Below are 72089 nucleotides of genomic sequence, written 5' to 3'. Positions count from 1 at the left end.
GATTGGTAAAAAACAAATACTTTTATCACATACATTCCACACTACGTTGTACCACTTGTACCTACCTGAACTAATATGAGTAATTGTTTTTGTCAGTCGCAGTAATTTTGTTTTATGTTTTTTTACGATAGTTTAATTATCTACCTACCTGTTACACAACATTACAAAGTATTCAATATAAACATAAACAATTATTTAAATGATGCAAAAGTAAAAAAAAAAAATATCTGAAGATTATTGAAATGTTACAAACAATACAAACTTATAAACCTATTATGGACATGGCCTGAGAAAGGTTTTGCAGAACTACTATGATTATAGCCTATAGGTGATAGGTAGCTATAATCCTATTCCATAGAATTACAATTTCAAAATGACCAATGTTGTGTAAAAATTATCTTGACTTCATATATGTGTAATTTATAAATAAATATAATTCTCTATGGCAACATCATTATTCCTCTCATGTGTAATACTGCTGCAGTGTACTATAGATAATATGATATATGTTTATCTAATATCCAAATATTTGTTTTCACTTTTACAGAAGACATATAACATAATCACATTAATAAAAATAAACAACAAATATAAATAATTTTCACTTGGAATGGACCACCGTTATGCGTACTATGCGTTACATTTCAAAGTGATATAGCAATCATTAGATTTTAAAAGCAATTTACGCGCGAAACTTATGTTTGCGGTTTTATTTGATTTTTTTTCGTGAAATAATGGAAATAATGTAATTTTACAATACACGATTTAAACACGCGTCTGCGATTTCACATTTAAAATGTACTGTTCGAGTGGTCATTTAACCACACACGTAAAAGGATGCGTATTGGTGAAAAGCCAATCCCGATAAGTGCGGTGTCTGTAAGAGATATAATAGCCAACGATGGATAATTGAACGTTTCCGGGAGGCATGGTGATAAAAAGCCAGATTTCTTTGGATGTCTATATACATACAGAGATAAAGATACTTTCACTCGATATATAGTACAATGCATCGATTCAAGCAGACGAATGAAGACGAAAAAGGCCATTTTTAATAGTGATATTTGTTAAAAAAAATACACGTGTCCTGCAAAATAATACATATAACAATACATACACGATTTTATATAATATATTTTACCTATATATATATTACATATACATAATATAGGTATAATGTTGACAAAACGTGTCGTATTGACACGTTCGCATTATATGACTGTCATATCTTATGCACCTGTTGATTTCTTACGCAACAACCCGGGTTTACTTGTAGGTTATAATATTGATGACCGTTGTACGTTGTACATAGGTATGCATCGTTATTTAATTGAGACATTTTTAAATTAAAATTTGAAATCTGTGTTGTTCAATAAATGATAATATAACAGTTTACTAATAGATTTTAACATAATATTATATCACAGTTTTTAGATTTAGACATTTTGTATTTTCACTAAAAAAAAATTCAAAATCGTTGTATAAAAAAAATGTTTTAAAACTTAAAATTAGAAATTATAATATAATATATGATATCAATTAAGCATAATTTAAATAAGTGTTTGTAATTTTTTTTAACGGTTTTTATTTATAGAGAATTTTCAATATTGATATTATTTCTATAAACGCCACTCCTTGCCAGACTACCTTTCTATATCGACATCTATTTCCCGATTAATAAAAAGGTCATATAAAATTCTTATCTGAATCCTCCGAAAACCGAAAAAAATGTACGGTGGAATAACCGCATTGTTGGAAAAAAATAACTTCCTTGTCTTTTAAGCGCTCGATATAAAACCACAAGTGTCCTTCAAGTATACGCGACTAATATGACATCTGAAACCTTTTAACTGCAGAATACTTTTTAATTATATTTTCAGAACTATCATAATATATAATACGATCATCGTGGTTGTTGGTACAGTGTTAAAAAATGTCAATTCTATTTTTATATTATTTTATAATTTTATGGATTGTATATTTTTATAAGTGTTGGGGGTCGTTTTATTCGGATGGTCAAAAATTTAATTTACAATTACATTTAATAAAAAAATGTTGGTAAACAAAAAAATATAATATTATATTATATATAAATTTAATAATTATATAATAATATGAAGATTATATTGAGTATTAAGGTTAATCGTTCTATATAATATTACCAGACAATATTTTAATATTGATTATTGGTTATTGCTTGTATAAATAATAATGTTTGCTGCTTCAAGACTTCCTAAAAATCTTTTGAAATTATTCTAAATAGTTAAATTAAATTAATTGCCTTAATTTAAACTTGTTTCTTTAAATACCAAGTATGTTACCAATGATAACATTTTTAATAATGTTTATAATTAATATAAACACAACAAATAAGAATGTTTAAAAAAATGTATCCTAAAATCTTCTAATTATTAGGTCATAACTTGAAGACTGTATTTATAACTTTAAAAGTCACAAATGAATAGGTTTGGTGATAGAAATTATTATAATTATACACAAAATAAATAGCATTTATACAGATATCAAATACATTTTAAGCATTAGTACATTATAATAACATTAATAACTTATCATTATTTTGAATACAAACATTTTTTTTTAGAAAATTATCAAAATAAAATAAACACAATACGCATAATTCTTTAAACAAATATACTTAATTAAAGATTATTTCGTGTTATAATGCAAATTAAGGTTAAATATGATATAAAATGCCTTATTTTTTTTAATGTAAATGATTTTTTATTATTTTTAAATTATTAAGTTAATGACTCGTGAATAATCAGTTACAATGCAAATTCCGTCAAATTATTTGATTACATGCGCATTAAACGTAACATATTTTTGTGTAAAATTAAACCTAACACTTTAAAACATTATAAGACTATAACTACCGTCTTACTCCGTGTATTTGAATAATTCACATTTTTTTTAAACTTTAACCTTGAATTGCTATATTATACTTATAACGCATTGAACTTAGAGGAACCTGTAAGCGTGCTCGAACAATATCATAACATCTCGTGTGAATTGTACATTAAAAATTATAATCCAAAAAAAAAAAGAATGTTTGGTTCAAGGTAGCTTTTAACGTGTTCTTTAAATTAAACGGATGTTAATGTATAATTTTAGTATTTTACTTTTAAATTTGCAAGGATTGTCTAATTGAAATGAAAAAAAAAACGACGTTTTCAATTGAAAACCCAAAGACAAATTACTGATGCTAGTGATGCTACTAATGGTTTTTTTTCATTATTGCTCTATTGCAGGTACCGATCAAATGCATAAAGCATAACTGCGTAAGTGCGTGTTTAATAATTATATATTATCCAAAAATTTTGTAGATACAATAATACAATATATATGGCCATCGTGTGTAAGCAGATACATCGAGCTATCTAAACAGCCATAGGCGTCATCAAATAATGTTAAGCAAATCGCATGATTATCATAAATATTACATAATATACATCTACAAATTGATATTATTTTAACCTTTAACCAAATACTGACACCTCTTAATGCCTGTCATCATTATTTGACGTTAAGTATATACAGGAATTTAGAGTTCGGATTTTATAAACATCTGCAGTTTTTGCAGTTCAGTTCTATCGATCTAATAGTCTAATATAATGAATACGCCAAATTAAAATCGATTTATACCATGTATCTATAAAATAAAATATTCGACATTTTATTTAGCCATGTTTATATATCTATATATACTTATATATATTTTCTTTTGGCTGCAATCCGAATTTCATGCCATGTAAATTTTACTTATCATCACAATTTAATTATTTTTATTTTAGACTTCTAATTTTTCATGAAACGAAAAAAAATCTGTTGAAATTGTTTAAAATACATTGCACAGAGTTTATTTTGTAATAAATTCAATTATCTACTTTTTAATTGTTAGTTACAATTATTAGTATATATAGTTACTATAGTTACTAAATAAAAATTAAGTTTAAATTACATTTTTATAAAGTGTACAAAAGTGTGAGGCATGAAGGTGCTGTAGACTCAACGATTATGATATACATCTCCCAATACTGTACTACTGACTTATTTTTATATGACATCCCCGTTTCTCTTCTCCTAGATGGCTAGACATGAGGTTCAAAATTTGGCTACGGCCTCGCTACATGTCGAGTTTCTTTAAAAAGTTGTTGTAGGCACTTAACGAATACAATCAACGGATATAATAAATTAATACAGTCAACGGATGTGGTGTTCTATTATAAACTTAAATTATTCTTATTTACTGCGGGTTTACCACATATCATGTTGGATAGGTCGAATACGATGATCTCGATTATTATTCGTTCATTAAAATATTTGGCAATACCTCGTGAAATAAGCTGAAATTCACCTATCTGTTAAATATATCGTACGTTTGTAGTTTTTTACAAGCTCCGCAAAAATCGTAAGCCTGTTACAGTTTTAAATAAATTTTTTTTTACAAAATGTCTTCTGTATAAATGTGTATTAAAATATTCGAAAGTCAGTATACGGGTATATTTGTGTATCGTTTAATATAACAAGGTAAGCAATTTCAAATTTTCTACGTCGAAATTTTATAATCTAGAATTTTTAAATAAATTTAACCTGTAGTGTTAATCATCAATAATAGTTTTGTATGTATTAATTTAAAAGATAAAAACACTATTAGTAAGTCTAAAATAGTTTCTTTATTGGTTTTTTGTGATCATTAATTTTTTTATTTATTCTTTTATTTTTATGTAGCTACAAAATTCTTACTTTAAAGATATCATACACGATCGACATAGTACAACAGTTGTGGTATAATGTATATAAGTATTTATACATATATGCAATATTAAATACCTGATGCACATAATATGTATATTATACAGTTCCGATGAAATGTCATCAGTGCGGATGCAGTTTGAACGCGGTCGTTGAACGCATACACAAGTCGGCATAATTATTGGGGTCGTTGATCAATCTGACCAGCCGAAGAATGTTCGAAATTTCGTTATTCACTTCTGCAATTTAAAAACCGGCCTATGCAGCTGATGGCGTGTATACACATGACAACGGACAAACTGGTTCGGGGATGTGGTGTGCTGCTGTGCAGGTTCACATAATTTATTTAGTGTACCTACACGACGGGCGATTGCCGAATACCATCGTACGCTCAACGTATTGCGACATGCAACAGTGTAAAACGTCTGTATAAAAAAAAAAAAATAATAATTGGGGAAGTAAAACAAAATATCGAAACGATAAAATAATAAAATAAAAAGTACGAACAATACAGATACCTACTAAAAACCGGGATTGGTAAATTGGGTCCCGGAAAAAAAATAGGCCGTAGCCCGTAGGTAAATTGAGCCCTAGGAAGATATATTTTTCAATATCTAATAATCTTTATTAGAAGTCAAATAGGTATATTTTATAACTATGGTGCGAATCGTATAAATTATTAATTAAAAAAACCAATTATTATTATTATTACAGTTAAATCAATATATAAGTGTTTTCTAGTATATAAGTTTGTTATAAATTATGTTTTCGAAAGGAATTCAAACGATACAGATTTAACAAACTCAATTCGGGTTATTGTATTATTCGTAATGTACTTTGTCATTTGTTCCTTGATGTTCTGTTCTTTGTAGAGCGTACTTTTCTTTTTTTTGTTTTGTGCTTCGTAATTTTACACGTGTTTCTGGCTGTATTCTCTAGTCCCAAACTATTCGTCAACAGAGTTAAAAATATTAGAATGTGGGCTGTAAAGACGTCGGTTTAATCGCGAATGAAATTATTCGCAATATAACAGGTATAAGTGGGTAGCCGGGACCTATCTTATCTATATTGTTTTTTTTTCACGAGACTCAATTTACCATTTTCAAAATGTACACAAATAACCGTGGACCCAATATACTTAGTCCCCTAAAAACGGCACACTCATTTCCCTTCGTTCAGCTCGGTGCTAATAGATAATAATAATAATAATAATAATAATAATATAATGGTGTTGAATTATTGATTAATATTATTGATAAATCATGAAATTTCACGAATCGTTTATCAAAATTTTTTAGAAATAATCATAACGAGAGAAGAAATAATTTAATATCCGTTTGGGCGCAGATTTCCATTCTCTTCCAGTGAAAATCGCGTCAGTGCATTTAGTCTACAGGCTTAAAGATTTTACTTTCGTCACTGGTTGTGATATGGTCGCACGTGTTTACGTGTAGGCGCGTAACTATACATTAATTAATATCGACGGAACAGGTGCCGTTTTGTCGACTATCATATTATTATTATTATTATTATTATGCACTGCAGGCTATATACGCACGAGAGACGTGTCAAATGTAAATACGCGTTTTGCTCGCTTTCGCAATCAGCACGATAATAATATTTAAAAACAGTTTGCGCCACCAAAAGCCAGCAGAGTTCGATTCGGGGAAACTAGTAAAATTCATAATTAATAAATAATAATATAGAATTAATACCCAAGTACCTGTAATAGGTACGTTGTTTTGTAATAAGTCATCGTTATTGTTATAACTTGTTTATTCAATGACAAAGACAACGTTTTAATGAATTATTAGTAGGCAGGTACATATCACTATAGATAGTTGATAGGTATTGCAGTATAACCACTGCAGTCGTATTAAATGTGCAGAGCGTTGATAAATAAAAACGTAATCGTCGTGCCCTTGTGATTCATGACGACCGATAATAGATGTGTGTTTGATAGGTATAAGCGAAGTATAGGTTAGAATATTAAAATTATGTATATGTACTATAATACGGCTATATCTACATGGTAAATAGCATCATTTGATGTCCAATTTGATGGCAATCGATAGAGTATAATGTATGATAGATATTTTCCATATGTTGTCTGAAGCGTTATAGTTCTGTATTTGGTGAAAATAAAATTATTAATTTAGACTTGCGACTGCAAACGTGCATTGTATATGTGACGTTAGATTAAATAATAATATGTCAACCAAGAAGCTATCAGGATTACATGCAACAGGAGTATTTCAGACAACATTTTTAACAGTTTTACTGGATGTTCTTTTCGTGTGTTTTGAATATTTGTTGACCAAATTATTCAATAAGATGATTGTATGTAGACAAATCACCATAAACATAAATCGAACATCACTGTGCGTTGAAAATCTAATTGTGCATTAAATACTTATAAAAAAAAAATTCAAGACATTTTTAATAATATGTTTATAATAAGATTTAAAAATTAAAATGTATAATATATGTGTTTTATCACCTTTAAAATATTTTATTAATAATATGCAAATAAATTACGTTCCTTATTATGAAATATACGGTGAAAAACTTAACTTAGATAATTTATGATAGAAAAAGCTTACATAAGTCTTATTGTCAATATACTCTAAAAGAATAATAACATAGTGAATTGATACTTTAAATAATGATCACTGACAAGTGACAAATAATACTTGACATTTAGTATATTAACTGTAATTACTCATAACTTTAATAAATATAAAGAGGTCATTAATCGTATTATAAGCCAGTTTAATTAAATTAAAAATTATAATAGATACAATTGATTATAACGTTTATAATTCAATATGATTTCTTTAAAATTACAATAAAACATTTAACTATAAAATCCTATATTGTTTATTATATATCATTAGTATACTCTACCTGTATATCCTTATACATATAAAAGAAAAACAGGCTTTTTTTTTATGTTCCAATTTTGTAACGACACTATTTAACTTTTTTTAAAAAATTTTTCACAGAGTTGTTCAAAATATCCTCCCGAGTGTCATCACGTTGTTACTATTCGACGTATGCTACAATTATTTACATATTATTTATATACATATTTCTACAATTGTCAATAAAGTTGCAAAACAATTAGGTTTTATTAAACGTTATTGTAATAATTTCAATAATATGTATACTTTATAAGTCCTTTATTGCTCTCTCGTTCAGTCACATCTCAATAATAATTCTTCTCTTTCGTCTCATCACCAACTTAATTTAAATCACGATAAACAAAGCCATACAAAATTGATTTTTATGATTTGTATCTTTTAATTATAATATTTATAGATCTCCACACATCGTATGTATATTTACTTGATTGTTTAAATTTGGACTCATTAGAAATAATTACGCCGTAATAAATTAGGTTTAATATTTTTGTTTAAGCTACTTTATAAATTTATAAATAGTTTTAAACTATTATCAATGGTTAATTTTAAGATAAACAACTATTATTAAAGAAATACTAATTTGTTTTATATACGTTTTACTTTTACCAACTTAATGTCAAACTTTCCAATAAATTTCACGTTTAAATTAACAAATAAGTATAACATAGATCCATTTATAAATAGTTTATATGAATTAAAAAGTGGTATAAGGCCTATGAGCTACTCACAAAAATGAAAATGAAAATGACTTTAATCAGCTGTTTATCAGCTCCAAGTTTACGATTCATTTTTATAATATAAATATACACATTAAAGGGATCGGTGACGGACAGTTATTTTAATCAAAACATACCCATCTTTTGACCATCTTACCAATCGATCTAATAAATGCGAAAATATTTCTGAAAACTGATTTGAATTCTTATTACGTCTAGTTGAGATCGGTCAGTCCACTTTTTCCAATTAAACCTCCACCACCCTCCAAACAACTATAATTTAACTTGAATATATTGAAATTTCTGAATTTTGAATTATGTATATTAATTAAAGAGAAGAGATAGTCTAAGTGACTCTAAAAACTAGAAATGTTTTGTTTTTCAAGAGATGTTTAGATAATAATGTAAATTGATAAATGTTGTTAATGGCTTCTGCAGATTTCCAAGTTAGAATTAATTTAATAGATTTTCTCTGCGAATAGGTCCAAATGAACATATAATATACAGTTGCGGCAACTGACTGCATAAGCAATTAGCAATTATGAGCATTTACGACATAGTTAAACAAACTTCATACTTAAGTCTTCCACACGTACTAAGGTTACATTTTAGTTTTTATATCATATAATACGCTATTTTATTTTATCAATTTTTTTTTAATTTACATTTCTATAACAGTACTAGAAATATGATAAACTGTAAAATCATATAAAATTAATTGAAAAAAAATAATAAAATACCTATAAAGAGCTTAAAATTAGTCTACATGTTTTGAAAATAATATTATAAATAACAGTAAACTGTTTCATAAATGCTACGATTGATACTCTTTAATTTATGTATATTAAAAAATCTAAAATCTTGTGATGAGACATCGTAACTTTACGCGTGAATATCCAAGCTTATTGATATTTAAACTTTAAACGATCATAATAAATATTTATAAAATTAGACTAAACTTTGTTTTATACATAATTCTAATAAACAATACTTATTACTTATATGGAATCTCGAATAACATTTAATATATATTTTCTTATGAATCTATGATACATTTATAGGAAAAAGTTTTGAAAAATATTTACCTAATCTGAAAACAGATAATCAGGATAAGTTAACTTGACCTAATTACCTACCTATAAAGATACTCATTTTTAAACGAGGGAATTATCATTTATAGTGTACTTCTCACGGAATCTAACTTTATAGATGCTCTTACAATCTTATACACACACAACTATTCTTTATAGGTTTAGTGGTTTACATTATTAATTTATACTTTATAGGTACTGAATAATTATGGTTGTAATGATGTGATACATAAATATATAAATAAATTCATATAATATAATGTATTGCATATTATACAAAAGATATATTTTATTTAGAACTATGCTGTACTAAGTAGTAAGTACCTATACTTACTGGTATACTGGTATATATAATATGATAAACACATATGCGTTGTATAATATTCATTTTTAATAATTAATATCTTATCAAATCCACAGAGTCGATCATTTTTAAAATGTATGCGTAATAAAAAAAAATGTGACTTAATCACTATTTTCTTAACTGAGTACGCATTTTTACGTCACTTCTATAATAACTAAAAATTTCAATTGTAAATGTTGAATACATAAAAGTAGTATTAATATATATGTAAAAAAAGTCTTAAACAACATTTTTTGCCGCTCGTTCCGTATAAAAGATACATATACGCCATTTTATATATAGATATTATTGTATATACTTGAAGTAGTGATAAATATAGGTCAGAATGGGCATTATTAAAATATTATATGCAACAGTGGCGTCATTTCACATTTTTTCATGGAATGCAAAACCAATATTGAAAATCTAAAGTAATACCAGTCACTCGCATGATCGAGTCATCTCATGAATTTTTTTCAACATACTATTTGTGTAAATGTAGACCATTTTATAGAAATTATAGTATAAAACAAATAACAATAATTTTGTTCATAAGATGTATTTGTACACCCTTGTCCCTTGCATCCCACAAATGACGCCACTGATATCCAAAGAAAAACAATTATAATGAAGAATTCGGTGGGCCTAATAATGTAATGACTTTCAGCTCCACTCGGCACTCGTTAGTCACTTTACTGATCAACGATTCTGTTATTCATCATAGACGATCACATACGATATAATTACGAGTTACGACCACCATCGTTAGTGCGATGTAAGTATATTTGTTGGCATAGAGTACAACCTGATTATCTCGAATTTAATTAACACTAAAAAAATGTTATAGCTGTCAATATTGTTTTCACTTATAAAGTATATGTATGTGTAAGAAGTATAGGTACTTAATATTTGAATAATTCGTAGAATTAGTTTTATTTTTATGGATAACTCGTAATTGGTAAATACTATAAAGAACTTTTAAGTACACTTAATCCAGTCAAACTTACTATTAGAACTATAGCAGAGTTTAGTTTGTTACCGTTAGTAGATACCGTCTAGTTTATTTAATAACTAATTGAATTGTATCTAATACGACGCAAATAATACATGTATGAGAATATGAGTTGAAGTATTTGTTATTTTATATTGTATAATTGAATGTACTGATTAGTGAATAGTGATTAGATATACAATTGATTATAAAGTTGTATAAAATCAAAACATGATTTTTACCTGGCCCATAAGATATAGATACTTAATAAAAATGATATGAAAAATGAAAGCAATATACGTTTCTAATAATCAGGCAGTAATTACTAATTACCTGCTAATAACTATAATTTTGATGGTGCGTATAGGAAAAGAGAATACGGGCGTGAAACTAAAAGTTCAAAAGAATAAAAAATAGGTCATATTATTCAACAATTCTAAACCACTCATTTTTTATTTGTTCACAACCAACGTCATTATGCACATAAAATAGATTTTCAATACAGATATTTACAATTTGTTTTTAATAATCAGCAAATTTTATGAAAGTTTAAATACCTTTTTTTTCCGTTAAAAAGCAAGGAATGGGTGGGAACTGTTAACCACAAACTGCCATCCGATTCCGTATCGTTTATTCACTATCTTGAAAAAAAAAAATTAAAACACCGAAATGTTCCTTAGAATTTATTAATAGAATTTATAAATATGATTATTTTTAAATAATCATAATAATTTTATTTTATATTTCTAGATTTGAATTACATGTCAATTTTTAATATAACTTAATTTACAAGAGAGATCTATAAGTGATATTTATATAAGTTATGTGGGAATTAAGATAATTTGTAAAGGATGATCGATTTTACTACCTTGGTTGATATATTAATTTTTAGCTTGAGTAATTTGAGACTATTAAAGAATTGTGGTGAGTGACTTAAGGTTAGGTTTTGGTTTATTTCTAAAGCTTAATTTGGATTTGTGGCTTCGTTGCGTATTTTGAATAATTTTTTTTCTGTCCAAGAAATTGGTTTTGTCGAAGTTGTTGAAAGACAATTATACCAAAACAAATTAATAAATCATAGAAAATTGGATTCATTCATGTTTATATATATATTATTTATATTGTAGTGACATACGTATAGAAAATTCCATTGTGTATATATTGTATCAAGATCAATACGAAGATCGAATGGCAGAATCGTATTCTGGTGTTCAATGCGCCACCAAGCACAACACGTAATATTTTCACTTAAAAAGTCTTAAGATATTAACGTAACAATAAAGAATTCACCGAGCCAGGCTCGTCAACGGTGATGGTCCCGAGGTTGCAGTGATTTCTGTTCGCAATATATGACGATAACGCAGTCAATTGTGAAATCAGTTTGGACCTTATCCTGTACATAATATTATATTCTTCGCACCGCACAAAAAAAATAGTGCTTAATATAAATACAATTGGACTGTTCAACCGCTATGACTAGTTATGGTCGTCGTAGTTGTCGTTTCCAGTTTTTATATATAAAATAAATTATCTCTGTCCGCTTATATACATAGTACGTCATACATATTATTATATATATATATATAGATTGCCACTAGCACACAGCCGCACGTATATTAGAATATCGTAAACATTTTTACCGACAATGATTTTGATTTTCGCCGAATATTATACACTATAATAATATGTTCGTATATACCTACCACGAGTAACAATATGAGTCTTTATTATAATTAAATTTTTCACGCACACATCGCCATCACACACTATAATATAGTCTTATTATATACGTATGTGCCCGTTCCCGACTTACCGTACGAGCGGCTCAATAATTTTAAATCTCGTCTGACGATATAATAATAATAATAATAATAATAATATTATCATCATTTGACCTACTGACTAGGTGCCATTAGTCTAACGTGTCATACACTTTATTTATATAATAACATTTACCTACACAAGATACACATTGAACGCGCTTATAGTAATAATGCCACACATACACAATATTGTTGTAACGTTAGAAATGTTTGTGAATAACACACTCAAAGCTCAGTCCTACAACGAATTTCAATTTCTTCTTTATTCCACGTTTTTGGGTCAGAAAATAATGATATGGCCGACGGTTATAATAATATAATACAATATAAAATGTGCGGCGCATTTAGATAATTTTATTATTCTCATCCCATCGTGAGGATGGCTGTAGCATAATATTATGCTTTTTATGTATGTAGGCAGGTAGGTGCATATATATATATAATATGATATATCCGTAGCTAATTAATTAGTTTTTACATGGATACTTAATTTACGCCGACGATTATAATAATATTACGCCCGTTTGTTTTAATACGTTTCACATCGTATGCGGGTTTCCTATTGTAAAGTTATACCGGTTAAACACGGACACACACACATATTATATATTATGTGTATTATATTGTATATCCACGACATTGTTGATTAGTGATTACCGGCCGAATTAAAATAATTTGTTGTGAATTTTCCGGCAGACAATGAACAAACAACAGTCGGAAACTATACGCGCGTACACATCCCGGAGAATTTTTTTTTTTTACTTTGTGGACTTTCTCTCGACGTTAATTCGATATCCGCACACACACAGTACCTATTATAATCTACAGCGCGTGACACGTGAGTGTCTGTGACCATAATATATATTGCGACCTTTAACCACCATGTCATTGCTGCTGTACCTGTGAGTTGTAACTTATATAAAATATATCTTATTTCGGCAACATGTTAATTCGGATAGAAAGGCAAAATAAATTAGTTGCTCGTTCATCGACCGAAAACAGCTAAACAAATAAGGTCTAGAGAGGTTGGTCGGTTGGCGTGAAGTACAAAAACAATTAATTACACTATAATATTAATCATAAATCATTTTTGATTCGAAAAAATTGTAAAATTGATAGAAAAACGGGCAGTTTGAATTCGCATGTCTACGGTGCGTTAACATGGATCCCAAATATTAAAAAAAAAAATCAAAAACAAATCAAAAATCCAACATCTATCCCCATTAAATCCCTTCCTTGGCTCTTTACGAGTTTATTTTATAAACTATGTATACTCGATTCCCATAGACCAGGAGTAACAAACATTTCGGTCGCGTGTCAAAACTCAAAATATAAACTTGGAAAGTCAAAATAAGTTGTGTATGTGCCAGTTATATATTTATAACTTTATAAATATTTATATAAGTATATATAACTTTTAACCATTTTTTTGGGGTTGTCGGGTTCGATAATTAAAAAAATATTACGAAGTATTTAAATACTTATAATTTTATTATATCTACTTCTTAATTGAAAACTTCCTCATTCGCTACATCATATTATAAAAATTTCTATTCCTATTTATCATTGTAGAATATGTTTTAAATAATAAGTAAGTACCTATATATTTAGTTAGGTTTTAAAACACAAGCAGCACCAGATAACGATCCATTAATGTTTTTCTCAGTTTTGATCTAATCTCATGAGTCAAATAAACTTTCACAAGTGTATGTTGACGTGAGTATTGAGTGTAGTGAGTAATTATTATTAAGTAATAAGTATATATATATATATATACATGAAATGAACCATTTTTTTCAAAATATACAAAAAATTCATGAAATTGAGTTCCAACAATTTTATTTTTATAGTGATTAGTTATAATAATATGGTAATCATATTGTCTAGAAAGAATTTTTTATTTATATTTATCATAAAATGTAAGGTTTAATAATGAAATAAACATATTTTCGTGTATTGTTAAAAGTTGGTTGAGATATACCATACTTGATAAATACCAATATAAATATTATATTCTAAAATGTAGGGAGAGGTTTTTGGAAGTGGATTCATCATTAGTCGATACTTATTATAGATCTATTACATTAACATTTTGCTGGCTTGCTGCGTATATCTTAAATAAATTATCAATTGATATTGACGAATTAGTGGATTATAATAAATATGTACATGCAGTATTAGTTCTTACAAGTTGAAATAACCGATATCACTTTATTTAATAATCGATTAGTAAATACTCTATTATATCAAATTTGATTTAATTTGATAAAGCATATAATAACATAAACTTAATTTTATATTTAAGTCTTATCTCCTATAATAATTATTTATAAAATTAAAAACTTTTATATACTCTATACAATATTATAACAATAAATTGTTTTAAACTTTTAAGTTATTGTGCGTTCGGAAAATTTTATGAGACTAAAAAAAATGTATAACGATGGTTACGATGGTTAATAATTATCTTTAGTGCACTAAATAAAAAAAATAACACTAGTTATTATATAAATCTCAGTTAACTATACAACTAAACAAAATAACAAATACTTAAGACGATATTATTATAACCCTGGAATTTAAATAATACGCTGCACTAGCTGCAGTATAAGTATAACTGTTTTAAAAAATCATATTTATAGAATGTAAGTTATTGCAGACGGTTATAAACCGTATACATACATAATACCTAACCTATGTATAATTCGGAAATAAAATGGTGCTGCATTTCTATAACATATTAATGTGATTATTTTGATCAATGGCTGCGTATGGGTGAAAAAGGGACCGGTGCTGAGCAGACTTTTCTAAACGGGTATACAAAGCGGCGACGAAGGCGTTATTATAGAAAACAAAATCGACCGCTAACAATATCTCAACTCACAAGCGGCGGATAACGCTATATACATTATAGTGCTAGCAGTCGGAAATCGGAATGTCGTATCCGAAAGTGGACGGGCAACAATAATGCGCGAACGCCGCGAACGTATATATGATATCTCCACCATCGCTATATACGGTACACACACACACACACACACTTATGTATAGCTGCTTATTGTGAATGGGACATGATATATTATTAATCGGACCCGACGTAAATGTGTAGAAGGGAGTAGATGGAATTTTGGATCTATAGTTATAATTTTTGTTTAATAGTCTACAATAAAGTACCTGTATAAGTGTATATATGGATATAAAGTATAAACGGTAAATGGTTTTTTTTTTTACAAATGAACGGTGGTGGTAAATTTAACGATTTAAACTCAAGACTAAAACTGCAAATCATATAATATAGCGTACCTGATAACAATATATAAAGTAATGTACCGAAAAGGTATATGCAATGGCGGCTATAGGTACATACTATGGTCCGGGATGATGGTGTGATGCTTCAACGTTACATTTAACATTTGGAGGTAGGTGGTTGATGACTGATGGTTGGCTGATTAATAATTATTTATTTATATGTTTAAAAAATCGGGAGGGACTCTGCTGTATAGTGTAGGAGTCAAAAGTACTTCGTAATTGAATGTGATATCCAATGTAATGGATGTGTTAAAAATTAAACTTCAATTTCATGACACAATTCGTTGCGTATACAAAAAAATACTATACTGAGCAGAGATGGTCTGGGTAGGTTATTTTAATAACACCTAACAATTAACGAATTCATTTTAGATAAATGTGATATTCTGATTGAATATTTGTGACGTATTCGGTGGTATACCTAAGGGAACGATTTTTATGTTTTCTAATAGCCATCCACTGTAGGCAAGTGTGTCCTCAGAGATCTCCTCGGAATCGCATATTTTTTTAGGATAGCTGCCACTGAATTATTCATGTATATGTATTATATGCGATCGAAAAGTGTGGCAGGCGACAGCCATTAGATACCAGTACACATATATGCCTGCGAAAGAATTCTAATTCCGATTTCGAGGTATGTAAAAGTAGCTAGGTGTACCTGTAACAGTATTATTCTCGTTGTTCAGATCTCGTCACACATTCGTCAAGTATAATCACTCCTGTAGGGCGTGCATGTGAAAAATAACGTAACAATGTAATCTATACGATCTAACCCCGTGTGCAACATAAGACAGATCTCGTCCACTCGGTGTGTGGTACATACGCACATCAGTGGTAAACTTATATTATGTACGCGATACATCGTACGGTAATAATACCTATGAGAGAGTGTCGACTGAAAATGAAAACCACAAACACGAGGAAAACATTAACCTGCATGCTGTAGAGTTTTAAATCTGTTAACTCCCCAGGTATACCAAAATTTTAATTTTAAAACCATACTATGCGTAAAAATTTGTAATTTTAGAAACAATTTTCCCCGGAAAACAAGCGATATGTCGATATCCAACAAAACGTTTCTTGATGGAAACAATTTTGTTATTAATAGCATGAATGCGTTGTTCTTGTCGTAACTTGTATAGTATTTTTTAAATTTTTTCACCGTATAATAACTTATTTATATTATTCCTATATTATATATATATAACTCACAGTCCACCACACCATATTTTGTTATTTGTGTTTGATACGCGTTGAAAGTTCATTGACGCACAGCACTGTGTATAATTTATAAATATGAATATTATCTGACGATAATCTCCGCACTGTAATCCCGATAAACACTGCTCGTCATAAGATATTGTTCACACACTGTCGCAGTTAAATTATCATTCGACTGTACTTATTGCAACTATTTGCAAACACCATACATCAAATATGTGTATCTAGTCACTCAGCTGTATACTGCAGCTTGTACTCATATATACTGCAGTAGTATCATGTCGTTTATATAGTACATATTATGCGAACACGAAATGTCCAATGTGCATAATTTATAAACTACGGCACAAATGTTACAAGCGATTAAATTCCGTTTGGTTGAGTGACGGCAATGTAATTATATAACGACACTATTTCGCCGATTCTATAAACTTAAAAATTCGTATATCAAATGAATGAATGTTACGCTAAAATTGTAACCCTGTACAACATCGCCTACACGAAAATAATATGATATTTCGATGGTATCTATACACTTTGCTATTGAAAACTGCAAATTACAAAGTATAATACAAAATCGGACAATCGATCGCGACCTACTCGCAAATTAATAATCGAAAACCCGCAATAATGATATTACACTCCCGTACACTCTGTGTCTACGAATCAACGGCGAGAGTGTAATATACAAAGAACTGGTATAATATAATAACGATAATCTGCTGGCACGAGCCTCGTGGGCGCCGGCGTCGCACACCGTCGTCGTCAACGGAGCACTTGCGTTTTTCACGGTCATATTATTGTGTTTGAACGCATGTTAAATATACTTTCACTAATGCGTGTGACTGGCATTTTTGGCCGCTATATCGAAAGCCAATTATCCGATCGAATTAATAAAAAATAATTATTATAATATACGCCGTGCGAAGAAAGTAGCCGAGGTTTATCGGTCAAACCAGTGTATATACGTATATATGTATATATCGTGTGCAGGACGAGACCCGTTGGCACCCATTTACGTCGCGACTGCGACGAACAAGAGTAAAAGTTCCACTATATGAATAATATAATATACATATATAATAAATTATCGTCGTAATATAATGATATGCGCATAAATTAACATAGACGAACGCGAGCGGTTTGAATTATAAAATATGTATAACGGTGTATAATGTTCCGATAATCGACATTAAATACGCAAATTGATGATAATAATAATAATAAAACCAGAGCTGTAAATTTAATGAACCAAAACACTAAAAAAAAAACAGTGAAACTTATGCAATAAAAATCACAACATACACAAACACATCGCGAGGTTTAAAATTTTAAAAGTCAGTTCTGCTTTGCTTTTGTTTTCCAGCTTAAAAATTATTATTTAAAAATTAAAATATACCTTTAATCAAAAATACGACTTTTGTAACACAAATGACAAAATGATTGTAAATCTTGCTAGTGTTAACTATTAAAATGCGATCATAGATCAGAATGTTTTATGATCATACAATAGTTTAAAAAAACATTAAAACACGCAAAATATTATTTCATGATGTACGAAGCACTTTAGCTAGTTTAATAAATTACAGTGGTACAGAACAAAATAACATAAGTATGTTGTACGAATTTCATTTCTTCTATGCTAAGTGTATTGAATTCACAGTACCGAAATATTAATAAATGGCCATATATGGATAGATATTATGATGTATATTAAAATGATAATCGTCACGCGATCTGACCGACCAAAAGGCATGTATGGGAGGGGGAGGGGGATGACCGGTGTAGTCGACGTGACCTGAATATTTCATTACTTTCACTGTATATAAACATATATTATAGCACCGTAAATAACATGTGTACGTTGTTCAGCGTATATACATATATATATTGTGCATTACCTACTGCACGATATGACGCGTAGGTAACCTAACCTTATGGTGCCTACATAATTATTATTACTATTATTGTGTATAGTCGGCGATCGACTTGGCCGACAACCGAGTCGCGGCGAGTGTGCGTAATTTTTTTCCGAAATCCATACGACGACCGATGAAATTCGAAACTCGTCGGCGATGATGCAGAAGCCGCGCGGGCCGTGCGAAACTTGTTGCGGCACCAGCAACAGTTATTATAAACGCCCCGAGCTGTTGGTCGGTGTCGGTCGCGGCGGTCCGTTGCGGGTGCGAACTGACGTAATACTATTTCGGTTCAAAACCTTGGGATCGGTGACAGGGACACTATATACACTATATAATACGTTATGATAATATGATATTATATACGATACGCGGGTATACTCACGATGTATGTATGTAGCTATGCGCGCGTCTGTTATTATTAAAACTCATATTAATATATTATGTGCGGCGATTCCGATGTAGAACATAATATATATATATATTATAGCCAACGAGATTACTTGCAGTGACGAGATTTATGCACTTCTACGGTCGTAATATATACGTATTTATGCCGATAAACGCGGAGTAGGTAAATTGCTCGTCCCCGAAAAAAGGACACAGTCACTACGTATAAATCGCGGTCGAAATATATTTTAAACGTATAACCTATACGTAAATTACGTCCCGAGATATTATTCTGTTTATTTCTAATTGGCGAAACAATTTACAATGTGCATTCGTTTCGTGTAAAGCGATAGGTACTTATATTTAAGAAAAGTCAAGGTACAAAAAACCAAATTATTGAAAAACAAACAAAATATATCGTACAAGTATAAGGAAAAATATATGAATTGCAAAAGAAAAAATATTCGTTTGGACTTTGTGTGAGAGTTAATATACACACTTTGACCAGTTACTTAAAATTACTAATTATTTCTATTAATATATTTTTTTAATCATAGACTATTTACATATCAAAATGTCAATACCACTGTTCTTAACCGTATACCGATATTAATACAATTATATTGGCAGCCCTAAGTCTGGGAAATAGGAAAGAACATATTATTGATTTTGTTAAAATATCTGTAGACGTAATTTAACCATGAATAAAAAAAACTTGATTTACATGTAATCAAAATATACGTGGGCCACAATATTTATATAAAAAATCAAGAATGGAACGCAATTTACCGCAGTGACCAGAAAAACCATACACGAAAGTTCGTGTGCGATGATGCGATGATCGGACAGATAACACCGTATTATACAATATATTATCATAATACATACGTGTGTTATAATATGTATACCAAAGTGCAGTGCGCACGCCAACAATCTATATTATTATCATGTACCTGCAGCATACGTGTGTGCATTCAAATGTGTGGCGAAACGAATCGTTGCTAATCGAAAATACCGAATGCAGTTTTTTCGCTTCTATTGTAATTATTATTTTACGAAATATGGTGGCCTTCAACTTTGATAAATATCGTATACGAATTACGAGTACGCGCGTTGTAAAACATTTTTATAAGATGTACGGTGCGCATGTACCTGTAAGTAATAGGCATAGGTATATATAATATGTGTAGACGTATTCATTTATAATATATATATATATATATATATTCGCACCCATTAAAATATGTACGACGTACGTGGTCTTACATTCTACAACTATATTATATTTTCTTGTTCGTCGGACGTGCTGTACCTATAACTGCAGCAATACAACAATACATTTTTTGAACACTTGACATCGCGTATTGAGGTGATTTTTTTACACTTTTAATGTTTTGATTTGATTTTCCTAACAATGTACGAAACGCAAAAACATTTTTCAATTTATATATTATATATTCTACGTACATAGTAAGTTATAATAAGCAACAATCATGTATTATATCATTGTATATGTACGTTTTCAAAAATATTGAATTGCAACTGATGAGGATAGGTATCCATTAAATAATGTATTGATATTTACATAATGATATCGATAACTGCAAAGTTGTTTTATAAGTCAATACAGCTGTTCGATATTATTTAAGTAGGACTAGATATTGGATGAGAAATTAAAATTATCCATAACTTTACTAAATCGTTTCATATTTGAACTAATTGGCAGTATCTAATGTCACACTTAACGAAGGCGCGGAGGTCAAGTTCATTTCGAAACGCCCTATAAACCGAATTAATTGACTGGAACATATTTGACATTATAAAAAAAAAAAAAAAAAATATATTGATAGCCGAACAATATCAATTAGTAAGAAAAAACTATACTTCAGTATACCACCATACGTTGAAGAGCATAATGTCCAATCGTTTTGAATATGAAAGCATCTAATTGTTTAGGAAAATATTAAAAAACTTCTGAAAAAATACCGAAAAAATACTATTAAAACATACAATATTTAGAAATCTATATAGCTTATTAGTGAATTTGTTCATGTTAAAAATATTGAAAAAGATTTCTAATTTATACATTTTAAAAGCGCGGCTTATTGTCACACGCCCATGTTTGGCGAACATTTATACGCATGCAAAATTCACGAACTCGAGTTGAATTATAAATTCATAGTATATTTAGCACACATTGAAAATTGTCCATTTACAGTGACTTAATTGAAAAATAATTACGCGACTACATAATTTAGATTCAGAATTATATAAGATATTTACAATCAATAAGAGGACATCAATCGTTGGCTGTAAATGGAATTAGTTATTTATCCTTATCAAGTACTTAAACATTAATCGAAGGATATAAATAACCAATTTTAAATTTCAAATAGATATTTGAACATTAATCGTTTTTGTTGGCGTTGTTGCATAATATTATACATATAATATGGTTATTGGTTATTTATCTTTTGTTGTAAAGTTTTTCACTTAAATGTACAAACAAGTTTTTTACGATTATCTATATTTTTCTCCATTTATAATACTACTTGACAGTTTATTTTATTTTTATTGACCATCGGTGATAAATAATTTTATAATTTTGTTATCTCGTGGAGAATGGATAAACAAATAAAATAGGAATTTAAATTGGTCTAGTTAAATATAATCTCGATTAAATGAAATTGATACAAAACATCCAATTAAAATATAGTGATAGTGTGTAAATTGTATAAATTATTCACGTGTTAACTTGCTATGTTACGATAAGAATACCTATCATATAAATCATTATAATTTTTTTAAATTATATTAATGTTATTTGTTAACAAGTCATTAATACAGTTTTATTTTATAATGTATCTGATCCTAACAACATTTACACATTCGTGTTATTTTTTCATTGTTTTAAAGTTTAAAAAACTGGAGAAAATTTAATTACTACCTATCTATGTATCATTTATTGACACCAAAGAGTAAATGTTAGACGCATTATGTTTACTACGCTGTTTTAAGTATGTACTGCTCGAATGTTCACAATGCTCTTACTTAGCACAGGTCCATTGTCATCGGACGTAAATAATTATATACTTTTACATTTTTCGGTCATTAATAGGTCAAATATAATTTTCTCGAAATGAATTATAACGAAAAAAAAATGTGAGATCAGTACAATAGCATTTATTACATAGGTATATATGTGTGTGTGTGTGTGTGTGTGTAAGGTACGACGGTCCGGTTTTTCACGGATCGCTAATCCTGCAATAGCAACGACTTAGGTGCTTTTGCTGAACAATGATAATTATTGTATATTTTTTTTCTTTTCCAAATTTTCAAAACGCATATGATACGATGATTAGATAACTAATGGACTTTTCCCGGAGGATTTAGGTCACCAGAACACGGTGAACGTTTGGATTATTTTAACGACGGGAGACCATACCAAAAATGCGGGCAAATAATAAATAATAATTCACAGCAACGAGATAATTTCAGTCAACCATGTCCAATTGAGGTCTTATTATCTCATTAAAAACGGGGAGTTGAAAAAAAATTACCGTCAGAAAAACCATTGCGCTATTATAGAAATTCGATACAGTCGCCAGGACATGGCCGGGACACATTGAGGCGACACTATAGGTTCAGTGTTAATAGTGTTATATATACACCTATATAAGCTGTTTTGTGTACCGAAAATCACGTTCCAATAGCTTTATAGAAAAATAAAAAAATGTAGAACTAATATTTGACAATTAATTACCATTAATTGAATACGCTGCACTTTTTAAACATTCGCGTTTAAATTGAATCTTCTTCATTCAAAGGTATACGTATCATATAGCCGTCGAGGTGTTATCGCTTATAAATTATAAGGTTCAACGCTATTTATACGTTTACCCACGACGATAATACCACAGAACATTGTTATTACTTATATTTATATAATATTCTATGATAATAGTATAATATTAAATTTATTATTAGTCGATTATAATTAATAAATATTACAGTCTATAAAGGCTCTAAATAAATCTTTTTCTTTCTTTTTTTCTTAATACACACAACTAGTTACACAATTCACTCATTGTACAATATTATCATAAATTGAAACTATATATTGTTGTTCATACTATGTGACTCTTTACGGTTGGCAAACGAATTTCATTACCGCAGTGTTTTCCTCGAAACAGCCGAAACAATAAATTAATAATATTTGAGTGACAGTGTTACAGGTGGTCGTGAATTTTGTATGTCCAAGGTCAACATTACACAAGATGTAAAATATAATCGAATTAAACGCTCGCGAAAATAACATCAATAATATAAATTACTACCTACTAGTTTTATAACTATATTTTAATGGGAAAGTTTTTATAGTGTGCGTGCAAATGTGTGTATATAATAATATACTACTTTTTTGACGAGCGAGACGCAAACAGTGAGTAATTCATTTTTAAAATAGTTTCATAGTTTCTGTATAAATACCAAATACTTTTACGTAAAGAACAAAAACGTAAATAAAACATTTAAAAGTCGAATAATTTATTCAAATAAAAGCAATAATAGTTTATGATACACTGAATGTAATGTACCTATAGAATCTACTTGTTTGTGTGCATTATTTCATTTATGTGTGTACATATTATTATAATGCATTCGTAGTGAGGTACATGTGTACTGTGTAGTGAGTAATGTACTAATGTGCTGAACGAGTGAAATAATATTATGTTTGACAATTTATTTTTTGAATTTCGAAAACTTTCTTGAATGTTATATATTTATATTCATATTGTGTAGACATTAATTCGAATGCATACTTTGATCGTATATCATAAAAATATGTTTGATTAATAAAACCAAACGTATATTGTTTATAATTCTAATTTATTTTACAGTATTGTCAGTATTAAAAAGCTACTAGTCAGCACTGATACTACGAATAACACATTAAACATGAACAATAAATATAAAATGTAATTCGAAATCAATTCTAAACAAATATAGTTAATTTGTTTTTTTTTCTGCTGTCAAAACAACTTTTTAGTACACGCAATATAATTTTATCAGTAGTTTTAATAATTAAATGGAAATATAATAATAAATAATATTACTAATATAAAAATGTTTATTATTTTCTCTCAAATATAAATTACATTAGTAAAATTATGCAGCTTACGTGTTTATAAGAATTGATAATATATGTATGAACATAACCATTAATATTGTCTTTTATAATACATAAAAAATGAATCGCTTTTACTATAGCAATAATAATACAATTATTATTATAATATTTATTTCAACTTCACTTAACTAGTCACAGCACTAAAAACTATAAGCTAGAATGTAACTATTGAACCTATTTTATATTTGTAAATTTAAGAAAAACCTGTACAATTTTAGTTCTGCTTTATAAACACTTGATAATTTGAATTCAACCTTATTGATAAAATAGTACGACAATAAAACAATAATTTTTAATCACTGTAAACATTGTGAAATTTTATAAAAATCTTAAAAGTCCGTGCCATTTAGTTCAAATACTAATACAAATAGTATTCACTATATAACAGTATAACTTATAACTTAAATAAAACAATAAACAACATGAAATACGCAGGTATTATAAACAATGTACGTGTCTTATTGAGATTATTTTTTTTTTATGAAAAACATAAACTTAAATTATACCTTTCTATAGCTATAGCTATAAAAATATAAAAATATATATTATCGTTATATTATGTGTTATTTATTAGTTAGTTATACTAAGTCGCATACTCGTATATAAGATGGTTTTAAGGAAAACCTAACGCTTTATTATTATTGACGATGAAATATTTCATAATTCCTATGTGCATAACATAGTATATAATATATTATAGTATATTTCAGTATATAAAGTCAATATTTATATAATATTATATACTAAAGGTAAAAAAATATCGGTACACCCATGCTCCGCCGTATAATGTTTCACTGTACGAGTACTATTATGATATTACGATTTTGCTCAAAATTCAAGGACAGTACACCTACGCAAATTATTAAGGTGACAAATGGTCGATCTTTGTTACACCATTACAGTCGATGTAATTTTAAAAAAAATATGTTGTGCCGAACTGTTGTTACTTCCATCTTTAGATATGCCATCTAAACGTTATTACTTATTAGTGTTGTTCTTACCTTTTCGGCGGTATACCTACGACTGTTTACGTCTGTCAATAATTACCATAACACATTAAACATACGGACATAATACATGCGCACCGTCTACGTTTCTGTACGGTAATCAATGGACAAGCGATGGTGGGCCGACGTCCGACCATAATGATTTTAGGTTTGCATATCATATCATTAAGATTTACGCGTGTGTCTAATATAATATCGTTGATAATTATTACTATACATATCTGCAGATGGAGTGACAAATAGTTGTTATTCGACGACAGTGGTATGTCCGTGGTTCGCATATAATACGATTCGTTGTGGTGTGCCGATGTATAAGTATAGGTATATTATTATATTATACTAAGTACAGCAAATACACGATCGTGTCATTACAAAAACGCTTTACTGCGTATATATTATAGTTTATGTCAGACTATGATAAATAAAAATGACAAATGTACATAGTACATACACCTATTAGGTACATATTATTTACATAAAAGACGCTAGAAATGCTAAAAAATAGTGTTTATAATAATATACGGGGTGGAGGCCGTCAGTGTATCGTATTATTATAATAATAAATATGTGCGTCATAAACATAATACATTATCTTGTTATTATTATTTTTATTTTATACGCGTAATGTGGCCCAAGGGCCGAGGGTTAATAAAATATTGTAGATAATTTATAATAATAATATATATGTAAATATAGAAATTCCATTGTACCGCAACTGTGTTAATCGTGTATGCCGTGTGAGCGCAAGAGAAATTTGAATTTCGAATACCGGCATACGATATTATACGAACAATATAAAAAAAAAATTAAAAAATATATAATAATCAAATCGTTTGTGATTTAAAAATGTACACATACACCCGCCGAATGTTTATATATATTATTTTTTTATAAAAATAAAATCTATAAATTACATTGCACTGCACCCGCGACAGCGGCAACGTTATCGACGATATTCTCACGAACGTGAACAAACTTGATAATACATACAATATTATGTAAAATAAATAATTTAATGAAACAGACCGAGTGCAATCTCAAAGAACAATATTAAACGTTACCCGTTAGATAAGACGCCGAGAACATATGAGCGAGCCACCAGTCGGCGTATATAATGTCATCAGTTGTTAATTAAGTACTTGTTTTATAATAAAATAATTTTATTAACAAAATAGTATGATTTTTAAAAACTGGTTTCCGTCGTTTTAATGTGATGATAAAGTTAAAAGGCATTTTACGTAAGCTTATTATTTAAATTTTTTTAATACAACATGGGAATTGTGGGGCAGATTCATCAAATCTAGCTATATTTGAAACCACAATGTTTACACTCGCCTATACGCTGTCATGTTGTGACTAAATCGTCGTAGTGGTAGATAACTATCCAAATTCTAAATACAGTGGTGAAGGGATACACACCAGATGGCAGATGGCATATTATTAACCATCAGGGCTCTTATTTATTAACAATTATTATTTATTATACTGGTTGGGTTACGCACTTACTCCAATGAGTCCAATGATGGGTAATGACCAACATTGATAAAAGAAGGTCAACTCACTCCGGCCAATAAATGTTTGAACTAAATTCCTAAAAAGTTTATAGAGATTATAAATACTTTTATTAAATATAACATTGTATTAATTAAACTATTTATAAATAAGTTTAAAATTTTCATTTTGTTTAATTTCACAAAATAATCCATCTTGGATAAGTAAGTATATTTCTATAGTAGGTACTAATATAGTTTATTACACGTAATTTCTATGCGACTCAACGAATTTGAAAAAACGAGTTCAAAAACATCAACCGATGATGTAGTACAATATAGTACAACCTGTGTCCTGTACTATATTGTCGTGGTCACCGTGACGGTCGTGATTTAAAGTCATTTTATGTGAGAGCATACATTGCAGGGTAATTCGCCAAATTGTCTGCACCCTTTTACCCATTAATAAGATATTTTTTTAGATTTGTATACTTGCAATTGTTATGCTTAAAGATCACATTTTCAAGTACGATTATATATAATTTATCTATATTTATATATTTTGGAAATTGTATATACCAATTAATAGTGTTCTATTCTGTGCAGCTGTGCAATATAAACTTTCTATTTTCAAACCAGAATCACTATTTTTACTGTAAAGTGTTAAGCAATGATTTTTTTTACAAAGATTATGTTTCTAAATCAAAATTCGAACGAAAAGTTTTGTTAAAGTTATAAAACTTTATTTACTTAGAACCCTAGTCCATGATAATAGATTAGGTTTTCATAAGGGCTTATGAAAATTTGAAAACTATAATAATTAATATTAATCTATTTATTACGAGTAATATCTTATAATTTAAAAAATTTGATGATCATAAATTTATAAAAAATAGTATGCTAACCACCTTAATATACATAGTACATACTTCTCAATAACTAGGAAACTATTCTTTCAAATTTCAATTTTGATAAATCAAAACTTCCGAAAATATCATCTCCTTCAAAAATTTCTGTAAAAAAGTGGTCCTCATTTGGAAAAAATAAGTTTGTATCGCAATAGAGCATAGGGCTTTCATTAAACATTAAACGGTATAAAAATCCAAGTATATTTGTAAATTAGTTCCTTAATTCCAATAATTAGAAATTTCATAATGATTCTTTAGTATAAAAGATAACATGGCAGATCTTTTCCCCCAAAATCACTACGAGTGTATACCTAAAATCTATGATAAAGATGGATGGACGGTGTGAGTGGACGAACATCTTCATCGTCGTTAAGCAACAAAACATTACGCAGAATAACAACAGGTCCTTGGACAGCATAATTCGGTACGCCCGTGTTATTATTTCGAACACTGTTATAATGATGTACGGCATATTATTATTATTATTATGATTTATGATCATTGAAAAAAATCGGCGTCAAACCATTGTTTTGAACGCGTTTGGAAGGCGCAGCATTATTTTTTTCAACTAACAACAATAATAAAAATAACGTCACTTGTATACATGAGTACATTCAGAAATCTAATAACGTCACAACGTAGGATTGTGTTGCGTTAGAGGAGTCACCGTGCCGTATTATCCTTGTTCTTTAGTAATGATTATTGTTTTATGATAAAATAATATTTTCATTATTTACCAGCCTTGCAGATCCATTGACATTTACCTTTTGCCGAACAAATAATAATACGAAATAACACTTAAAATTAACAAAAATATTTTCGGTGAAACATATATGTTCCTTCTCCTACCTGCCGTTGGTTACAAATCTCTGTAGTGTCCGTCGACGAGGACTTCGGCAAACAATAAATTATACCGGTTAGACGTATCGGAAAACACTAATACCGTTCTAGAGACTCTGTTATTATCGTTATTCGCTGAATGTAAATAGTACGAATTTACGTCAACTATAATAACTGATATATAAACCTATATCTTATACAGCAACGACTCTTAATCTGATTGTAGGACTGCTGAAAGGGTGAGGTATCGTCAACATTTAATTTGAATCACTTATTTTAAAAGATAACCTAATCACACATGTATACCGTGCGCATAGGACTGCCTGACTTAGAAACGACACAAACAAAATATTAATAACATTAGGTACAGTTTATGTGAAATTTTAAAACTAATTTTATAAAAATATGTATACAAAAAATTAATTAAATTAATTAAAAAAAAAATGTTTTTTTTTTTAAATATGATAAGTATTGCGTATGATCATCATAAGTATTAATCAAGTACGATATAAAATGTATAAATGTAAAATGTTCTATAATATTTAAAGTTTATACTAAATAACTGAGTTTGGTATGGACTATGGGGTATTATTATTTCAAAAAAAAATAAGGGACATTCACGTAAAATATGCGACGTCTCTATACCCTATAACACGTATATAAGACAAATATTTTTAGTGGTGGCAAACAATTTGAATATCTCTTTTGGGGATCTCTTTTATCTCATCATACTGCACGTCTCTACAATATAATATACATATACTATCTAATATGCAATTATATTGCTGATGAAAAATAAATAAATATATCTGTCAAAATAAATCATTGGTATGAGTATTGGACTGACGTTGTCTATAGCGTATATACATATAAAACACATATTCGACATCGCGACATATTATAGTATAAGACATGGATAAATTTAATAATAATATGAGGTATGGGAACCGTTGGCAGTTGATTCAATTGCACAAGACGAATATTGCTATTATCGAAATATATTTACAGTACATATGATACATTATATAGTTTATGATATATATATTATTATGTTATATACAACGTGTACTAACTATTTAGTGTGTGGGTATAAGATTATTATTATATATGGCGAAACGTATTTGAACGAATTTCTCGCGCCCGAGACGCATTCCCGACATCGCGGTTTCACTCTTTTCGCTTTCCGTTACGATATCTATATAATAATACAATGCACGTTTACGTCTCACACTGTACTGCTGCACTACATAGGAACGGCGGCGAAACGCGAATTATGTCGATCGTTCGTTTATAATATATGCAAACGGTATAATAAATATAATATATATATATATATATGTTTATATGATAGCGGGTGACCGCTAACCGCAGCATGCGTAATAGGTGCGCTCCGGGCCTGACCTACGGGCGATGAGTATATATTATTATAACGTATAATAATATATAATATATATTATAATGTACAAGATACATGGCAACATTATAAACGGTGGTGATGTTTTGAACATATTTTCGATTTGCGGTCCCCGCAAGGTTAAATAGTGCACACCGATGTTCGTTTTCGCTGCGTATATCAAGGTCTGCGTATTTGGATGTTGGATGTAATCCGCGTTAAACTGTGCCGTCGTCTATATTATATATAATAACACACTCTTCTTCTATATACGTCCAAGGCTGAGCAAGTTTTACACTTTTTATTCAACAAGTAGTCGAAGTCAAATAATTAACATCGCCCTATTAAATGTCCCTTATTTTTATGTTGAATGCTTTGAAAATAGGTGACGTACTCACATAAATTATTGCGCAGTGTAAAAAACTGCGATTTTCATTTACAAAATTCACATGCTAATTTTCAATTTGCAATCTGTATGTGGACAGAAACATATATTGGTGGTCCATAACTTAAACTAGAAATAGTCTGTAAATGAGGAAAACATGATCCACACTAATTGTTTTGAATATTCTTTTGTATATGTATACCTATATATTTGTTTACCAACTTAAAGAAAAATTAAATACTAGTTTAAAAATATACGTAAAATATGCACTTAAAATGAGAACATAACAAAATATGCAAAATATGCAAAAAAATTACTGTAGACTCCTGGTATATAATTCAAATTTACTAAAAACACTAGGTAAGTTATGTTTTGAATAAATATTAACAAACTTTTAAGTCCCTATTATAGCCCCAATCATGACACATGAAAAAACGGACAATTTTGATGGCACTCCTTAGTTTTTGAGTACCTATATTCACATATCGTTATTGAAATAATTATCGAATTCAAGTGATTTAAAACTTTGAAAATTTACCAGAATTCCATTTTATTAAATTAATTGTGGAAAATAAAGTATACCATGTAATGATAGAATTATGTAACTTACATCTGAATCGTTGAATTTGTATTCAAAAAAACACATACTATACTAGTATAGGTAGTCACTAATAATATTTGATTTCAAACCTACATATACCCGCCTACTATATACATATTCAATATTCATCTACCCACTGTTGAGTATACCTATTTAAAACTTCCATACAATTATACCTACTATTTGAATACTTAATGGGAGCTAAACGCTAATAGTACAATTTTAGAAATATTTACATAATTTAGTCATATAGATATTGGCAATATTAGATTTTTAAGTAATACATACATTATATATAACTTGAATATTTGTTTTTTACTTTAAGTACAGGTACTTGGACCAGAAGTCGCTTAAAACTATAATAATTTTTTTTATTTAATACAATTTTAATAATTTTTAAATCGTATTTTTATTGATGAAAAAATGTATTGACACGATAAAACACTCGTTGTAGTAAATATGTAAGTTAGTTTTATATAGATTAATAACTTTAGACTAGTGTGTACTTTATATGTGTCGAAAAAACTATTAGAAGTAGCTCTTTAGTTTACTCTAAGTTGATTTGTTAAATAAGTCCGTTGGCAATTTTTACAAATTTCAAAAGTAATTATACTTACTGTCAAATGTTATGGAAAAAGTTTACATAAGTCTTAAGTACTTGAAATTTTGAAACTTTTAACTTTTTAATGATGGAAACTTGTCGACGACTAACCTTGACTGCCATGATGATGATAATAATAATAATCAGCTCCCTATGTATAATAGTCAAGGTGAATACTTTGCCGTCCCCCTATATAAACACGATTTCCGTCTGCCGTGAATTATTGTAGTCGCTTTGGTTTGCGATGAGTACGATCATAACTTATATAGTGGTAAGAGTCTGTTATTTTGCAAACGGACCGAGCACGTGTAATGACCGTACCAACCTCAACCTCGAGTCGTTGTATTTTCACATGTGTACGCGAATATTAATTTATTTATATATTTCAACGGGCTGAACGAGGTTTTGTCTCTCTGACGGCGTTAGAACACGTTAACGATTATTATTATCGTGATGTATACATTTGGGGCTCATCAAAGACGCCGAGAACAAATAATTAACATTCATCACACTACACCGTGTGCCGTTTATAATACGTAATGGCTAATGAGTAATGACTAATGAGGGATCTATTCCTACAATAAAATACCTATATTTATATATATTATCTCCTGTACGGAGATTCAAAGTAAAAGCAAAAAATGAATCCATATTAAAATTTAACATCAATTACATGTACCTATCATAAATGAATAGGTATATAGCTTGTATCTGTTAATATTGTTGTGATTATTATGGTATATGTTTGAGACAAACTTATTATTTTAAAATTGTTTTTCATACGTACAATTATTAAATTATAATTACGTATTGTATTATTTGTATTTTACTTTTTTTTTTTTAAATACGTAATATAACAACCGGACATAATGACTGGTCTAGCTACTATAGTTACGATCATTGACGCAGGATATAATATAGTATGCGATATATATTGTGGTATTAATTTTGAATACAATAATAAAATATTACATAATAAATATATTAAGTAGAGATTGGTGCTAAAAACCATATTTTAAAATTTACTGACATTTCCAACATAAAATGTTTTGTGGTTTTTGAAGAACATTTTTAGGTTTAGAGAATCCATATTACAAAATTAGTATAGATACGTGTTAAAAATCTATAAATTAGATTTAGTGATCTATAAAAATACTTAGTATCAGAAAAGTGTTCTTGAAATCAAAAAATGTTAAAGTTGATGCTAATACATTACTGACTGTCTGACTACTCAGAATCTTTAAAATCCAAAACATTAGTTATTATTTATATCAACAAAAAAAATTAAGAATTCTTTTAAACAAATTTCCGGTTCTTTTTTTCTATACAAATGTATATTACAATAATATAAACAGTATAGTTAATAAAAAAAATAGTATAAAGTAAATTTCATATTATACAAATTGTATTTGTTAACATTTTTGAATATTTTATTTGTTTTTAGGTATATTTTTTCCGGGTATTTTACTGCGTTAGTAGTATAATACGTCATAAAATATAGTCATTCAAATATTATCTAGTATACTACGGTAAACACAATATTATATACGTTTCACGTTTTAAGTCTTGTCAAATATTTACTTCTACTTGTTTGGGCGATTTTCTCGTACATTATTCACGGTTAAACGTCCATTTATCTCGCTTATACATTTGGCATGTTTTAAATAAAAAATTATCTTCCACTCGGCGGCCGCCATATTTTTATTTCGTAAATTGCCGCATTTTAGAGACTATCATCTTGCGCCATAGGTGAAACTATAGATATAGCTATAGTAATAATAATATAAAATATTAAGTAAAAAACGTTTATTTTTCTCCCAGAGCGTTCTTTGCAACTGCTGTTATCGACTATATCTCAATGTTTTGTCACCGTTATAATATGTTGTTATGCAGTCGGAAGAAAAGAAAAACGGATCGTCAAACCTTTTTATTTTTTTTTCTTCATGACGGGAAATGAAAACTAAGAGATGATAGTATTTTTTATTTAATCACAAGAATTCCACGAAAACAATTTCTCAAAACTCATAAATGATTGCTCACAGTGTTGAGACAATAGAAAAAAAAAACACGAATGTACAGTTATTCTGCAATGTCGTCTACGTTGTGTAATAATATATGTTGGTACCAACTCGATAAATATTCATCATTAATTAAATTTAATTGGCTTTCTTTTGTCGTACGATTTTCCTCCTCGGCAGGGGTCAAGTGTCAACGCATGTATATACCTACTCGTTCATGTTGAATATTAACCCTAAATTAGCGAGCATTCCGAGTCAACTCAGTACAGTTCAAACGAGCTGTGTTCTTGCCTTTTTCTTATGTTTACATTATTAAGTCTTTAAAATAAAAGATAAATATAAATTAAATGTAATTCGTCAAAAACTGAAATTGTAACCTGAAATTGTGTGACTCTGAGCGTATCTGTCAATTCTTATAAAAATTCAAGTCGAATACAAAAAAAATTATTATTTCTAAAAGCCGTGTAAGCTTTTTTATTATCCAAGTGTAATTTAGTCATGAGGTATTGTAGATACATATTGCCGCGTGCAAAGATTTTCCTGATTTTAGTTTTTCGTCGTGTTAAAATCATTTCTAACAAGTAACAAGTATACTTCTAAATATGGTCTGTCTCGACAAATTTTTATCAAATTTCTAATTTTTACTTATAGCTGGCGTGTCACGGCATCATCGTCGCCATCGTATATACAATAATATACATTAGACACGTCTGTTTAATACCTAACATGCACAATGCACAACTGCAGCACTTTATCGCAAATATTTGTCTCGGAAAACTTTCACTATAACCTCTACGACCTTAAACATATCTCGATACATCAAAAGACTACTCAATACTCATAGTCTACACAATACAGAGTGAACCACAGTTTTTTTTTCAGTTTCTGTTAGCTATATTATGGAAAAACGATAAAACACAGTGGTTCATCCTGTATTATACACTCCGACATAAACATTTATCACAATAATAGATGAAAAAAATATTATGTACGAGTCGCGTATGTCGTATATGTCTTGTTGATCTCACTTTTCGCTCGGTAAATCCTTACGAAGACGATCTAATTTATTCCATATATACATAAACATATATTATATCATTTTATATCTTGAGTAAGAGACGTTTATATGAAGAATGATTTGATGGCATACTCTGACGTAGCCACACAGTCTGCTTATGCACTATTATGACGTAAAGACATGCGGTGTATAATTGCGGTTAACGTTCTATAGGTACTTATTAACCTATTAAGCACATATTATTATATTATTATACTATACTATTAATAGTAAATTATTATTTTTATTTTATGTCATCCCGTCGTCAAACCACCGTTATGATCTCAATCCAACGTCGATAAAAAATAAAATAAAAATAAAACATATTAAACCACGTCCCCCTGCCGTTATCCGGGTTTATTTTTCTTTGTATTTTTATACATACGACAAGAATACATTATTATAACAATATTAATATTGCGCGGTATCTATGAAGATTATATTACTACCACACACAATACACCTTTGTCACAGCATTGTGTTTATATAGTTCTGTGTGTGCGTGTGTGTGTATGCGTATGTGTTGTGTATGTATTTGTTATGTTATTGTTCAAGAAATATTATTTAATCTTATTTGTTTCTTCTTAAACCGAAAAAGTATTTTCTTACTTTTTTAGATAGTATTTCCTTATAGTTTTTAAATACTGGCGGTTCGACTGTTTTGAATTCTAGAATAGTATCCGTTAGAAATGTTAGGATATTATGTATTTTTATAATATACTAATATACATTATACACGTTTTAACATTCATATGTAATTTTATAAGTGGTAATAATATGTAGCATAAATGATTATGTTCCATCTTTCATAGTGAAATTTAAATCTTTATGATGCATGGTTAAACCTCGTTGTGACCGTACTTCGTGTGAAATAAATCTATGACTACAGCCTTTATTATAATGGTATTACTTATGTATTATTGTATTATGTAATACATTTAAATTTATAATATTTATGATTCGATTATTGTTGTCACTAATAAAACCTTATTTATAGGATATATAATATACATATATTTATATATTACCTGAACTATGTATATACTGATAGATATATATCAAGTAAAAAAAAAACATAATTCAAAATGTATTTTAACATGAAAATAATAGATAATTTCTTACGACTTTATGAGAAGTTAATATTACAGACTGCAGTCAACAGATAATACTTCAAAATATGGCACTAGGTAAAAAACTTTTTGTATATTATATTATCATGATATTTTTGTTCACATTTTGGCAAAAATATCGACATATTTGCAAATAGGTATAGTACCAAATAAGTTTTCCAAATAATAAACAATTGTTGAAATAATTTTTTATTTACTATTATTATAAATAATAAAATTAATATTATGTAATAATATATACACAAAAAATTGATTGTAATGTGGTTTCAACTTTCTACTCATCTACATAGACGAATTAAATCATTAAAAACTAAACATTAAAGTTATATGGAAAAACAAAAATCTAAATAAATAAAAAATAATCAGCATAGTATTAAAAACTTAAAACGTCAAACCTACATGTGCAGTTGTCTCCGTCTTATTAACGCATGCCATACTAAAATATACGTTCAGAAATTCAAATTCTATATGTTCACTATTTGGTTAAAATGTTAAAGTGAAATTATCTATCATCAAACTTCAAGGTATGAACATTATGTGTGTTCTCTCGTCGGTTTTAAATATATTTTATTTTTTAAGTGGGTTATGAGTAAAATATAAAAAATATTTAAAAATGCCAATAATTCACTTATAAATTAAAATGTCGTAAAAAACTGAAGAGAAAACACAATTAATTTTCTTACCTTTAGTTGCGTTAGTAAGACGGAGATAACGCGTGCAAGTACGGCGTCCTCTTAACAAATACAATAACACCATATCTGGTATAGCGTTATTACGGATATTATTTATCCGCATAATATATTATGCATAAATATCGTAGACGTTGTCTCACATGGCCACATATTAAAAACGTTCAAACACGACTTCATTATAGCTCGTGTCGTCGTTATAATTATATTATTACGTTGTGGTTTGGAATGGTTGAAATCTCAAGCGCACTACAGGTGAAGATATTATATCAGCCAGACGACGGCTAATGTGATTTTTTCGCACGCATTTATTTTTGTGCGGAATAATATAACAACGATAAAACACACACACACACACGCGCGCTCGACATGACTTTCACGACGAAGAGATAATAATCGTCGTTTTGTTTATTCATATTATATATGTGTGTGTGTGTGTATTATACATTTATTTTTTAACGTCGACGAGAATACGAGTGTGTACCCGTAACCTTTAAGATTTTGTCCGTAAGCCCTATATAGGTATTAATGTGTTGTAGGCAGGCAGGTACCATATAGATACTTATAGCGCACACGGCCGACCTCGTGAAATCGAGGAAGTGAATATTCGAGACGGCACCGTTTTTCGCTCCGACATAGACGTTTTTCGCGGCACAATGCAGTGCCCGCGCCTGCACCTGACCGAGCGTGATGATGTATAATATTTTATTAATAATATACATCGCCGTCGTCGTCGTCATCGTTCATAAAGACCAATCTACGTCGGTACCTATACCTAAATATTAATGTAATATTATTATATGTGTGTGTGTGTGCGAACGCGCGATTATTAAAACGACCGCCGGAAACGACGACAACAGCCCGCCGCCGCGTTCGAATGGAAAATGTCAACGGCTACCGGTAGGTAATAACCGGGTTACGAGCGGTTCAGATCATAATACCTACCTATGATATATAGGAATCTTTTATTATTATTATTATTATTATTATTGTTGTTGTTTTTACTCAAACATTTAATTGACTTTCACCGAATGCACTAACGGACGATTTAATAACACGTTGTTCTTGATGCTACAACTTGCACGGCTACACACGACGTCGTCGTCGTCGTCGTCGTTGTTGTTGTTGTTCGTCATCCGGCGATAGAAGCATTTGACCTGCAGATGGCGCTGTCGTCCGCGGTAGCGGAACTCATCCGCGGTGGTGAACGCGTGCCTGACGCGCCGACGTCCCGTCGTCGTTCGCTGTACTCGGCGGGCAGTTTGAATTTGTAACCGGCACGCGCTCGTTGGATACCTCTCACGCCGTTTCTCCATTATACATGTGATGTTCGTGTACGATTCATGAACTTGGGTTTGTATTCTCGATTCTTGTACGATTTAACCCGGCTAATAAGTTCAGATTTGGTGCGATTGTGCGTATTTTGTTTTTCCAATTCTTTATTCAAAGCTGCTGAAACTACACGACGAGTCTGCTTCGCACGCGTTTGGTTCGCTATCAGGTGAGATTTCAAATTTATTAATAACATATTCATGTATAAATCATTATTCAAGTGCTCATAAGACAACTTATCCAATACCCATGTAAAATCACCTAAAATAATTATTATTTAAAAAGAACGCGATTTTCTTTTTAAATAATAATTCTTTTAGATTGGTAAACGTAAACATAAAAGTACATAAAAGTATTCAATACACTAAATTTTAATTTTTACATTTTTCAAAAAAAAAAATTAAAAAAATACAGTCAATAAATAAGTATTATAAATTGATTGTGAATAATATAATGATTGGGTTGTAAATACTAAATAATATAGACTTTATTACAGTATATATTAGTATATTATAGTATTTTATGCTAAGAAAAGATATAAAGTTTATGATTTTCTTCAAAAGAAGAAATTTAGAAATATACTGGTACATTATTATTTATTATTAATTTCTCTGGATTTTTATTACGTGGACTACTACGTATTAAGTAAACGTTTAATTTTATAAACACTTAATATTTAAACAAATACTGTTTAGTTATTTTTGTCAAGGAAACGATTAAATAAACCTACAAAATAGTCATAAAAATTAAAGTTATCATTAAAATAACAGCAGAAACAAATATGCACTCAAGCTTTTTAATAGAAAAAACTTAATAAATCATGACTTATAATCACTATAATATTATTTAATATTTTATCGTTACAACAATATTTTTATAAAAATAGGTTAATAACTTGTACATTAATAGTAATAAATAATAATTTATTAACACCAATGTATTTATCAAATCATAATATATAGTTTATAAATTAAAGTAATTCTATTCGTAAATAAACTTCTGTACTTACCACTTGCCTACTGATATTTATTGTTTACTCAGTTTTAATATTTCTCCATTAATCATCCACTTATTACAAAATAAATATTACACAATTTTTAACTAATTCATTTAGATACCGATTGGTAAAAATTATGCATTTTAAACATTATTGGATTATTTAAAAATGTAATCTTAATAACAATATATTATAATTAGGATATTTAATTTGGATTATATTATGAGTAATTCATTAGCGCTTTTATTTTTTTCAATACCTACTCAATAATTACATTTTCTTCATTTCGGTGTATAATAAGTTATTTTAAATAGGTACCTATTAATTAATGATTACAATTTATAACCCCGATCACTAATGGTTCTGCATTAAATAAATATTAAACATGTTCAATACCCACTAATAATAAGTAGTATAAATTAGATCGGATTAGCTGTGAAAGAGCCCTTATTAATAATTTAGTCCCTCTAGTAATTTAAAGTTAATGATATATTAATAATTAATGATAGATGTATGTTATTTTTAATTAATTAGAATTAATTTTATAATTTAATAAAGATTGTTTTGTCTATTGGTTGGCTTTTTTTTTTTACAATGAAGTGAATGCTGACACTAGGTTGTAAAGAAGATCCTTAAGTATCTTACAATTTACAGATAATATATTAGTACTTTTATTATTTTATGTTATAACATAATTTAATAATTATATTTCATTTCGTTGGCTGCCTTAAATTTAAAATCATGTTTTAAAAGTTAACTATACTTAAAAATATGTACTTATATAATCAGAATTATAATTTATATATTATCCAACATAAAGTCAATATATAGTTACAATGTTTTTAAATTGTAGAATAATGTCCTACCAATATGATTCTTTAAACATCATAATAATAATAATTTAATTGTCTACGTACAAATATTTGACATATAAAATATTTGATTATTTTATTTTATGATATTACAATATTTTGCTTTACTTTAAATAACGAAAATAAGTTTAATGAAAAATTTTGAATAATAGTTACGTTGAAATATAGTTCTGCATAATAAAGTGGACACAAAATATGAATGGGCATGCATGAACTTATACAATTGTATCAGTATACCTAATACATTAATTTGGGTATTCGTACAACGTACATTAATTTAAAAAAAAAAAAATACAGTTTTAACTTTTTCTTTTTCTTTAAAATATTTTATAGATTCATCTTCTGTGAACTTAACTATATGGTAAAACATTGTAATGAATAAAAACCGGTTTTTTCATAGACATTCGATTGCCCATTCATTATTGGGAAATATGCAGAGTAGTTATTTTTATTTTTTATCATGTATTCTATGTTAAATTGATAACATAATATTTAAAAGAAACGATTTCCTTCTATACGAGATCCAGTCACCGAATTAATATTATTAAAATTATTAGTTTTTGTGGGCTTATTTATGGTTAATAATTATTAATTAGTATACAATAAATATATAATACAATATACGTATATATTTATGCGCGTAAATATTATGTGCTTTTCTAAGCTCATTGTATAAAACCCTTTTTTAATATATTTTTATGACACGACTTAAATTTTTCTAAATTTTTTAATTAAAATTGTTTTTTTTCTGACAATTGGCTATCTATTAAGTTAATAACAAACTGTTGCCAGACAATTAAAAATTACTGAAGTATATAGAGAAATTAGTATCATAAAAACCCACAGTTGTTTTTTACGGCAATGCTTCCCCGTCTATAGAATAATAACTAAAAAGGAAAAAAATAATGACAGTAAATCATTTCAATGGTCTGTACTAATAATACTCATAACTATATTTCTAGACTTAATGAAATAATAATTCATTATATACTCGATTATATATATATTGTCAAATATATGTATAATATTAAATATATAAATATAGGTATATATCATTGACTAAATATTGACCTACACACACATCAATTCATTATGAGTAGAAATTTCATTCATGGCGATTTAAAAAGTATTGAACAAGCTAAAACATCAAACATTATATTATTATAATATTATGTACTATATTATTTATTATATTATCATTTTAAGACTTATGAAGCTTATTTAGCACTTGGTTTTAGAATAAACTATTATATAATAATATATTATCCGTATTAAAAATCATCGTTAGGTTGTAATAAATATACCTGTATATATTATAGGTATACCTACATTTTATTTATTTATGTTCAAATTCTTAATTTATACACAACAGTCAAGTCTTGACTTTACTTAATGTTTTAGAAGTCTCCTCACAATAGTTCAGCGTAAACAGCACATTAAATTATTAAAAGAATGTTATTGAACACAAAATAGGCATTATTACATAGTGTACACACATATAATATTATATATACGTATATTATACTCAACGAAAGATTCAAGGATGAGACTTTCGCAAGTTTAAGGAAGACTATGATTTATTATAATATTATTATTGTTTGTTGATATTGCAGTTTTCGTCTTCATATTTATCTATATTATGATAATTCTATGTCATAAAAAATAATAAAAATAGTATTATTATGTATATGAATGGACACAGGCGGCTTCCATCGCCAGAGTCGCGGCGTGACTCACTAACCGCCGTGATATAGTCGCCATGGGGCTACGCGCAAACGAAACAACAAATGCGCTGTAACCTTCGTGCCGTCTATAGACAATATAGAATATATAATATTATATGCGTTTTATCGGAAATACGTCCTATTAGACGTGTACTAATTTACTTCTGTGATGATTCATATTTTTATAGTATTTATACTATTACTACCTGATTAAACACTTTCCGGTTCCCATCGCACTTGCTCCATTATGCCATATGAACTATGAGTGGATTATTCGTAGATGCCAGATGGGCGCAGATTAATAAAATATAAAAATGTCTAAAATATTCAAATGAATGATTATATATTTTACTAGGTATAATAATATATAGTACCTTTTATTATACCACACGTTTAGTACGTGTCTGCTGTTATATTAGAAATTTAAGTATATTTTAAAATTTAGGACATTTTTATTAGTTCTAAATTATAAGTGTAATAATGCAATCATTGAATTTTGAAAAATAAATGTTTTATAAATATAATAACATGGGTAATACATTATACATATTATATTATAAGCTTTCAGAATAGCTAACTAACTATTCGTGTTTGATTTGTTGACGTATACCGCAAGAAATCAATTTTTGAGCTTTTTTGCCTCAGCTTTAATCTATCCCTTGATATATTCCACAATCACATATTAGCCTTTATTATCTGTATTCTTATTTTTAATAACAAAAGTATATAACCTGACATACCACCAAGATCCCTGCTCATAATAATAATATATTTACACGATATACAGAGGGATTCTCTTATCGTAAACCAGATAATATCTCAAGAAATGTCATTTTTAAATTTGAAGAACACAGTTAATCATGGGAATATTTTAAATAGTATGATTCGAAAACCGTATAACATTTTTTTGAACAAATCCTTTTATATATTCCTTGAGGTATTGTCTGCAGGTTCACGATAAGAGAATCGTCCTGTACTCGAGTCGACCACACGGAGAACCTGTCCTTGTTGCATTCCTCGCCACCGTCTCAACACCCCGATGAACCGGTATACTAATACATAATAATAATACATACCTATTATTGTTATACTACTATACTAGTACCTGAGTACCTTTATATATTTATATACCGATGTATCACAGAACACACTGGAAATGAAGATTTAAATCTCGTTGCCCCGACAACGGCAACTTATACTATATGTATAGTTACATCGCGCAGCGTTATATAAACCGATAAAATGTTTTTATTATAAAAAAAAATGAAAAATTCTAACATTGGTAAACACCATTGAATTATTTTGTTCTATCCCTGTATAGAAATATAAGAATATCACGTACGCGTACATATTACATGGAAGACGGAGGCTAGTAAAATTATTTTGATGCGTATTATTTAAGTCTCTGAAAATATTACTGTTTGATTGCTCTTTTTGTGTGAAAGGTCCTGTGTAACTGCGTTTAGATTTTAGAATGATATTCCATTTGAAATTTAATGTAATCAGGTTTTTTTTATTCACCAAAATGGATTTTAATAAACTAGTTTTAAAATGACACCCCGACCGTTGCGATGACGTGATAGAAATATGAATAAATACGACAGTGATATGATTGTAATTAATAATTGCTGTATTTTGCAATATACATACAATACGCGTTTTTTGATTTTAATAGATACTTGTAATTGATATAGTTTTTGTAAATGACAATTTTATTGGCTTAAAGTATTTTCGCAATTAATCTTTTATTGTACTGTGAACAATAGTTTAAAATTGAAATGGAATATAAACGAATCAAGCCGCCATAACTATAATAAAACCTCATTCAATATGAATCCATTAATTATCATTGCAATAAAGTGCACTTCCAAATTAATAACGACATACTATGCACAAATTATGTTGATTTTTTCACATTTATTATGAAAAATATTTAGTATTAGTTTTGAGTGAATTTTTATCTCGATCTGTTGCATTCTTATTAATTTATTATTAATCAAGGCTCTTGCCCTCTTGAAAATATAATTTAGAAAGACATTTAAAATCGTAATCAAGTATATTTTTATTAGAATAATACATTTTTTGATTATATTTTGATACATGGATACCCATCATGTACATTGATTGAAACTATAACACCATTTTAAGTAAAATTCATAGTGATAATAGGTATATAACGTTAGAACTACAATAAGACAAATTGTTGTCACACAAAATATGACTTGTGACTTATAAGTTATGAGTATTATGACTTAATGGTTTTTTATATTGTGAAAATAATATTGTTCTACTGTTTTCCAAGCGAAATAACTTATAAATTATAATGTATATTTGTATTTACATATTTCAGGAAACTATACGAAATATACAAAATAAAAAGGACAACGTATATATTGTATATAATAATCTTTATAAATATAATTCATTGAATTACCGTTTTCCAATATATCATCAAACAATCCAAATTTCCAAAATAATTATTAGTTAATAATGCGAATTACATAACAATATAATATTTATTGTAATCTCAAACGTATGGTATACTTAGTTATTAATGTTATTCTAGTTATTTGTCATTGTCGTGTCAATCGTTTTACTCATAAATTGTAATCTTTAATTCTTCGTCTCCACAATCCACATCACGCTGCTGCAATATTATGCACGATGGAATAGTTTCTAATGAGATAATAAAATATTATCAGAAACACACGCATTTCACAGAAATTGTATTTCTTGGTATGATATTATTATTAGGATACATGCATTGTTACATTTACTTATCAAAATAAATATTTAATGACAAATTATTATTAGTCAGTAATAATAATTACGTAATTTCATAAGTTTGTATTCGCTGCAGTCCATGATTTAATATAATTATTTATGAGTGTTATTATAATCTGCAAATAAATTGCAAGTCCAATTACAGCAGTTGACTACTTTTTTTTTGATAACCAAATTGATTGAAAATTAAAGTTTTTTTTAATGACATGGTATAGAGTTATAAATATGTTTAACGATGAGAAATAAAACGCCGAGCCACCCATCAAATTAGGAACTAGGAAATGTTACATGATTCAAACATGAAAACGATAGTAGCAGGGCTATAAACACGCATATTTTGTATCTTCCTATATAACGTAATCGTCTGTACGCGGAACATTTACTCTTCACAAAATTATATTTTGTCAAAAGAAACACGGATGATAAAGAGTGAAATGACGAAACGATATAACCATCGCAAGAGCTATATAATAATAAACGACACGGAAATACGTTTATAAAGAACCTATACCACCGAGCTAAACGTCATACAAACTCGACGCGTTGAATCGAAAAAGTCTCAAATTATCGTAAAGGTGTTATAATATATACATCGGACAATGGAGATAAACAAATATTTCGTGAACAAATATCGTTTAGCAAAATATCGACATGGTGTAAATGGTATATTATTAGGCCGCTGTAAACCAACCAGCTCGTTCCAACTGTTATCGAATTAGAATACAACAAAAATAATATTGTATAGGACCTATTATATGGGTACTATTTAGTATTTGGTATTATATATGATATTATAATATTATCGTTGTCACATGTCGACCAGCCCTGACTGGAAATAGTGGAAACCGTCGTCCGTCCGAGTGACCATAATCGGATAGCGCCAAGTGGTAGACATCGGAACCTGTTTCCCAGAAGAACGCACGAAATAACGCGATATGACTGATCGTTCAGATGTCACGTACGAGTGTGCGTAGTGAATATAACAATATATTATTATTTATTATACATCGTGCCCGATCTATTCTGCATAATGTTGTTAGACGCACAGCTACATCAGCTTACCAGTATCGAAAAGTATTTCGATTTCGTACGGTCGTATGTCTACGTAATATTAAAGTGGATTTACCTATTTTTAATCATTGTTCATTTTTATTTTTATTCAAAAACGATGTTTTATCATAAATTTAATAGCGGATAAAAAAAACGATCGTGATTATGATTTTGACACTTGTTTTATTATCAACGGTATTTTGGTTTTAAATGGTTTCTGGTTTTGTTAATTATATCGGTTTATACGCGTGTATTATGCACTGCGCAGTTACGTTCCGCAATGGTTTCAAGCCCTCTGGCACGATCTTAAGCTTGTTTTCTCGATTTGAGTCTTAAGGAAACTAAAATAATACATTAATATGTTACCACGCAAATTATTCTTCGTGTGTATGCGACGGTGACATGCAATGCGTCGTAACGGTTTTAACTGTTTTATACTTAAGTATTACACTTTAAGTATTTAAACATGTTCGTAGTTCGAAAATGAACAAGTGCAAAAATCGTTTAACTCAATAAACCGGTTAGTAAATTTGTCAAAATTGTTTTCGTTATTATTGAAATTGTTGATAAAAAATGTAAATCTACGTATATTATCGTCTGCGTAGTGATCACTATATTATATAGTTCACATGCTACAAAATATGTTATAATATTATATCACTCGCTGGCACGCCCTATAACAGGAATCGCAATATTATTGTCATTTATCACCATTATGTTATATATATATAAATGTATATATATATATATATGTATATTTATGATTGGTACAGTCCATCTAAGTAGCAGCATTTGAAGGGAGTAGGGGTGTGTGACTGCAATCTTAGACAATTTTTTTGTTCACGTCCTTGTTAATCGAGTGTTTTGATAACTTTCAGCTTTGGTACGAGATTATAATCGACCTAGACCTGCATTATTTAAAATGTTAATCTCTTTTTTATGCTATCATATTAATTAATTTTTTGAACTTTCAAGTGTGCAATGTTTGTGTCATTGTGTTGAATGCTTGTGTAATGAAATCAAATTTTCGGTTATCTATATTATAAACGTTTGTTTGTTACGACGACGCTGGTGTTTGACTTGTTTTAGATATTTAATAGTTACCTGTTCAAAGAAGTAGATATAATATGGTGTAGACTGAAAATTGAAAAATGAATATGTCGCAAACATTCACTCAAACTAATATAAATGTAAAACTGACAGCTATTGAAATTGTTGTGTTTATCGTTTATACTTTAATATTTGAAAGAACTACTAAAAATACTCATTGAAAATAATATTTATTTATGTAACATGTACCATGTTGTTTATATATATGTTGTACAATAGTGGTGGTTATATGGTTATATTTTTTGTAAGTATCGATGAAAAAGAGATACAACAAAAACATTGCTGTGTTCAATAATTGCGTTAACAAATACTTAATTATTACAATATATAATTATTGCCAACATACATTTATGAAACTATGATTTACATTTATCATCTATGTTAATTATAAATCATATCGGACGTTGATAAAAGTACAAATCATCTACAATAATGTAACATATTTTAAAATAAAATATTATTACACAACAAAGCGTTATAATATATCAGAATATGTTTTATAAATCACAATGTTTGTGCTCTTTATATTAAAAAAATGAAAAATTCTCGCAAGTATATTAATGTTTCTCAAAAGTTGAGTATGTAAACACATACACAACACACATGATTACATTAATTTTATAACAGAATTTAACGATTCTTATTACTATTTGCGATCGCTTATAGTTAATAAATAAAAAATTTATTGAATATTTTATTCGTTTAAAAATAAAGTTGAGATCAAATCGAATGATAAGTAAAAGGAATAATGCGAGTATGTTTTTTATATTAATAAATATGTTGTCTCCAAAATCACGAGATTCTTTATCATAAAAACTTAAAAAGGAATTAAATATGTAATATTGAAATGAAATCTGAATGTGGAATATTTTAATTTTTAAGTACGTGTTTGTTTGTAGGCTTATTGGTGCATAAACACTACGATTATACACATATACATTTGTATATTAAACGAGATTTGTATTTTATAATAGACTCTCTGTTTGAATAGTGAATACGTACATATTTTAGTTTAAATTGTCAGTTATTTGTTTTGGTCGTCACACGTGGTGGATCCAATATTGTGGAACGGTTTTGTACAAATGAAACCAAATGAACCTCGGAGACAATCGTAATGAAAAAATCAAAAATTGTCATCAGGAAAATTAATTTCACAACGTTTTGTTAAATTAACAATAGATAATAAAAATCATAAAACATAAAAGTTTTCAACCGAATCCGTTGTTACCGTATATTATGTTTTGATATATATTATTAGGTTTATAGGTACAACAGTTTAAATTGTCATTTATCGTGAATTATCCATATATATTTATTTATATTACTATAATGTGATAATTGACAATACGTTTTATGATTCGATAGTCATTTTGAAAAAAAATACACACACTAAACACTCTATATAAAAATAATGACAATTTAATTTATGCTCATTATGGTATATTCAGTGTGATAAATGCATACACGTTATATGGTGTAGAGCTGAGTCGATTTAATAATTATTGCGGTCGTGTCTGCACATAATAACATAATATTATAAATTATAATAGTGGCCGTTCAGCAGTCGTTGTGTTTAAACGTCATCACGAAACGTGCGCTTAAAATATTAACTATCCTCAACGATATAACTGTGCTGTACTCGGTCGTTTGAAGATTTTTACGACTAGGTTCGTTCAAGAGTGTATACAAAATGGTACAGTATAATATGCGTGTTATTACTATTAAAATTATTTATACTGAGCGAAACGACTTTTCTTATTGGAAGCCGTGCTGCACCGCCGACGACGTCGTCGAAAAGTGAGAGCTCTGGAGTCTAGGGTCAAACTGCTCGGTCGCCGACGTACATAATATGTTGTAGTATGTGACAAGCCTTAATTCGAACTTATACTATTATAATATTGTGTGCACATCAGAGAAAGACCGATCGTTTCTCGTCGGTCGAGTGAGCATAGTGCCCGGGGAAATAATAATGCACTAATGCCTATTCTCACCTGTATATACACTACGGGACATGGGTATTGGGTGTGTTGTATCAAATATATGAACGCATGTATTCGTTAAACAAAATTGGACGCGACTGTTGATAAAAATCAAACCGCTAGACTTTAATAAAACATAATGCGCTACACAATACCGATAATCGCGAAGACACGAAGACCTCAAGCAAAAAGTATCCATCGTCATCATCTGCTTCATAGCTATAGAAGACGCGGTTTAGCTCGATTTCCTTTATACTAACTACTAAGTATACGTAATATATATAATATATATATATATATATATATATATTATATATACTATATACATACATAATAACCACAAACTTCTATACTCTATTGTATAGAAATCTGTGATATGATTATAATATTATGTGCGTATAATCGTTTATCATAACGTATTATCATATTACAATATCTTTAAACGTATACCGTAGTTGTCAACGGGTACGATACTGAGATCAACTAAATCGTCAAAATTTAAATTAAAAAATTAAAAAAATCTTATTCCTAATGATATACCTATTGGCTATTGATTGTGAATTGCGAGTCAGCTAGACTGAATCGTTCATGTATGTATCGTTGTATCATGATATGTATTATACAGATTAAATATGAAAATATGAAAATTTAATTATCAGCAATCATATATTTGACGAGAGAGCAACAATAAACTAGACCGCACGAATGTATATCATGTCGGTCAGATTTCAGAATGTGTATAATACATTCATTTAATAATTCGTCTGCAATATACATATGCGCGTTTAAAAGTTTTTATACCATAATATGATTCGCGTGGTGCGACTTCCGCTCGAATATAATAATTGCTGATTGTGTTATGTGGATCGGATCGGATTTATTTAACTATATACGACCGAATATATCTTTATGGTATGGCGGGCTAACGAGGAAGTGTGTAGTTTCGCAACAGTAGTTGCGAATTATTTGTTGCGGCGCCGTGAAAATGGGCTAATAGGCTAAGGCGTACATACTATTATTATTTCCGAATTTGCAGTCGTAGTCACACGCACGATTGCGGACATATATAGTAATATACTTTTGTACAGAGAAAAAAATCACCAGAGGTAAATTTCTAGGAAAACAGAATCCCGACGTTATATTATTATTCTATATATGCGCGTTCATCGTATACTCCAATAGCTGTGTCTAAGTGTCTTCCTCTTATTTTTCTTGACGGCCGTTCAATTTTATTTGCAACACATAATATTGTAAGTATTTATAACAAATGTAAATTAGTCGTTCAGGTGTCCCCGATTTTTCGTTCGTATTCATATGATATGACTTCAGGAATTGTAGCGCCGCTCGCATTGTCGACCTTCTACGCATCGTATTCGATCATGAATAATATAAAATAATAATATGTATTATTATATTAGTCCTTAGTACCTATAGAGACTTTAGCATGATCGTTTGTATTAAAATAATCTTTACTTTTTCCGGCAATTTTTAATTATTATGTATAGGTATATGCAAAATTTCCGTGTATATTATCATTAGCTAAACATATTTTAACGTTTTTTCAATTTCACCTCTGTGGTTGAGATATTATACTGATTTTAGAAATAAATTATCATCCTTCAAAATATAATATGTTATGTACGTGCTCTATTATTAATGTATTGGTGACTTTACGTTATCGTTTAAATTATATCGTATTTTGATCCGTTTTAATTTTTAATCACATAACAATAGATAAAGCGAGAGCAGAAATCGTGTGACTCGTTCTACGTCATAATATTATCTGATGGAAAATTCAAAGTGCTGTGGAATACCGCGTTGAAGAGGACGCACGTCGTAGCCAATTATCGATAACACCAACCGTTGACACCAAACAGTGTGATAACATAATATAATAATATGTATACATATATATGCTCGAGATACTATAAGCAGAGTCTAAGACCTAAGTCACAGCTATAAATTATCTATACATAACTACTCGTGTAAAATAATGATAAATAATATACTTATATACCTTGTAAATATAGTAATAGCAAGCTATACCCGCCAATCGTAAATTCCACGCAAATTTCAATAAAAAACGATAAGTATAAAAAAAAATTTTCCACAAAAAACGAGGTATTTATTACTAATGATTACGTGTCCCCGTCGTCGGTTTTATATTTATATTATTATACTCACACGCGCGTCGTACAAGAGATACTCGCACATAGATAACACATGTTCACCGCACTACCTCTCACGACGACAAATGTCTTTTGTTCGTCGCACGTTTTTTTTTTCGGCATTCCGTTTCACACGCGCTCGTACACACACACAGACATATTATCTTTTTCCTGCGTATATGTATTACACTTGTACGTATTTATTTACGCCCACACTCCGACACCGTCGAAAATGCGACCGGAAAAGACTGTAAGTTTCCGTGTGATGCGCAGTTGTGAGAACGATTTCCCGATTCGAATGGTTGGTGCCGACTGCAAGTGGTATTATATACCCTATAGTGTATATAACATTAGCCACATTTTCCGCCGAACTATATACAAGTATCCTGTAGAATAGCTATAGATCAGAAAGTAGTTTTGGGTCATCATCGGTGTATTTAGTATTATACATAGACAGTATAGACACTATACTATATTGTTATAAAAAAATAGCATAATATATAATACATTAATACGTATAATATAGCCATCGTCCATCGTTGCGACGTCTTTTAAAAGTATTATAAGAAGTCTCGATATACCAACAGTCGCATTATATTTATGACATGCACATTGTATAATACACGAGTACCTATCTAACATTAAATTAATATTATATAATAAAGTTATGAGTTTATGACCAATAATGGGGTGCGTTAGCGTGCTATATGGTGTGCTAAATGTTACCGATCATTTATGGTATAATGGTACAAACAATAAAATACATTATATAATACAAGTTTAATATAAATACCATGGAATATATTTTAAAAGGTTTTTTTCGGTTGTATCTACGAGTATACAACATATTAGACATTAGTATAATATACAAGATGATTTGCGAAGCATACGAGTAAACTTGTCCACCATTTTTTCCATCAATAATTATTTTATTCAAGTAGGTACTAATATATAAATAAATACAATTTGATGTATTTGTAAATATACTTAAAAGGCCATATTTTCAAATTAATGAGATTTTAGAACCTCTCCTTTTTTAATGTAAATTGTTTAGTATATTATTTTTTTTTTAAATGTTATAATTAGCATAAAACACAAAATTTAGTGTAGTATATAGTTCTCAGTTAGTAAAATGTTTATACTAAGGATAATAGTCTTTAAAAATGGTTTTACAAAATATAAAATAGATGTAATATACCACTAATACCTAGTACATAGTATTTTATTATATTTGGATCATTCTTTTACAAATTATAAATGTTGATAAATTAATATTGATTACTATAACTATGTTTATATATGGTTTATTATATAATATTACTGTTCATCATATTATATTATTTCTTCTGAAAATGATTAACTGAACCGTTCAAAATTCATGAGTACACTGTACTAATATAACATATTATATGGAACTATTGTCGAATAACAACAAATAACCCTACAAATAATAAATACTATAATCTATACAGACAATATAGCAACGCGCTGAAACGATAACAGTCTATTGAAAAAAAAAAAACAGAGATCTCGTGCTCATAATATGGTTATTATAGAGCCTACACGACGCCTGTGTGTGGGCTACTGCTGCCGTATAATGTAATAATAGTATAATATTATATACGTTTAGTAATTGATGTATATTATTATTATAATGGATGGAGGAGATCTGAACCGCGCGTGTAGGCGCCCGCCCGAATTTTCTATACCCCCGCACACCGCCGAGACATGCATATGCGTATAAGACGTCGTCGTACACCTATTCGTATTATCGTATTATTATTATTATTATGCAGAGTAGACGACGTTCGAACGAATATTAATACGATGCCTCGTAGCTCCGGAAAAATAGTGTCTTCCCTCTAGCGATATCGCTGTCGAGGAGTAAAACTAGCAAGCCGTATAAAGAGAATCGTTAAAATTGATATAATATTACTATAATTTATAATAAAATAATAAAATACGTAGATATATTCTCATTGTAGCTGTTGCTGCAGGTTACAGCGGCTACGCGGAGGATCGACCGAAAGAGAATCGAAAAAATGCGCGCACACATACGTATCGTATATTAAATATATGTAGCGTACCATATACGGCATGAGTTGTGCAAGAATGGACAAGCATTAAAATATTTTCATGTTATTTTTCCTGTCGTATGTATAGTGTATGTGTAATTTCCGCGTATTAATTTTACAGGAAACCGCGTGAGATTTCCTGTTGTGATGGTGTTTTTCTGGTGCACAACATATTGTTATAATATTTTAGCATATATTATAATACTTTCGTGTGAATATTTCGAGTATAGTTTTTTACGCACTCGAAAACAGAGAACGTATTCGAAGCACTAGGTATATTCAACAACGTTTTCACTTTGCCCGCTTTTTCATTATATTTTTGTAATGTTACAAGAATAAATACACTACATTTTTCTTTGGAAAAAGAGAACCGCGAATCGCCGTTACTAGTGTTAAAATTCAAGACAATATGTCCCATCTAGGACCGACTGCCTTGCAGCGTTGTGAATTACACACTGTATACCTATATAATATATATTATTACTTATATTACAACTACTGCAGGGACGCACATAATAATATTCCATCTCAAACGCACTAAATCAAAACGATAAAAAAATAATCGTTACAATTTTCGTCAGTAATCGTAATGATCCTTTTTATTATGTAATTTGACTGATTGAATAACGACAGTTTACGCGCATAAGTACATATTACACATTTACACGAAAAATTCTGAACACGATGTTTCTCATCATAATTTTAATAGCAATATTTTGTAGTGATATATAGTGTGTGTAAATAATAAAAGTATGTTCATGTAACGCGCAAATATACGATAAGCGATGAAGATGATTTGACAAAAAAGGAAGTTTATGCAATACGTGCGTACAGACATAATACCATACAAAGGTAGTAATATTTTAAAATAAAAGATTATCAATAAATTTAAATATTTATTTTTGCACCGTCAAATCTAAATTTGTTTGAAAATTTAATTTAAATGCATGATTATAATTTATAACATTAAAACCGTAAACTGTAATGGTTATTTAAAATATTATACAATTCGATTATATTATGCAAATAAAAATAATAACTATAAATATTTAATTTTATACCATATACATATTTATATATAGGTACATAAATAAATATTGTATAATATATATAATTAATATATTTACGATTTATGTTCGACGTTCTTAAACTAAGAGAGTGCAATTAGCATTATCGCGAATGATCTATAGCAAAAACAGCGACTTAATAACTTACTATCCTCGATTATAAATGGCGTACATATTTAAATAAGCTCTCGTGGGAACGGTTATAATTATAATCCGAGGTTCGAAATAAAAAAAACTACACTTAAATTAGGATGTAATAATAAAATCAAATAATATTTCATAGATATATTCGACATACCGATAATTTTTTTACGTAACTTTATAAACGATTGAAATTAAGGACGACCTCATGACTAACTTGTTCAAATAAAATGCATGTCAAGGATTTATAGTTGTTGACAGTTATACCAAATAAATAATAGGTAAATAATAATATTATACATAGGAGTTAAAAAAAATAATAATAATAAAAAAATGATACCTGAATGATGAGTCCTGATTTTAAAGTATTGTTTGCTGGACTCCACACAAGCGTCAAACATAACTATGGATATGTACTCTTTAACATAACTTTTACTTGTTATATTCTACATAATATACAGATTATACATTTTAAAACCTTTTATTATAATAAAACTTCATTAAATCAAAAAAAATACTATAGCTACAAAACACGTGTAAGACACTTTTATATGCTCTAAAATATTTATATCATATCAATCTCTGATCATTTTAATAATTAATTTTTTATTTTGTACTCTCGCCCGTTTACTATATAAAATACATATACATAGAATTAATCAATAATACACTAATATACTTTTATAGTCTACAAGTACAAAATAAATAATAAATTATTAAAATGATCAGAGATTGCTATAAGTTATATAGTATGTCATCAATCAATTTTTAAAATCTATCGATGTTATTAATAGGTATAGTTTTTTAAAAAAACGTATACTCGTTTACATTTAAAACCCACAATTATTACGACGGGAACAGGGAAAGCAAATAATTGACAATTTATCGACAGCTAAATATGTGCGAGTTTACCGGAAATCGGTAAATAGTAAAATAGAAAACAAATCAACACATGCGTTATCCTTATTTATATAATATATTTGTCGATACAATAATATATAGTTGTTGTTAATACACGGTTTCATACAACGAGATGAATCACTGCAGTTTCATCGAAATCGTATTCGTGCGAAAAAATAATACGTGCCGATTTCTCATCTGCAATATTATTTTTATATACACTTATACTACATCGGCCGCCGCGCGCTCGTCGAGTCTAAAGACATTTTGTTTTCTGTTTCTTTTTTTTTTGCGGTCACGCGAAAGTCGACAAAATGGCCTATAATAATATCATTGTGAGGCGTTATAATAATAATAATTGTTCAGTACTTGCAATAAATATCGTCTGATAAGCGACCGCTACCTTCGGCTACCCCGCAAATTGGGTGGTAGATAACTACCTTATGATTATTGCTACTCGCCGCACGTAAGTCAAAACGAACGTCGATTAGTATTTAGTATTCGTACAATGTGGATCGTCTTACTTTTGGGTCTTTCAGTAGGCCAAATATAAAAAGCTTTGTTGTCAAGCTTTTTTTGCCCAGTTGTCGGATCTAGCATATTTGGACAGAGTGAGGGAGGGCGCAGCAGCCCGTACCAATTTATTTGGTATTCACCTGTTGAAAGTTCAGTGTAGTGTAGTATACATATGTATACGTATAGTGTACGTCGTCGTCCTCGTCATCATCAATAATCATGAATAATTGGACCTCCAAAGTCCGATTAGAATACGTCTTTAACACGCAGATGAGATGGACGTCGTCGCATGTGACAAATGACATACCGCGGGAAAGACATCCTCTACATTTCGCTACTCGGCGAATAATAATAAAAAAAAACCGTGATGTACGTTTCGTTCGATTACAAAATACCTAATAACAATAATATTATGGAATTTATACTTGCTCCGCATACTACACGCAATACAATAAAGAATAACAATAAAACGCTCGCGTCCACTCGTCCAATAAATACCTTATTATTATAATATTCAACTGTTGTAGGCATCATGATGATATCGTATATAATATGTGCATTTTTATGATAAAAAAATATACAATAAAAAGCGTTCGGACCGTCATCGTCAGTCAGTCGGTCTCCGTCCGATGTGGTTTTACCGGTGCGTAATATTGTTGTATAATAATTTTATACGATATTGGATATGATCGAAGAGGAAAAAAATGTCTGCGTTTTCCGGAACGGGCGCACTCGTAACGACTAACGGGTCGCAGAGACGTTTTTCCAACGGTTATTCTCGCCGTATACGTTTTGCACACTAGGTAATGAGTATGATATTATTATAATAGGTACATCTGCTGTCGCGTACATAGTCTATCCAACACGTCCCATATTCTCGTTTCGAAAATTTGTAATTATAATATAATGTATTGTATTTTGTATTACCATTTACTACGCAGAAAATTCGGACCACTGTTTGCTGATTTGTTTGACAATTGTTGACGGCAGACTACGGTAATTCAGTGGGAACTGTAGAATATTATATATTTTTGGGAAAAATGATGAGAAAATAACATTTTTAAAATATGAATAAAACAATTTTTGGAATCAATAATATTTTACGACTTTTGAGTGTTTGAAAATATCGACTTAAATATCAATTATATTATTATTGATACTGTAATATTAACCATTACATTAAAAAGAATCATCAAATTCAATCGACTAATGATTAATTATAAAGCTAAAAATACTTTAGATATATTAAATGTATAATGATTGTTTTCGTAAATATACACAGATAATTGACACGATATTACTTTATTATCTATTAAATGCACCATACTAATTAATAAAAATTATTGTTAAGTAGTTTCAACAATACTAAATGTTTGGACGTATGAGTATATGAACAATTAATTATCTACATAATATTAGAAATTAAAAGTTATAAATATTTTTAATACTTTTAAAGATGTTGTTAAGTAATACATTTTATTACCAACTCAAAATGTAATTATATAATAATTAATATTATTGTGACAAATTAATTTAATTTTTTGATATAATAATTATTGAAATTGATATTACTTTTACTTTCTAACAGCTTTTAAAACCCATTCGTCTAATTATACTATTCCATAAAAGGATTATGAGTTAAATTTTTAAATGAGTAGTGTTTATAAGTACTGTTTTTATACATGAATATTAATCGTATACAATATTACATTGATTATCAATAACTATAAAAATGATTATCCTTTATCTTTATTATAACTACTAACAAATAACAATAATACTATTTCACATAAAACTATTTTTAAATAAAAAAATAAAGTACTTATTATTTATTTAATCATTTTATAGCAAGATGAGTGTATTGATATTTAAATAATTAATATTTACAAAACATATATGTATTTTTGTTCACATTGTTATCTGTTAAAAACGTAGAAAAACGATTTCGTTTTAAACAAGTTATTATAAGGTCTACGTAAATTTCAGTTTAATAGTATCAAAAATTAAAATATTCAACTATTGACAAGTTAGAAAATAAAGTGACCTTTTTAACAGTATGAAACGAGTAAGACCCTAATACTCTATATAGTTATCCTTGGCCCTTGTCATTAATAAATAATTTTTATTATTATAAAATACAATTAAATAAATAATTACATTAGTAACTAATTTACCAATTAAAACAAAAATTAGCTTCTGTTTTAATGGAAATTTATTCGATCATTTATTAAATAATAAATTTTATCTAGTTAAGGTTGTCAAAGTGATAGACGTTTCAATCGTCTTTCGGCATTTTTCAAGGCAAAGCACAACAATAAGCAAATATAATGAACCATTACATTTTAGACGTTTCTTATATATTTTAATATTATATATACCTAGGCTATAATTAGGCGTACCTGATGAAAAATCGATTTTCATAAAACAAATATCGTTAATGTACACTATTGCGTGTTGGATAATTATGGTGTCATCGTGACGCGTTGTGTTTTAGCGAGTCTTTTCTCTATATCTATATACATTTATGATCATAAAGAGCGTTGCGAATCGTTATAAATATCTATGCTGTGCAGTTTGGGTGTGAATCATCTATCTAATCGACAGCGACCAACAGTTCAAAATAATATATTTGACCATTTGAGTATAACGAAGACGAACTAGATCTATTTAATTGTTTGTGTAACGATAACAAATTTCTTTGCAAAAGGTTGTTGTAAATAAGTTACATTATAAATAAAAACTCTTTTTACTCGTCAGTACCCATATAGACATATAGTGTGATATCTGTAAAAAAATAAAATAATAATCATTCGTATTATTCGTAGTGTTATATTGTATTGCTAATCGAAACGTAGATTTGAGCCTAATCGAGTTCCGTCTTTGGACGGTCTTCACACAAGTCCACATGCCTGTCAAATCAAAATATAGATATCTTTTCGGCTTATTGTCCTAAGAATGGACAGGTCGTTGAATTTATATGATAGAAAAAAAAATAATAATAAATAATATATTTTAACTTAAAACCGCAGAATTTCGGTGTAAAGTTTAAATATTGGTACATCAATCTCTATATTATTATTATTGCCACAGAAAGCACAAATCTTTCGACTTTAGTGTAAGTCCCGCGGGAATTTTGCATCATTGAATGGGTGTCAGCCCAGGTGGGTAGTAAACAGACTAAACAGTAATAATGATTTGTCATTATTATAAAAAAAAAATTATGATAATAAAATACTAGGCAGCAGCAGTACGTCATACACATTACACAGTGCCATCGCCCATCACTATAAGCTACCCATTTACAGACGCACAATATTATTATACACACGCGTTTCCGCCGTACACAGCAACCGTGTCGAAATTCCACAGAATTAGAGGTGCCCTGCCCTTTTCATAAATATTATATATTATGTACACCACGCGCGCCTGCGACCGGTTTGAACATTTCGGGTGGCTGCAAAAGAGACAATGCGTACTTGTCGGGTACCTATATTAATACCTTCATAATATTAAATATATAATGTATACGTACACACGTCGAAAAATAAACCAGAAAAATAATAATAATGGAAAAGGTGATGACCTCATACCTTATTATATATATATATATATATATATATATATACATATATTGGTAGACATAGATATCCATAACTATTTATACATACACAAGTATAGATACCCGGGTGTCCTGGAGGGGCGCATTCTTGATTAAAACAACCATCCAACGACGGGGTTCACCGAACTCATCAATTTCTTTTTTTTCTATCTCTTTATTATTATTATTACTATGTGTTTTAACTTTTAGTTACTTACCGCCGCCACCGAACAATATTATTATTGTTCGACGATAATTGTATCTCTGTATACAATATAATGTATGTCGGTATCAAAATTCGGTGGTGTTGCTACTTGTTGCTGCTGGTGTATTGTCTCTCCTCCGCCGTACACGCTCACGTATCGTAAAATAAGTAAATCATTACTCGTAATATAATTAGTTACGCCCCCTCCCCCTATATCGATTTAGATACTTGTAGGTCACAACACCATACTATACACCTGCCTCGTTGAGCGCGTACTAATTAAGCTCTACTTGAACAGTCCGCACGATGTAGATAAATCAATTTTAAGGGTTGTACAAGACTAAAATCACAAGTCTTAAATTTCGTGTTAAATATTGTTTCTTTACAATATCAGAGTACCTAATCATTTTCTAATGTAGTTGTACCGAATAGACGATTTTGAACTCTGCCAATTCGAGGTGGTAAGTCACCGACAAACGACCGTGTTTCCGTTGACTAGTTCGTCTATATAATTATTGTATTATAAAGTACGCAATAATGACGTGATCCACGCAGACACGCAGTATATTATAGATAGGTGTCATTGCGTAATCGAACCGACTGTAATTCACGGCTACCGCACCTTTTTCCGTAAGTCATCTTCGTCGAATCTTCTACACATACCGATGCGCCGTTGGTTTTTGTATGGACGCACTCGCTCCTGGTTTTCGTTCTTATCATTTACCAGTCAATAATCGCAGACGATTTCTAATTATTCACAACCCGGTGGTCTGTCTGTCGGGCATAAATAAAGAGAAAAAGAATCTCAAAGAAATCGTCTAGTCACTTTAGTTGCAAATGACTAGTAAACGAAGTTTATTTTGGAATAAACATTAAACACGCGGTTTTGTTATTTACACCAGAATAAACTCCAGCTTAACTTAATACTAATATCAACAATATAGTAAGTACTTAAATAGTTATATACGCTTGTGTCGAAAAAAGTCTGATCATATATTACGCGCCCATACTTAGTGTATATTAGCTACAGCGCTTAATACTGTATAATAAGATTTCTCGTACCCACAATAATTACGAATAATGATTCTAGTCACAAAAAAAATGTGTCTGTACTCGTACACACAAAACCAAAATGTCTATTATTATCTGAGGGAGAACAATTGTTTTCTCACGGATTATAATTTTAGGTGCAACATTTACGACGTTATAGCTATTTTATATTTTTATACGCTGTAGCGAAACAATATAATATCGCGACTGTCTTCCTCTGCCCTTGGGCTGTTTAATGTCTTATGGATTCATAATAATAATTGAATACCATTATTATTAATGATGCAAATAACAAAATTCGGTGGAACATATTTCTCAATAATAAAGTACTGGAGGAATCGTTTTGGTTCGAATATTACCTTGAAAAACATAATATTTGACTACTGCAGTTGTAGGTGCGTATGAGAAAAAAACTCTTCTATTTGTGTATGCTTAATATCTATGTGTACAATAAGACAATAAAAAAAAACTAAATCAATTCTGCACACCTATTTTTAATCCATCGATTTTTACCTTGTATAATATTATTTAAACGCCTTTCCGATATATTTATATACATAATAATAATATAATAATGTTCATCATCCGGTCTCAGGCTTTTAGCTACAATTGATTTAAACTTCGTGTCCTCTGCGATCCATTGGACACGACAAGAGCCAAAAATCGGTTTTTGAAAGAAAAAACACATCCCGGCCTTGGTCCATGAACTCCGCGAAAACCTGTTTCGACTGTTTTTTATTTCGAACGTATTACGTGGGATACGTTTCGTTTCGAACCAGTCGTCTGCCCGGCGGTTGTTGGCCGATACATTTTTAAAGCCTTACAACCTACCTACCTACCTACCTACCTAACCATACTTAGTTGGCATGCGTGTTTTACGAATGTTTTAGCTGAGAGCTAAATATCTAATACAAAATAACTTTGGGTTCAGTGGACGACGATCGCGTCCTCATAGCTCTCTATTTTTTCTGATTTATTCTACTATACCAGGTTTCTGATAAGTAATAAATATTATACACCGAGAATTACCTTACCTAGGGGCTAACTTGTAATTCATGAATCGATGTGTTGATCTTGTCAATTAGAAATCATTTCCCAAAAAGATACTAAAAATAATTTCTGAAAGTACAACCATCTCTCCGTGTCCGGTAGACGATGCAATAACGCATGATATCGTGTATAATAAGATTTATTTGTTGAACATAAAATTCAAGTGCATTTAGTATAAGACACAGATATAAGATGACAAGTAGTAAGTAAGCAATATTTTTATTGAAATAAGACACCATTTGGCATAAAATATGTAACAAGAGAAATTTAGTTTTTTGGGCAATAATAAAAATGTCCAGTTGTTGATAACTTGAAAATTCTTATAAATATATAAAATTAGGAGTGTGGTAAATGGTAATACATTTTTAGAAACCAGGAGAAAAGAATTAAAAAATATTAATTAGAACTTGTTTATATAAAAATTTTGCTATTGTCAACTTGAGCAACTATTATTAATAGTTTAATAATTTGTTGTAATTTATAATATAATATATAATTTAAAACTGATAAATAGCAATACAATAAACCAAGTGGCAAGTACTGAGTACAAAGTTATTTAAAGTTGTTTTGATAATTATTTTTAATTTACAACTTAAAATATATAAGTATTGTTATCAAAAACCATTAGAATAATTTATTAACCAAGAAACAATTTCATTTTAGTTTTCTGGAAATCGGAATACATTATAAATGATAAAAAGAATAATAATTATAGTTTATTGACTTTTAATCAAATTAATATGAAAACGATTAATTTTATAATCTCACTTTTGTAGTTTAATGCGTAACTTTCTAACGTCATTAAAAATATTAATTTATAGTTTCCCTGTGGCAGACGACTATTTAATACTTTTTATCAATATTGGGCCTTTATTGCTTTACAAATACAAGTAAATGAATTTCAAATAAAATTAAAAACTTTATTTACTACATTTTTGCATAGAAAGAATGTCTTATACTTGATATAATAAATGTTTGAACGTTGTTTCTTGCACACGGCACACCGCCCACATATTATACACATTAGCCATTAATCCATATTAATGCATATAGTGATGTGTCATACGACAGTTTTATTTAAATACCTATACACTGGCTCTCGCGCGTTATTGTCCTTTATGCGCTCAATCGAAAACTCTTACTTACCAACGCTTTTCGAACATAGAATTTGAAATGCTTTACACTTATGTTTAATAATGTTTCCGCCACTGTTGAAGGATTATCAGTTGTAGTTGTGCGTTCCCAATATTCTGATACACGTTATCGCGTTTCATATCTCTGGGAACGCGACAAATAATACGTCGTTAAAAACCTTACTTCACCAGCAGTGGCAATAAGTACCTATTATATTGTATAAATTGCAGTTTAGACGTGTACGATAAAAGACCGAAGAAACGAATGAAATGTAATAAAATAAAAAAAATCCGACGCCAACGGACAGACGATCGGTGCAGGTATACTTCTACTCTATTTTCAGTACAATAAAATATATTATATTATTATTAATATTATGACCGGTGCACCTGACAATGGGAGATTTTTCTTTCGTTTCTTTTATTTATTTCCAGCGCCGTCGTCTTGTCCGAGTGACACACATGCGACATATTTAGGTAGAGTCGGTACTATCCAATGAACGATGTGTTGTAGGTACTCACTATAAAGTAATATACGCACCGACAATATTATATTATCGTCTCCCATTGGTCACGTACACACGGTTTTTTTTTCGCGTACTTTCCACGGCTCGACGAGTTTTTTTCGCTGTACGGTCAATTATTACATACATGTAGATAGTTAATATCGCATTATAGTGCCTATAAATAGGTACAACACCGCGCATTGTTATTATACGTGTATGATGTATCTATTGGGAGGCGCGTTGGTATACGGTCCACGCGGGACGACGTTTTTTGCGTACCGAATTGAAAATGCATCTTGTCTAAATCGATCGTTCCGCGAAACGGGATCGACTGCAACGTATGGGTACAATATAATAATATTATACACACACACACACACACACGAGTACTCGACTACCATAAAATAATAGTAAAATAATATCGGTCACAGATTCTCGGAACATATTTATCGCTGTGAACGTTTTATTATTATTATTATTATTTGCTTTATTTACAATATAATAATATTATTATGCGCTGCAGTTTTATTGTCTCAACGCGTCCGTCCATCGTCAGGAAAAGAAAATTCGACGAATATTTTTTATTATTTTTATTATTATTTTAGGACGTCGGGGGAATAATAATAATAATAAAAACGGTAAACGCGCCTGCGGTGGTTGCAACGCGTATACATATAATACGAATAACAATTATCGAACCGAAACCTGTCCGACTGTTTTCGAAATTATATCATAATGATAATAATTATCATAGTCGTCGGCCATAAATGATTTATACAACTACGATATAAAAATTAGCAGGAATCGGCCTAGTTTTTGGTTGGCCGCACGTGACAACGTACTGCTACGCACCGTAGCGCTTCGTAAATAAACGCAAAACCCGTTAATTGGTGGTCAAGTTCGTAATGATTGTACTCGTCTCGTTTGTTCTTTTTATTTATTTATTATATATATTTTTTTAACAATAATATCACCAAATTTAATTAGACGTTCGAGGTTACATTTCCCGAGCATCACATCCTGGGCGCGCTGGTGAGATGCCTTCTAGTAAATAAACGCATCGAAATCGAATCCAATTCACACGTGCCAATAATTAATATCTTACACTAACACTATTATTGAATTTGTAGTCTGAATTAACTTTTCGCGTGAATGTCGATAACTCGTATAGACACTTACGTAATTTCAATAAATCGCGATACGTCAATAACAATATCGACACGATATAGTATTGCACTGTGGTACGAGTATATAAATTATCTCGATAATATATAATAGCACGATTGGCACGTTATCTCGATCATTATTCTGTCGTTGAAATAATATGTTCAAATCGGTTCGTGTCATATTTAATATTTAACAAGCTCTTGATGTGAATTGCTTTTACGTATATTAAACCATTATTGTAGTACATATTTCACCACAGAAATTGGTTCACATGTCATTATAATGTAAAGGTCGAAATGTTGATGCACCGTCTGTCAAGCCATTTTATCGTTGAAACGAATTCAAATATTCAACCGATTTATGCAATTATTAGTATACCGTAGGTGCATTAGTACCTGTTATATAGTGAATAGGTGGACATTTCACTGGTGATGTATTATTATGATATAAAATGAACGTAGTTGGTGTACACTATAATATACGCCTATATGTTGTTTAAAGTGACGTGTGCATCAAAACCGCAACTGTAGTCCGCGGTACATCAACGCGACGAACTACTAGAAAAAAAACCTATTTGAGCTTGTATGATGGCGACGTTTAAACAGTGGAAAAATGTATTTACCATGATTTCTCTTACCACCAATGGCGCTGCAAAAAATAAACAATAATTTTTTCACTCGGGGTTAACTACCCACCTCGAGCACAAATATTATATTCTTTTATTCTCTTTCACGTTAGTAGATCATTATACAAAAGTTATATTTTTAACTCTGGTAGTCTCAATTGAAAAAAATACATTTTTTTTATCCATAATAAGTAGGTGCCAATAATTTAGAAAAGTAGACCTGTATAACTGCATAAGTAGGAATTGGCCGCCGGATTATGTTAAGTTGTTATTATAAATATTTTTATATTTTAATTTTTAATAGTTATTTACAGTTATGATATAAAATACTATTTTTCATCATCTTAACTGCAGTTAAATAAAATTCCATCCCTCCTTTGAAAAACTCTAAATACATACTAATATACTAATAAGTTATTTTTTTAAAAAACTTTGTTACTAAATAGCTATTCTTAATTTTTAAAGTATTTTGTGTTTGCCTAAGGTTAGTCATTTTTTAAAAATAACCAATACTGGCAATACTTAGTTTATTTATTTATATGAGTATAAATTATTATGGTAATATTATTATTATGCTGTATACAGTATATAGTTATAAATAGTTATTAAATTTTTTTTACCGTATTGAATTTACACATCACATATTATGTATTAGGAATTAACGTATGTAATTTTTATATACTCTCATGTAAGAACTCACGAATTGCCTACAAGCCACAGTTTAGCGATCCCTGGTATAAGTATATTCGTGTATTTTTATTATTATAATCACGCAGTACCGGTGCTACAGTAGGTACGACCCTGTCCCGGGAAATAAATTGTAAATTTGTTTATTTTGTTTGTGTAGTGTTATCAAAACGCACGCGCTTCATATTTTATAATAATATATTTTTGTTAACTGCGATCGAACATGCTTCCTGCGTCGGACCACCGTTATTGTGATATCAGTTTGCGTTATAGATATAGTCGTATTGAAATCGAGTTTATCGCACTAGAAGAAACGATATTATTTCCTATTACACGCTGCGCAATTGATAGATTTGGCGAGCGGGAACACGTATAGTAGTTTATTACGTACGTCAAGAAAAAACACATGACGCACAATCACACTAAATTTTCTGCGTGTAGACAGGGGCTACATTCCCTGTTATTGTGATCCGCGCACGTATACAATCGTCGATGTCGTCCACTTCGAGACGCTCTACATTTTGAGTAACGCCTAATAAAATAACGCTCGTACGTCGAATTTCACGCCGAATCAGTTCTAACAACACTCGTCTAATCTGTAGATTTCAGTACGCTACTTAATACTTATGCTACATAATATTATATGGTATGTTCTATTGCAGCTGCAGTATTTATAATTGAATATTAAATTAACGATGTTCCTCCGGCTGCCCGTCGTTTTTCGACGTCACCGATAAAATTATAGACTACGAGTTATTTACACAGACGTCTATAATTTAGGTACATTTTTTGGCTAAATGTGGTTCTACCTCATTAGGTTAGATAAAAAAAAAAACTAAAAACTTATACTGACCAATTTTCGCGAACTATTTCTACCAGGTTTATTATAAACGCATGTAAGTGATTCCGTTACTGTTTTTCATAATATTTCAAAAAAATATATATAAACATTCTTACCGTTATGCGTTAGAAATTAATCATCGACCAGTTGACTTCTAATCGTGGGTTGAGATTTGATAAAAATAAGTATGTATATCGTAAATTGCATAATAAATAATAATATATATATAGGCTATAAAATGTTTCCGATTTAAATAAATCTTTCACGAGCCTATAAAAAATTGCATAATATTTATAATACACCGTTGTCATTTGTGTATTGTGTTCGTTGTTGTTCACACATCGCGCACACATATTACAAAATATTTATAATATATTTGACATACTATTATGATGACCTATGACATTGCAATATCTAACGTTGCGGTGCTCATCACCACCGTTACTTATGTTGTATGAAATGCCCATTAGATTCTCATCATAATAATTCCGTTCCAACATATATAATACATCATCATACCGTTATTATTTGAACGTTGTGCATTTGGTCGGCTGTAATGTTTATAATTTTATTTACTCGAATGACTGCATTCTTTTGAGTTTGTGACCAGTTTGCTTGAGCGAGATAGAGGAGAAGCCGCCTTAATTGAACTTGTTTTTTTTATTTGTTCCATATATCTATATTTTATTCCCACTGCATTTCTCGCTAATTGAAAATTCATTTTTTGTATACTTATCATATAAGCACGTTGGAAATATATAGTCTCTAAATGTCTTGACCGATATCATTATCGCAGTATAGAAGTGTAAAAAAAGGGTGTTGATACAAAAACGTAATAGGTACATTGAATACAAAGTGATTTTGTGACAATTACAAAAACGATCATAATAAGATACATTGACAAAAACATAATTACTATCTATTTACTAAGCGTAATTTATTAGTATACTAATATAATAGTTACTATTATTATTGTCTGTTTAGAAGATAAAATATAAAAATGTCTTATCGCTTACTACATTGTAGCGTTATAATACTTATTACACTGTTAAATGTACGTTCAATGTTTATTTCTAATATTTTGTATTTTTCTAGGATCTAAACATGCCACCTGGCGTTGCAGTGTCCCCAAGTTCGATTTCGTCGGGCTATGCTGCTTGTTCATTAATCAACGTGGACAGACAAGATCAACAACAGACTCTCCGTGGTAATTTTTCGGAAAATATGGATTCACACTTGGGAATCAGTAGCAGTAGTAGTAGCAGTAGCAGCAGTAGCAGCAGCAGCAGCAGTGCAAGCAGTGTAGAGAGTGCTGAACTTTCTGATAAAGATCAACTTCAAGTGCAATCCTGCTATAAAGGCTTAAAAACACAGGTATCTACTAGCCTAATATAATACACATTATATGTCCGATACTCTGTTAAGGTGAAAAATAACTTCAGTTAGGTTTTAGGATTTTTTATGTAAGATTTTATATTGATATAACAATAAGATTTTTATTAATCAATTTCAATTAAAAAAGAATGTAATACTTACTAGTTACTACTATTGAATTATTTCCTTTTCCGGAAGACAATAGGAAGGCACATAATTAATAATTTATTACAACTTTAAAAACTCATAGTAGTAATAAAATTTAAAAAAAAAAATGTTCACATCACACATGAATATAATACAGCAGATGTTTGTATGAGATACTAACATCAGCACACTTTAATATTCATCTTAATATAATCAAATACGCATTTTTGATTAAGCTATATCACAATGACGGTCATAAATCCAATAAAAAAATCATTTCTTAAATAGTAGTCGTCGCTCTTATCATAAAACTAAAGTTTATATTATAAAGTAACTAATATCTTTAGTCGACATTAAAATTTATGCTAACAAATGACTTATGTTCTACACATGTTTTACTATATAATAATCATTTAAAAATAATATCGATGCGAACTTGTTAGTTGTTAAACAAGATTTTGTAGTTCAACTTATAATAATTTATATTCATAAAACATGTATACAGTATGCTCTCTAACTGGACTTCTTATCAAACTATTCTATGTGAATATATTATGAAATATATATTTAAATCGAAACAAACAAGATTGTACGAGTATTATAATCGGATATAATACATGCAGCGCGTAATAGTTATGTAGAGTTTTTTATGCAATTTATTCAATGTCGGTTTGAGATAAACTATTCAATGAAAAACTTGATACGCGAGGATTATACGTGTCAAATGTTTAAAGAATTAATTTCGAAGGATAATGACTCAAGTGCATATCGTTATTCTTAGTGTACTATGTTTAATCGAACTATTTCCCGTAATAACACCATAAAAGTATAAAATAATAGGTATTATCTGCTAAAATTTATATTATTACACGAGTACAATTATAGTGTACGGTTACAAGCCTAAAATAGATAGCATATTGCACGACGCATGTGGTAACTGGTAAGGTCGCGTAGGTAGACTATAGGTACGAAAAGTTACAGAGTTGTACTGCTATTTTTCACATGATATTTTAGAAAATGAATGTTTAATTATTTTTACAGCCATCTTTTGCTCGTTAAATTATATGTATTGTCAATTATCATAATAACTATGTGTCTATGTGGTCCATTATGTGATTAATTACAAAATACCGAGACAAAGTTGTCATTAAAATGTAAAGTATAGAGTATAAACTATAATCGATTAATTATTATGTGCAGCCATATACGAATTAAAGTGAACTACACAAAGGCATTGTTAATCCTGACATTTTATTTTAGCCATTAATTAACAAAGAAAAGACTAATGACACTAAAATTAATATACCTGATATACTGTTTTTTCTAATTCACTATAATACCGTTAAGTGATAAATGTCTCATTATAATAAAAATCGTAAATTATTCCCAAGCTATTATTTTAGCGAATAGTTATAATCTATCAATATTATATTACATATTATATTATAAAGGTTTGATTGTGTTAATGTACAGAATATATATAATTATATAAATACTTGTGTAATTATATAAATAATTATATAACTATATAATTAGTTTCTAACAATATTCTTTGAGTATTTATAGATTTAAGATAAATAATAAAGTATAATAGTTCAAATAAATAACTTCTCCAGTTATCCAATTTCATTGTACACGATTATCAATACGAGTATGTTTTATAATAATGCAATATTTTTGAAGAGTAGATAATAAGTTATTACTAATAACTAATAAGTAATAACTAACACACTAAAATGAACGCAATACTTCAAAACTATAGTTTCATTAACCTAAATAAACAATCCATTAATTAAATCCAAATAAACATAATTTGTACAGAATTAAGTAATGCCTAAGAAGAGAGAGGAATCGTGATGTGTTCGTAAGAATGCAGTAATGGCGTGGTTACACTAAATCACTATTATAACGATGTGTTCAATTACCAAAAATGTAAATACGTAACAGTGATTCATGACCACATTAACATGCTAGTTTATATGAATATGTATATTTATTACACATTCATGATATGATCGATGTCGAATAATTAACAATAGCACTGGAGAAAAATATTAAATTATTATATCTGCAATACGGCGGTCCACATAGGCAACACAATTTACACCACAGCAATTGTCGATCACGATAATAATATATTCAATATTGACACATTCTCCCAAATTTCAAACCTTTACCGATATCATACAAACAACCGAAGTTCTGTAAAAATATATATTACCACCCATCGTCGCCTTTAAACGCCACTTAATTAGCCAAAATTGTAAAATACATATTGTTGTATATACACATCATAATGTTGTCGATAATTGTTACAGGTGTACGTGTGCGGATCTATGGCCAATTTGTACGTGCACAACTCGTCTCCGGAAGGCAGCTGGGACTTGAAGTTCACCGGGATCCCGGTCGTGCTGTACGACAGCGGAGAGACCAGGTCCAGAGACAAGCCACGCATCCAGATACTTCTCGTGGAACGCGGTACGTGTTTCGCCCTGTGGCGGGACACTATCGACAACTTGACTTCGTACAAGGTCTCCAGCCAAGGATTCCACACAATGTGCTTGTCGACCGACCACACCCAGTTGATCGGGTTGAGCTTCGACTGTTCGGAAGCTGCCCAGCAGCTGTGGTCGCACATCGACCGGCTCACTTCCGATCCGGAGAACATCCGGCTGTCCGGTCCCGGAAACCGATCGAAGAGCGCGCGGAAACAGAAACACAGGCCGGCCCCGGTCCGCCGGCTGCCCGACAAGTCGCACATATCGCAACCATGCTGTTTCGAGCACATCACCAACGTCGAGGTGTCCGACCGGTCCAGATACTTGTCACTGCAAAGTCTCGTGCCGACTCCGGGGATGGTATCGCTCGACGCACCGTGACCGACAAACGGGAACGTGACGAGGACTCGCGGAACGGTTCCGGGATACGGCAGCGGCGGCGATGCACATCATAATAATATATAATTATTAATATAATATTAAATAGAAGAAGGGATCTCTGTACATAGTCAGTTATTTTGTTGTTGCGAGAATCGGCAAACACGTTGTAACGAAGAGTTGACTATAATATTATAAACACTCGACGCGTGTGTCTCGTTCCGATCCAATCCTTTTATAAGTATACAATAATATGTAATATTCTTTATCCTAGTCCGCACCGGAAGACGTATTACAGCGCAGATATTACAATAATAATACGGTATTAATTGCGAGTAGTCGTAGTAGGATGTCGTTCGTGTTGAACGGGAGCGTAAAACGTTACAATACCCATTACGATCCCGTGTATACTATATTATACAATAGTAATAATATTATAAGATATATGTATTAAATATATATACATAGAAATCGAAGTCGTGATATTATGTTAAGCTTAAGAGTAGTTATGTCGCCAACGGTAAATTATGCATGCTCATTGTTCAGTGTTTGTAAACTGTTTGATAAAAATGTATGTTTTATGGCATAAACTAGTTGTTGTAAATAGCAATTAAGATATATTTGAACGAAATTATTTAATTATGCATTACGCACAAATATAATATATAATGGATGTCATTAATAAGACATTTTACAAGCTTACAAATTCTTGTACGCTCGTATCCTTTATTATTATTGCCTTTACATAATATTATAAATATTCCATAACCACGTATGCTTGTGTAAACTCTCTAAGTTATGTTTATAATATGTTATTACCTGTTATGTAATTGTATGAATTTATGACAATTTTTTCTTATACACTTCATGCTATTACTTTTAATTTTAATAAAATAAGTATATCCATGTAAACTTATTATATTTAAATTTTTTTTTTTAATTTATTAATAAATATTAAGACTTAAATATGTAACTATGATTAATACTTATTATTTTTTAGTATTCGAAATATAAGTAATATAATATAATCTGTTGTTACACCTAATAATATAAATTTATTTATACACATTATGAATTAGATTTTTAATTTATGTCATCCCAAATTAACTGTAAAGAAACAAAAAAGTAAAATCAAAATATGTTTAGTACAATGTGTGCGATACTAATTTAAGTTAAATTAATTAAAAAAAGGTAGTATATTTAAAAAATATTTAATATAAAAAATTTCAAATTTTAAATATCTCAAATAGCTTAAAAATAGTCAAAATTTTTAAAATAATATACTATGTGTAGGAAATGCAAACTAAA

The 72089-nt window shown here is 29.5% G+C and overlaps 1 protein-coding gene across 1 annotated transcript; it reads left to right on the top strand.

Moving 5' to 3' along the window:
- The first annotated feature begins 37986 nt into the window (after positions 1-37986).
- Positions 37987-71852, top strand: LOC132921317 (uncharacterized). The gene is made up of 3 exons (XM_060984276.1): positions 37987-38308; positions 67480-67758; positions 70224-71852. The coding sequence occupies exons 2-3, from the start codon at positions 67489-67491 to the stop codon at positions 70782-70784; spliced, it is 831 nt and encodes a 276-aa protein (XP_060840259.1). The 5' UTR covers positions 37987-38308; positions 67480-67488; the 3' UTR covers positions 70785-71852.
- The last annotated feature ends 237 nt before the right edge of the window (positions 71853-72089 follow it).

Source organism: Rhopalosiphum padi, chromosome 2, assembly GCF_020882245.1.
Source record: "Rhopalosiphum padi isolate XX-2018 chromosome 2, ASM2088224v1, whole genome shotgun sequence".
NCBI classification, from domain to species: domain Eukaryota; kingdom Metazoa; phylum Arthropoda; class Insecta; order Hemiptera; family Aphididae; genus Rhopalosiphum; species Rhopalosiphum padi.
The sequence above is the reverse complement of the archived record's forward strand: the minus strand, read 5'-3'. Positions and strand labels throughout refer to the sequence as shown.

What these genes read in the sequence shown, in the direction of transcription:
- LOC132921317 (XM_060984276.1), top strand. Translation starts at nt 67,489, where the DNA reads ATGCCACCTGGCGTTGCAGTGTCCCCAAGTTCGATTTCGTCGGGCTAT. An exon ending in ATAAAGGCTTAAAAACACAG is followed by an intron (nt 67,759 to 70,223) that starts GTATCTACTAGC and finishes TAATTGTTACAG; the next exon opens with GTGTACGTGTGCGGATCTAT.